We start from the raw sequence: 72,089 nt of genomic DNA on the forward strand, positions 1-72,089 counted from the left end.
AAAACTCTCATTTTTTCCCCTTTTGATATCACTGGAGGAGACTTTAAATGAAAAGTCTGGCGATTTTGGTCGAATGACAAATTGTAGTTCTGAGGAATGATGCTTTTAAAATGAACATCAAACGCGACTGTAAAAATTCAGCGAAGGAACAAAAAATGCAGTTACACTGCTGGAAGAGTGCCACAGAGCCCGCAACAACCTCTTGGTACAGTGGAGCTAACGGCAGTTAATCTCTCAATAATGATCAAATAAAAGGGCAGGAATAATGGGTTTTTTTCACAACTACACTGTAGTGTGTCATTGTAATGCGAAATTATTTTTAATGTGATTTCAAGAGCACTGTTTTGATCAGTCATGGCAAGACCAACAAGAACAGCACAATAGGAGGCATGGCGTCGGGAGAGCATCTTGGTTGGAGAGATCACAAACAGTCAGCTTAACATCAGACTGAAAGCCACCTCGCACAAGAATGAGACTAGTATGGTTGACAAAGTGTGTGTTTATTTTACAATGGAAAACTGGTTAAAAGATAAACGTCTGTGGCTTAATGGAAACGTAGCAAGTGAGGTGCCATACTGGCTTAGTGGCAGGAAATCAGGACGAATTGTTAACAGGTAATCTCTGGTCCATGCCAGTAAAGGCTCCGATATGATGATTGATTTCATAACCACCGGGATTGAAATGGATTGACTGGTTTCAAGTTCCCGATGATAGGATGGGACACGTTTACCCAGCAAGAGTGACAGCAGCAGCACAGACAGAATGGTGCCGATGTGTGCATTAGGTTATGGAATGCCTCAGTGAAATGGTAGGTGCGACGTAAAGGAGGGTTAGAGACCATGGAAGAGAGGGAAATCTCTGAAGGTGAGTGGGTTTGAATTCTGATTTATGAAACGGAGAAGTGTGATATTCCGCATAAGTAACCAGTGTTGCGGAATATCATATAATCTCGTGTTCCCAGGGCTAAACGAAGCGAGACTTAGTGGCGCAGCAGCGAAGATCAAACTGGAAATGGGCATGAGGACGAGCCCACTGTGACGTTATAAAGGTGCATGAAATGCCGTGGCTGGGACTCCACACTCACCTGTAGTACATTCTGTTGACATGGAGCAAGGAGCATTGTGATATCAGATTGGGACCTCCAACATATATGGAGCAGCTTCTGTTGGCATAAAGCAGGGGGCATTGTGGCAGCAGGCTGGACGTTCCAACGTCACCTGGAGCAGATTATATTAATAAGGAGCACGGAGCAATGAGACATCAAGTTGCAGAAAGGATACTCAGTTATTTTAATCTGAATTAAAGTAGTATTTAGCAGCACCCATGTTTGTAGATTGAGTGAATATCTGTCCCAGGGAAATCGCGCAAAAATAAGGAAAAATGTGGCAAAGATTCAGCTCGTGGAGAGAATCTGTGCAGAAAGACACGCAGGTAATATTTTCTTTTTCTGCCTTTTATCATAAGACTGACTGCGTATTTGGTTAAATTGCAGCAAGGGATTTTCAGCTCGTGTCATGTTATTAAATATCCTGAAAACCCACGCAAGTCATTAAAGCAAACTAAACTTCCAAAAATTAACGGTATATTACTAGATCAAAGGGAGATGACAGAGAGTGGTGCTGGACGGTTGTTTTTCAGACTGGAATCCCGTGACCAGTTGGGTGGTACAAGGATCGGTGCTGGGTTCTCTACTTTTTGTCACTTAATTGGAGGTGTAGGCGACAGCGAATAGAACTACCACAGATTAGAACAGGATCTTGACCAGTTCGATTAATTGGGTGAGAAGTGGCAGATTGAGTTTAATTCAGATAAATGTGAGGTGCTGCATTTTGGGAAAGCAAATCATAACAGGACTTCGACACTTAATGGTAATGTCCGAGGGAGTGTTGCTGAACCAGGAAACCTTGGAGTGCAGGTTCATAGAATTCTGATATTTGAAATTTAACTTAAAAGTGTAGTCGCAGGTCGATAGGATAGTGAAGAATGCGTTTGGTATGCTTTCCTTTATTGGTCAGAGTATTGAGTACATGAGTTGGGAGGTCATGTTGCGGCTGTACAAGACATTGGTTAGGCCACTGTTGGAATATTGCGTGCATATCTGCTCTCCTTCCTATCGGAAAGAAGTTACGAAATTTGAAAGGGTTCAGAAAAAAATGAGGATTTTGCCAGGGTTGGAGGATTTGTGATATAGGGAGAGGCTGAACAGGCTGGGGCTGTTTTCCCTGGACCGTCGGAGGCTGAGGCATGACTTGTTAGAGTTTTTCAAAATTATGAGGGTCAAAGATATGGTAAACAGAAAAAGTCTTTTCCCTGCGGTCTGTGAGTCCAAAATTAGAGGGCATAGTTTTAGGGTGAAAGGGGAAAGATATACATGAGACCGACTGGGCAACGTTTTCACACATAGAGTGATAAGTGCATGGAATGTGCTGCCAGAGGAAGTGGTGGAGGCTGGTACAATTGCAATATTTAAGAGGCATTTGGATGGATATATGAATAGACAGGGTTTGGAGGGATATGGACGGGGTGATGGCCGGTGGGACTAGATTGGTTTGGGATATCTGGTCAGCATGAACAAGTAGGACCAAAGGGTCTGTTTCCATGCCGTGCATCTCTCTGACTCTATGACTCTATTTGATGTTGACATTATGCTCGAGTTTATCTTGATTTATGGAGGAAAAGCAGGAAATTAATGTTGAAACTTATAGGATCAACGACAATCACATTCAATGTCTGAACATAAAAGATGCTGATTGGAAGCTTCATCATGACAGATATGTTTTCATTATGAATCGCGCTGAAACACAAAGTGGGGAGGATTGGACTGAAGCAGTGGTGGTGATTTTCTTTCCTGGTTAAATTTTTGAATATGACTGCTATTTCTCCTGTCCATGTTAACAAAACAACTCTGAAGCATGAACGCGTGAAGAACATATGGGACAAGTGGCGCAAAGTCTAACGTGCCTGACTCCAGATCAGAACATTGCAGGTTTCATTCCTCTCTAGCTTGAGGTTAACGCACGTACATATTACACTTACAACCTAATCTTCCTCATTGTTCTGAAGCCAAGATGAAGTTTGAGCTCCTGATATGCAGACACGACAATCTCTTTCAGTACACGTCCCGGAGAACATCACAGTAAATGTCGCAGTGTCATCACAAGTGAGGAAGACCAAATAGTCCAACACACTGCGAATCGGCACTTTTCAATTTCACAGAGCCAACTACAAAATCGCTGCAGCTCCTCAAAATGGCAAGGAAACTAAATAAATATCTTTGTCTAATGTTGGTTCATGGAGTGCCGATGCACCTTCTCCTTGTTGAAGAGGCTGGGACATTGACTCTGGTGTTCGTGGAGACATTGATTGATTCGAAGCATTGAAGGGAATCCTATCACAGATGCCCGTTCTGTTGATGCTGAACAAAACAGCCCTTACTGGGAATTGAACCCGGGCCGCAGTGGTAAAAGTGCCAATTCAGGACCAGTACACGATATAGGGACGAGTACAGCGGTCAGACGCACGTAGAGTGACAGCCCTCAAATGTATTGGACGCGTTCTTGGCAGAAACAACCGCTTGACTATCCTCATTCCAATTTCCATCACTTTGCCTTGTATGCCTTAGCATCACAAATACAGATTGAATACCTCTGAAGGTTGTGTTGATTTCATCACAATGAGTTGAAGATTTATCCACCACCACTGGTGGATAAAGTTTTTACTGCTTATCTACTGAAAACTTTCTGCCTCTTACATTTAGTCTACGCCACTTGGCGTTTGACCGACAGGAACCGTTTCTTTCAGCCGAACATGCCTTTATCTCTCATTGTTTTGCACATTTCAATCATGTTTCCTCACAATCTACTCTTCTTCATTGAAATTAGAACAGAGCAAATGATCGTTTCCAAAAAAACACACTTTGCTGAATACTGCATTGTGTTCTTTTCCTGATCTTGATGTTCCAGTGATCTCCGGTACATGTCAGTAAAAATTGATACATGAGCACTGATCTCACAACCGCAGTATGTAAATTGATCGACTGGTTTTAAAGTCCGATTTGTGGGATTGGTTCACGTTCGCCCAACAACATTGACTGCAGCTGCACAGACTGAACAATGTCAATGCGAGTGCTTGATAGCCAAATTGGGAAATTGGAGGAGGAACCGAAAGTAGGGTTATTGATCGTGGGATGGGGAGAAATCTCCGAGAATGGGTGGGTTTGGATCCTGATATATAGACAGCAGAGATGTGAAAGGGCGAGGGTTTGAAGGAGCAAAATCCATCACCTCGACGAGTATTTTCATGTCATAAAAGATTGATTCGCTCCTGCTTTTGTGAAGCATGTCTTACTCTGCATAAAACGGTAACAAGTGATATTACTGGAAGTCAAATTGGAGATGATCGTTCTGCTGCCACAACGCAAAGCACTAACTACTGCACGATACCGGCACCACATGGAATAGCATGATGCAAACAGCAGTAAATATAGTGGCAGAGGATATGTTAGGAACAGGACTACATGAACAGTAGGAATACTTAACAAATAGTGACTGAGACATGCAAACTCTTTGTGGGCTGAATGGTTAACTTCAGTATCTCGAGAGCCGATGGATATTTCATCACTTAGTTTGTTGGAGGCGAAGATTGATATAGTTCTCCAGAAAATGAAAGCGTCAGGGAATAGCGCAGGGAATTGCTGGAATGTAGTTTAACTTCAGTTACTTTACCAATTTCGTCATACAAGCAAGTGACCACTGCTGTGGAATATCATATATTGCCAGATTTCAGGCTGGAATACGGTAAACGGTGTGGTGCAGCAGCGAGGATCAAACTGGAAATACGGATGGGGATGAGCCAGCAGATATGGGTTCAGTAATGAAATCATTGAGTGTGAAGTATTTTACTGAAAGTATAGAGTAAATTGAAATGCCGGGGACTGGGAGTTCCAACATTGCGTGGAGCAACTTCTATTGACGTGGTATACGTCACATCAGGCTGGGAGCTCCAACCTCAACTGCAGCAGCTTCCATTGACACGAAGCAGGGAGCATTGGGACATCAAGCTGGAAGTTCCAACTTTACCTGGAGCAGCTTCTATTGACATCTGCTCTGAGAGAAATGCAGGCAATGTTTACGCTCTCTGAGCTTTCTCATATGGCTAACTCTGCTCTGGGCAGGAAGGGATTTTTTTTTGCTCATTTCATTTCATTTAATTTCTTGTAAACTCGCACAGGTCGTTAAAGGACGTACAGACTTCGAAAATTAGCTTGAATACGATGTTGTGATTAGGCATTAGTTTATCATAAGTGATGGAGCAAAATCAGTAAAGTGAATTTGAAATTCATCAGATGAGCGGAGATCCCATTGAATGGCTGAGTAGACACAAAGTGAATGGAAGTTTCATGAGGATGAATGTCTTTTCGTTACAAAACCTCCCGCTACACAAAGAGTGTATCATTGGAATGAAGCAGTAACGGTGGTTATCTTTCCTGGTTATTCAACCTGTGAACATGAGTACGATTGGTCATGTCCGTGTTTGGATCACAACTCTGCAGAATACCAACCTCAAGCACTTGCGAGCACAGTGTCACAATGGATAATGCGCTTGGTTACGGTCCAGAGATGGTAGTTAAGGTTTCGACTTGGTTCAAGAGCAAGACTGGCAGGTTTCAAATTCACATACAAGCTAATCTCCCGCTCAATGTAGCACATACAACGGGCCAGTGGTACATGGATAACATGCCTAACTACAGATCTGCTGTGTGGAGTTTCGATTCCAACCTGGCTTGCGCGCAGCGCTGACTTTATTGCACTTATAACTGACTGTTCTGAAGCCGAAATGAGGTTTGCACCTTGAACTGCATGGACAAGAGTCGCTTCACTAAATGCCCCTGCGAACGTAAGAGTCAATATCCCAGAGTCATCACGGGGGGGGGGGGGGGGGGGGAAGCTGAATTCGTCGCTCACGCTGCCCTCGACAACTGTCAACTTTCTGAGATTCACTGTGGCACCTGCGATTGTCAAGGAAACAAGACACAGAGCCAAGTCTCAGCTTTGACAATTTTGGGAAAACCTTTAGGAAGCGGAATCAGAGGAGAATGGAGAGTGAACTGTCTGAATGAGCAGAGACTGCCGAGGCACCGTTCCCCTTCTTTAAGAGGCTGGGATATCGTCTCTCATTTCTCGACGTCATTAATTGATCCAAGGTGCTAAAATCACTCCACTTGCAGGGGGTCTGATTGTTCTGATGTCACTGTCAGGATCGAAACAAACCCCAACTCCCGGACTGAGAATCAAAACTGGGTCACAGCGAAGGAAGCGAAAAAAATTGAACTGCCTGCCCACCATGTACAGCTACACGAATACCACGCATGTGTAGAATGACAGCCCTCAGGGTCGTTGTACATGCTTTCGTCAGATGCAATCGCTTGACTATCTTTATTCATTTTCATCACTTGGCCTTGTATGCACGAACAACTCAAGTTCAGATCCATGTATTTCTGAAGGTTATGTGGGTTCTCCTCTGTTCATCGCTTCAGACAGTGAATCCAGATACAACCATCCGCTTGTTGATGAGATTTTTCTGCATACCTCCTCAATCCTTTCCACCTCTTAACTTCAGTCTCCGCCCGTGTTGATCGGTCAAGAGAAAACGTTTCTTTAGTCTGCATTGTCCATGTCGCTCATTACTTAGTGCATATGAAACATGTATCCTCACAGTTTCCTCTGCCTTAAGAAAACAATACCAGTCAAAACAATCTGTCTTCATAACCTAAACGTTTCAACTTGGTCAATTTCTGCACGGTTTCCAGTGTGATCACATGACTAGTGTAATGTGAATTGCAGAACTGCACGCAATATTTCGGGGGAACCAAATGAACAAATGAAATAAATGACTGGAGAAAGCCACAGAAAATTGTCTTTTCCAATAAAACATCTTTTGCTCAATCCTGCGCTGTGCACTTATCCTGAGCCTGATGTTCCAGTAATCTATTGTCCGACTCAGTAAAAGCTGCTCCACGAGATTTAATTACAAATCAGCTGCATCTAAATGGATTGAATTGCTTGAAGATGCCGAACATGGGATTGAGCACTTTCACCCAAAACAGTGACCGCAGTTGCACAGAATGAACAGTGTAAATGTGAGTATTATATTGTGCAACACCTCAGTGAAATGGGAGGGTGGACGTTTAGACGAGTTAGTTCTTGGAGGAGGGAGAGATTTCTCCGATAAATGGTGGTTATGATATGTGAAACGCAAAAACGTGAGATAGCGGGTTTTTGAAGAAGGAAACCTACAACCATGTACAGTATTTTTATGTAAAACATAGATTGATTTTCTCAGCGTTTGCTTAGCACATATTACATGGAGTAAAACGGAAAAAATGCCGATTGCTGTGACTGTGATTCGATCAGTGCCAAGGAAGAACCATTTCATGATCCTGGTGCCACATGGAAAAGCACGATGCAAAAAGCAATAAGGATCGTGGCAGAGGTTATGCCAAGAACAGAACCACACGCACAAAGGAATACTTGTCAAACAGTGACTGAGATGTGGGAACTCAGATTTGGTTGAATATATAGCTTCTATGTCCGGAGAGACTGTAGAGTTTGCAACACTGAGGTTGTAGAATGTTACGTTTGCGAGATATCTACAAAACTTCAAAGGGGATGGGATACTGCAGGGTAATTGCTGAAATGTATTTCTCAATAACACTGTATTTTATTATCGGTTACTTCACCAGTTTCCTAACTTATTGACGTAATCATATAATGGCATGTCTTAAAATCCCAGTTCAAGGGCGTGGAATCAGAGAAATTGATTTGCAGTGCACCCAAAACTAATTGGAAATGTTAATGGCGTTCAGCGCGAGCATGTGGCTGCGAAAATGCAATCGGTGAGCGTAATGCCATTCTCTGATGATACAGAGGCGCGTGACATATCGAGGCTAAAAACTCCCGCCTTAACGACAGCGGCTTCAATTCCCACGCATCAAGAAGCAGTGGGACATCAGGATAGGTGTTCCAATTTCACCTGCAAAAACTTGAATTCACATGGAACACAGAACTTTGGGACATCAGCTGGTCAACTATTTTAATCTTAAGTAAGTAGTTTTCAGCAGGATGCTTGTTTGTGGATTGAAAGAATATCTACAACTGGGACAGTCTAAATTACAAAGAAGAATTCTGCAAAGAGTCAATTCTTGGAGAATAATCTGTGCAGAGAAATGCAGAGGAATGTTTACGTCATCTGCCGTTCTAATATGGTTGACTTTGCACTGGATTAATTTCCATGACGGGATTTTTTTGCTCCATTCACAGTATTCACTTTCCTGCATACTCGCAAAAGTCGTTACTGTACTCGAAACCTCTGAAAGTTAACTGGTATATACAATGTGGTGATTAGGCTCACGTTCACGTCAGTCATGCTGAAGAAGAGGATTCGAAATTCATCAGGTTCCATTGAATGACTGAACAGACAGAGTGTGAATGGAAGCTTCATGAGGACATTTGTTTTTTTTTGGAAAATTCGCTGCTTTGAAAGGTGATGAAGATTAGACTGAAGCAGTGACAGTGATTATCTTTATTGCTTGTTCAACTGGTGAACATAACTGCTATTAACCGTGTCCGTATTAACATCACGGCTCTTAAGGCCGTGCCTGTGCATCTGGCCAGTGGCGCAATGGATAACGCGCCTGACGACGGATCAGGAGACTGAAGGTTCGAATCCAGCCTGGTTCGCAGGCAGGGTAGACTTCAAACCCGCTTAAAAGCTGATTCTTCTGAAGCCAAAGTAAGGTATGAGCTCCTAAACTGCAGTAACGAGAATGGTTTCATTAAATGTCCCCGAGAACATGCGTGTCAATGTTCCAGCGTCATCAGAAGAGGGTAGTCGAACACGTTACTCATGGGCACCTTTCCATTTCATAAAGCCACCGATTGAATAACTGTTGCTCGCAGAAATGCTCGGCTTTGAGCATTTTTCGAAACTCTTTGGCCAGTGGAATCAGAGAAGAATGAAGGGTTAACTGTCCAACTGATCTTTATAGAGAGTGTGTTCCAGAGTCTACCACCTGCTGACTGATAATTTTTTCCTACTTGTCTATTCAAAGCTTTCTGCATCTTATCTGAAATCTACAAACCCTGGTGATCGATCAAGAGCAAATGTTTCCTTCAATCTGTAATTCCTTGCTCCTCATTAGTTCGTGCACGTCAATCATGTCTCCTCACAATCAGCTCTGCTCTGAGAAAAACAACATTTTGAAAGTCTTGTGTTCACTGAAATTTCTTGCCTGTTTTTAACAGTTTGGTGAGTGGAGCAGTCCCACTGCTAACATTCAGCACAAACTTTCAGTAAAAACCACTCAATGCGGGGAACCAAAGTATGCTCATTTCGTCAACATTGTGTAAAAGTCCCCTGTAACTTTCGATTTCGCATCCCGTGGGGCTATTTGTTCGTGTTCAACGACGTTTCCCAGGAAGGTGGCTTTTACTTTGGCAGAGTCACTTTCAGCTAGGTTTACAAACCAGTTTTACTGCCGACTTCGATCAAAAAAGCCCGATAAATGCTGTAAATATTAAATCCACGAGAGACTGAAAGTCACCAGACACAATATACACCAATCAGTAGCGTATTCGGCAATTACCCTGTCAGTTAACCACTGAAATGTGGCTGAAGTGTTTTTCGTACAAACGGCATTACTTTAAATTTCTGCAGTCCAGTTGGCGTTACAAAATTGCCTTTGATCTTTCTGAAAAAGTTCACTGCCAGTCACCTTTGAGAAGTCCAACTTAGAAATGTAAGTTGCTCCTCCAATCTTTTCCACACAGTCCTCCAACTGCAGATATGTATACGCATCAGTCTTTCTAACAACATTGATTTTGTAATAGTCCACACATAACTGTTGGGTCTTATCTGGCTTTGGCACCATGATGATGGGTGAACACTCTTCATTGAAACTCACTTCGGCTATGCCATTTTGGTGCATACGTGACATCTCCTTTTTAACTTGTACAACTTTAAAGGTTATGCCTGCAAGGATGTTACAGAGTCAGAACAGCATCTCCTATATTTATATCATCTACAATTAGATTATTAATTCCCAGTATATTTCAGCAGATCTCCCCATGCAAGAGTAATAACTCTTTCGATTTTCTTCTGGAAGGTAACTGAATAACGTTACCAATATTGGTAACTTTTGCATTGTCCAATTTTATTTCAGGAACGTCCAAAGCAGAATTCCCTGACATTGGTTCTTCCCAGTGTGTTGTAGTCAATAACACATTCTCCTCTTGTGTTCGTTCTCTTCCAAAATACCGTCAGAGGATATTCCCATCACATTCTCTGAGATTCCTTCATGACTAGAGTCCCTATCAAGTAGCTAACCTCACTCAATTTCCTCTCAATTTGATAAGGTCTTTTAAACCTTGCTTTAAAGTTTCACCGATTAATGAATTTTAAATAATTGCATTATTCCCAGCGGCAAAATTGTGATTTTTTGATTTCTCATACACTTCCTGCTTCACCGTTTGCTGCGATACTTTTAAATACTGTCTCGACAACTCCCCAACATTATTTAGTTCAACTCTAAAATTTGACACATCATCCAAATGCGTGGTGTCTGTAATCGGACTTATTAATTTTTCCTTAATAAATTTTAATGGTCCTCTTACTTTATGCCCAAAATTGGTTTCAGATGGACTTCGTTTGGTGGATTATTTTGGTACATCTCAGATCGCAAACAGCACTGACGCAACTCCCTTATGGAAATAATCTGGCTACTCCGAACCATAAAACCTCAATATAGTCTTTAATAATTGACGTCATCTTTCCAGTGTACCCTGTGATTCTGGATTGTACACAGTAGGTTTGAATCGTTTTATTTCCAAGCTATCTATACACTCCTTGAAAAGTTTGGACGTGAAGTTTGACCCTTGAGCTAATTGTATCTCTGATGGTAGTCTTAATCTAGTTTTATTAAAAAAACGTAATTCGTCCACTATCCTTTTAGCTGTCATATTGCATGATTGAACAACATTTGGAAATCTCGTCAATACATCCTTTTTCTGTTAATTAATACTTATTTCCATCTTTTATTGGATGCAGCGAAACTTCACAATGAATGAAGACACTTAAGAAAGATTCCTCGAACGCTGGGATAGATATTAAAGGTGCAAGCTTTATTATTTCCCATGGTTTTCCTATTAGTTGAAATGTATGATACGTTTGGTAAAATTCAAATGCATTCCCCTGCAATCCAGGCCGTAAAAATGTCTTTGTATTTTAGCCTCCGTTTTCATCACGCCAATTTGTGGCACATGCGGCACTCGCAGCACCACTTTTCTGTAGCCTATTGGAAAAATAAATTCTGCCCATTTCTCACTTGCTTGAATATGTGTTGCTCTCCATTTCCTCCTTAACATATCATTTGCTAAGTAATATCACACGGGGATGCATTCACTCTCCTTCCAAGTACATGTCTTCTGATCCAACTGCTTTAATTATTCATCTTTCTGCTGTAACTCAGTAGCATAGCAGAGCTGAATATACTTGCATTATTAACGTTTGTCCCCTGCTGTATCCCACCTACCTGACAAAAAAAATTGTAATCATATTTCAGCTTCCATATCCGTGCCTTTTGATTTGTCCTGCTTCAGCTTGTGACTCCGTGAAAGCGTTAAGACACAATCTTGGAAAATTAATTGATAAACGTCCTGCATTGCTGCACTTGCCTGCATCTCGACTGGCGTTTCAACGGGACTAGGCAGCACGCTTACCGGCGATTGAGCTATATCATTTGCAAGCACAAATTCTATTCTTGGAGCTGAGAGTTTGCCTAGACATCCCACCAGAAATTCCCCACTATTTCTGCCCACTCTAGCCTCACTGTACATAACTGAGCAATTTTTCGTCCCACTATGAATTCCCATATACATAGTTTTTCAGGAGTACATGTTTCCTCCTCCTACTGAATCACAGACAGGCACGATCCTGTGTACCTCAATATTGTTAACTCTCTATCTGCTACTCCTGGCCAAGGTAAATGAACTTTAACTTTGCAGGTATATTATTAAAGCAGATCTGGCACTTCCCCCTCACCAACCTCTGATCGGCTTGTGCACTCTGATGCAGCTTTCCACCCTCCACTGTGCTTTCTATTGCCATGCCAACAAAACATCCAGGCCTGTTTCGTTTCCCTGCATCTGACTTTCCAGTGCTTTCCCTAGTTCACCGACTTTATTGCAATGAAAACCTCAGATCTTGTTCCCTTCAAGAGTTTCCTATTTACCTTGTGAAAAGTTATCCTAATGATTTTCACAGAGATTTAACTTTCCCTTTCCACGTGAGGATTTCTCTTTGCCCCAATTTCTATCACTCAGACTTAAAATGATTCTGGAAACCCATCCTTGTTTTATGGACCACTTCATAACAATCAACCATTTCAGCTGCTAACCTTGTCATTTTAGTAATATGCTCTTCCAGAGTAAGCTTATCTTCAGCCTTTATTACCAGCCTTTTAAGGTGAATTCCTTTAGTAATTGCCAATTTCTGAAGTTCAAACCCTGACTCCCTTTCTCTCTGCTCTGCTGCTCTCTCTTCTTCCCTCTTTCTACTTCAAATCGTATCTCAAACTGCTTCAAATATGGTGTCCTTCCTTATCTCTCGAGTCTAACTCAATCTGCTTCATTTTCAAATAAATTTTCACCATCTCTACAGATTCTCATGGATTTTTCAGCTTAGTTAAATGGTGAGCTACTGCGGGAATGATCTCTCCTTTCCTCACAGAAAGAGGGAGGCAAATACAAACCCAGTATGTCTGCTAATTCCAGAAGCCCGGCCTGAATTGGTTTTTGTAAAACTACCAACTTTACATCGTCCATAGCAAGACAACTCTTTGTACCTAAATGAGACATTGCTTTCCCAAGCATTGCCTACCCCAATCCAAATCAACACCCGAAACAAAGACGCAAGCACCTATCAGTTGCTCTTTTCATCCATCAACTACCTCCCAATTTATTATGGACGAGACTAAACCATTCAAAACGTTATTAAGCAGACAACCCAGACCGTAACGTTATACTTGTTTCGTTAAGCGTACACTGAAAATTACCCGAGTAAGCTAGTTACAAAAATTATTTACAAAATGACAGATTGAAAAACAAAAGACAGAATATAGAATACCCACAGAATTTAGTCTATCCAAAGTAGACTTACTTATGCTGTTCTGAAAATACACAACAATCCTTAAAACAAAGTACCTTAAAAACAGTAAAAATGAAACAGAAGCTTGCAGTTTAAAATTAGAAGGGCAGAAGGAGAGAGGTTATTAGTTCGTGCACTACTGCTGCAGGATCTAAAAACCGGAATTCAATCCCCGTGTCTGCGTGGGTTTCCTCCGGGTACTCCGGTTTCCTCCCACCATCCAAAGATGTGCAGGGTCAGGTGAATTGGCCATACTAAATTGCCTGTAGTGTTAGGTAAGGGGTATGGGTGGGTTTCGCTTCGGCGGGTCGGTGTGGACTTGTTGGGCCGAAGGGCCTGTTTCCACACGGTAATCTAATCTAAATCTAAATCTAAATCTAAACTTTCCAGAATGACCACTCCTTTTCCATTATACAGTTAATTTCTAAAACATTAGCTATTTGGCCTTAAGCCTCAGCTGTTTATGGAGAAACGAAAGACCTCACAGTGAACACTTTTTATCTCTGTAACACTTTATCCGATTCGGAGCCCGAACTGTTTTAAAATGTCTTTGATAAAAAGATATCAAGAGACATTATCCTCGAGAAAAAGTACAGCTCCGTTTCTTTTTAAAAAAGAGAACATCTTTGTGAGAGCCCAGTCCGTCCAAACTATCTTCATAAGTGAAACTCTTCGAACAGACAATATCCTGGTAAATCTGTTCTGCACCGTTTTCAATTCTATCACATCCCTGCTGTAATGATAATTGCAGAAAGACACACAGTACTACAGCTAGACACGATTGAGCAAATGAAATTAACAACTTAGAAAGCTACAGAAACTGCACTTTTCCAATAATGTGACTTTTACACAATACTGCCCCGTGGAGACCGTGAGAACTGCAGGTGCGAGAACTCAGAGCCGACAGTGTGGTGATAGAAAACACAGTAGGTCAGGCAGCATGCGAGGAGCGGGAGAGTTGATGATTCGGGCAGAAACCCTTCATCAGGAATGAGGTTTGTGGCCTTGGGGACTATAGATAAATGGGAGGTTCGTGGGTTTGGGGACGTGATAGTTGTGAATGCGAGGAGTAGATAAAGGTGGAGAATAAGATACCACTTCTGACAGGAGGTGGAGCGGGTAGGTTAGAAAGGTAATGTGCAGGTCATGAAGGCAATGCTGAGTTGGAATCGTGAAACTAGAATAATGTGAGGGAAGGGTGAACGAGGAAACTGGTGATCCCATGTGGTCCAAGGGGAAGATGAGGCCTTCTTCTTTCAGGCGTCATGTGTTTAGGGAATGTCAATGAAGATGGCGCAGGACCTGCTTGTGCTTGGCAGATTGAGAGGGGGAGAATGAATTTCATCAGTGATGAGCTTCTAACTGCATATCCAAACTATCATTATGAACATGTTGTTACATCTTACTAACAGTATCTAACACTACCCCGCCTGAGGAGAAGGCAAGGGTTGCAAATGCGAGAGATTAGAGTCAGGAAGGAAGGCGCTAGAAAGCACAGTGGTTAGGCAACATCGGAGGGCCAGGAGTGTCAATGTTTCCAACATTCCTGACGAAGAACCTATACACAAAACATCGACTTTCCTACTCCAAAGCTGCTGCCTTACCAGGTGTACTTTTCCGATCCACACATTTAACTCGGCACCACCTCAGCTCAACTGCCTAGGAAAATTAAGATGCACCTGTCACCACTCAGTTGATTCTTCTGTCGCATGCGAGACAAACTGTAACATCCATTTCCCTATAAATATCAGGTCATTCAGATCACTGAAGAAAAGAAAAATGCAGAGGCTGAATATCGGAGAGAAAAGAAATAATTGTTGTAGAATTCAGCATCCTGTCAGTTCAACTGAATGTTTGGATATTAAAATTGGTAAAGGAAAAGAGAAAGCTGCAGTTCAATAACTGCTACGTTCTGTTTCTCAAAAGTAAAAAAAGAGTTTCATGAATTGGAATGTTTCAATCAGGCAAGGCATGCTCACCTTGCCAAGTGCTGATAGGAATGGAGGAATATATATTTGCTTCGCCACTGCTGAACAGATGAAAAATATCATTTTGCCTTCCGAATCAGTTGATGCTCCTGCAGAAAAGTAAATGTGACTCATAACCCCAGCACAACCAGTTCGGTGTGTATTTCAGAGTCCTGCAACATCACATTTTATTTAAAAGATCTTTATTGATTGTTCCTTATAAATACGGCATTCTCCATTTCATTGTGCATTGGACAATATTGTACCCACTCACTTATTCATTGGTACATCACTCAATTTTCGTACCCCTAACGTTCCATTCACGACTTAACTACCAAACTACTTTCACGAAAAAAAATGTTTATTTTTAAAACCGAAGACTGAGCAGAAGCAATGCCTGTTGGAAATCAACCATCATTCTCTCACTCTCGATACCTTATTTAGTGTGTCTCAGTGCCTGTCACCATAAATCTGTGCCCTCTAGTTTTGAACTTCACCATCCAGCGCAAACGATTTAGTCCAGTTGCCTATCCATGCCCCTCATGATTTTATAAACCGTGAGAACGTTACGCTTTGCCTGGAACATTCCAGCGGAAAAGCCCCAGCCTACCCCATCTCCACGCTTAACTTAAGCCCTCAGGTCCCCACAACATCCTTGTAACTCATTTGTGCACTGCTTCAATTTTCACAAAATCCTTCCTGTCGAATTTGACCATTACTGCAAGCAGTATTCTAAAAGTGATCTCACCAATGCTCTATATCGCCACAACATGACATTCCAACTTGGATAATCGACTTTCTGACTAATGACAGAAAGCGTGCCAAGTACTTTCTTCACCATCTTGTGTACTTGTGACACCAGTTTATCTGCTTTTATAAATTTTGACTTGACTGATAAAGTTGTGATTGTCACGATGTTCTGCTGCCTTCACAGATATGTGGCCCAACATGCAAAGTCTCTCTGTTCCTCTGGGTTTCCTCGTGTCCTGCCATTCATTGAGTCATCCGTTGATGTGTTACTTCCAATGTGCATCACCTCATGTTTTTCATGGTTAATTTCAACATCCCCTATCTGATTTTTACATTTGAAAAAAATCCATCTGTGAGCTCCTCCATCCTAAGACCTTCTGCCTCACTATTAACCATTTAGCTAATATTCACATAATCGACAACTCTGCTTCTCATTTCCCGCTAATCTGTTCTATATTCTTTACACACATCCACAAATTACATGGGACCTAGCATTCATCCTTGTGTTACACCATTGAATACCAGTTCCAATCACACAAACAGCCTTCTATCACCATCCTGTGTCTCCTACTACCACCAAATTAAGTTTGGATCCAACTTGCCAGGGGACATTAAATCCCTTTTCACTTTTATCCTCTTACCAATCTCCAGTGTGGTGTCGTGTTAAAGGCTATGTTGAAATCCACACAAACAACATCAACTTCACTACCCTCGTTAAAAAAACCCGCCCGATCACTTGCCAATGAAATATATTTAATCCAATCTGTTCGATATGACATTCTGTTAAAAAGCCGTGATGACTCTTCCTGATGAAACCTTGACTGAACAAGTGCCGGTAACTCTCTCCTACAGGGTTTGCTCGAAAATGTTCCATTTAACTGATGTGAGACTCACTGCTGTGTGATTCTCTGGTTTATCTCTCCCAGTCTTGCTGAAAAGTGGAACTGCGTTAGTCCAGTCCACTGCAAACCCAAAGAGGAAAGTAAAACATTTCCTCCATTGAGATAGGGAGGAACATAAGATACAAGTCCGTCCTGAATTGGGAATAGGCCCACTTCAAGCCGCTCAGAACCAAGAACACTTCATCAGTCCCTATGTCAAACTTCTTCAGAACGTTTCCATCCCACGTCCTGCATTCTGTCCCTATATCTTAGCACAAGAGGACTGTTCGCTTGCTGAACAAGTAAAGTGATTCACTCAGTTATCCCATTTGCTGACACAATTGTACTGTCACACTGGAAGGAGATCATTCAGATATTTTAACTCGAAAATGCTGTATTAAGCCCTTGTGGTAATAAAACATTTTGCTTTGATACCACAGTCTATTACAGAGAGAAATGGTGTGAATTTTCTCTAACTGAAAAACATTCACTTAATTCCACCTCTTGTGCAGATTCCTATCTGTTCACATCTGACATGACGGAGATTTATCTCTCTGTTGTTTACCATATCCAGATCAGAACTGCGGCACAAATCCAAGCACATGATTTCTTTATTTATTGACCTACGAAGTCGATGCCAATGCCTCACATTGTAATGGGATTCATCAACAAGAGAACTTTTCAGGATTAACACAATTGTCTGTTATGTGCACAGTATCAAGCTTCCTCAGGACCAAGACAAAAAGTTGCTGGAAAGAGAAATCGGAGTTAACATTTTCGGTCCAGTGACGCCGTCCTTAGCATTGATGGTTTCCAGGAAAATTTTGGTCTATATGCAGTAATTAGGAGGGAACGATATGTCGGGATAGAGCCAAAAGAGAGAGACTAACAGTTGGACAAAGGAATTGATAATGATTTGTTTGGAGCATTAACAACTGTTCACGAAGACTGTTTATGACGAACCATCGGTATTGTGTAATGGCTGCTATGCTATGACTAGGCCTGGTGGGTGTGTCGGGGGCCAGGACATGGGAGACATCAGGCATCTAAAATGATTGAAATTGGTATGGATGGTTGCGGGGTGCTCAAGCAGAAAATTGTCTGTTACTTTTTCAGCATGTGCTGAGCTATGGTGGAACACTGCAGTAAGTCTGAGATATTGACGTTGGCGAGGAAACATGGTTCTGTGCTAAAGGAGCAGTCAGCTGGAAGTTCAGGGACATTTTTGCCAATAGAACTTTATATTCTGCAAAACGGTCATTCAATATAGACTTCATTTCCCAAGGTAGTGTCGACCACAATATGAGCAGTGAATCTATTAGACTGGATTGTGTGAAGTGGAGGGAAAGTGCCGCTTCACCTGGAAGGTATATTTGAGCACACGTGTACTAAGTAGGGAGTTCAGAAATGGACAAGTGAGGAGAAGCAAGAAGCAAGAAGAAAGGGTAGCGTCGAAGATATTATTAGAGATTTTGTTAATAAATGGGTAAGAAAGCGACCATAAAGGCTTTATACCTGAATGCTCGTACTTTTCGGAAGAAGGTTGGGGATATAACGGCATAAATTATCATGAACGAATACAATTTAGTAGACATTGCAGATTCATGGAGACAGCATAGTCAAGACTGGGAGGTACATATTCACGGGCATGAGACAATTTGGAAGAACAGAAAGGATGTTAAGGAAGGTGGTGTAACTCAAACATTCAAGGACAACCTCAGACCGATGCTGACAGATGATATACGTTCTATGGAGAATGAGTTTGAATCCATTTGGGAGGAAATTAGAAGTTCTAAGAAGAAAATGTCATTGATTGTCGGAGTCTACCGTCTCCAAAGTTTAATTTCACATTGGGGAGGGCAGTAAACAAAGACATAAATAACGCCAGAAAACATGGTATGGCAATTAGCATGCGGGATTTTAATCAACATGTCGATCGGTCGAAGCAGCTCAGTCAGGGTAGCCTTGATGAGGAGAGTATTGAGTATCTGCGATAGATTCCTTAACTACTGTGTAATGGACCAGGCCAACAAGGGGAAAGGACAAATTAGATTTGGTACCGGGTAATGAACATGGCAAGGTGATAGATTTGGCGGTAAGTGAGCACTTTGGTGATAGTTACCAAAATTCAATTATGTTTACTTGAGCTTTTCAAAGGGATACACCGGAGGGCAAGCGCTACTGCTGGGGGAAATAAAATTGTAATGCGATTAGATAAGCTCACGCATGCACATGTTGGGCAAGGAAACGGCAGAGAATGGGCAGAATAGAAGTGAGGAGCAAGTTCTGTGTGTCTTTGATAAGTATGTACCTGTCAGAGAGGGAGGAAATTGTCAAGCGCAGGAATCATGATTACTGAGGAAGTTCAGGAAAGACCTGAAGAGAGACTGGAGATGAGCCAGGGTGGGAGCTGAGAATTTGTTGGCAGATAGGATAAGGGAAAATCCTATATCTTCCATAGTTATGTAAGGACTAAAAGAATGAATGGAATAAAATATGGCCAATGAAGAACAGTCGTGGTAAGTTGTGCGTGGAGTCAGAAGTGATGGGGGAAGCGCAAAAGCAAAATCTTTCGTCAGGATTCGCTCTGGAAAAACAAAATGTTGTCGAGGACAATACTGAAAAACAGTCGACTAGACGAGATCGGATTGAAGTTCCCAAGGACGAGGTGTTAGAAACTCTGAAAATGTGAAAATATATAAATTCCCGTGGGCCGGATGGGATTTATCCTAGGATTCTCTGGGAAACCAAGAATCGGATTTTCGAGCCTTCGACTTTGATCTTTATGTTGTCATTGTCCAAAGGTATAGTACCAGAACACTGCAGGATAGTAAAAGTTGTTCCCTCATTCAAGAAGGGAAGTAGAGACCTGGAAATTATAGACCATTGACCCTTCCGTCGGTTGTGGGTAATGTGTTGGAAAAAGTTCTAAGAGATAAAATTTGTAATCTTCTCGATTGGAATAAGTTTATGAGGGAAGGTCAAGCTGGTTTTGCTAATGGGAGGTCGAGATTCACAAACATTGTTGAGTTCTTTAAGTAGGGCATTAAACTGGATGTCGGTTTGATCACCGAATTGGAAAGTTCATTTCCAGACATTTCATCACCCTACGAGGTAACAATTTCAGTGGGTCTCCAGGCGAAGCACTGTTCATGATTCCTGTTTAAAATGTATATGTTTGGGGTGCTTTGTGTTGGTGATGTAATTTCCGGTGGTGATGTCATTTCCTGTTATTTTTCCTCAGCGGGTAGTCGATGGCTTAGAGCTCGAAGTGTTTGTTGGAAGAGTTCTGGTCGGAATGCCATGCTTCGAGGAATTCTTCTGCATGTATCTGTTTGGCTTGTCCTAGTATGGATGTGTTGTCTCAGTCGACTGTAATGTTTGTCTAATGTAGTGTTTGTTTACAGTTCTTGCACGGTATTTTTTAAATGTCATCAGTTTCTGCAAATGGACAAATAGGCAGAAAACGAGCCACCTGGATACATGACCATCAACTAGCCACAAAACGACGTGAGCCTCTCTCACTGGTATCCTTACATACAGATAAGGAAAGGCACCACTTTCACTTGTACAACGCATCCATCCGAGCACATGTGAAACAGAGACAGACACGAGAATTCCGAGAAGCATAGCATTCCAACCGGAAATCTATCAAAAGGCACATCGAAGTGGACCCCATCTACAACCCCCTGTGAAAAAGAACAGGAAATGATATCACTACAGTGTTAAAGAAACAATGCACTGGAGAAGCACAGCAGATTAGCATCTGAGTTGCAAGAGATATTTAAATCACAACCTTCTTGAGGATTCCTTAGTGCAGTTGCAACAAAACTGAAAAGCTCAACACCGTCCAGAACAGAGAAACTGAATTGAGCAGCAACACACAACTAATAAAACATCGACAAACATCCATTCCCACCACAATCAAACACTCAGACATGCCATCTGCACGATCCAAAAGATGCACTACAGACATTCACCAAGGGTCCTTAAACTGTACATTGCAAACTCACAACTACATCCACATAAAAGGAAAAGGGTAGTAGATAGATAGGAAAGACCTACAACCCACTTACCATCCTGCTCTGGAAATATATTGTCGTTCCTCCAGAATCATGGGTCAAAATTGTGGATTTCACTCCCCTATAATTTGGGTCTACCTACAGCACACGGAAACGATGGTTCAAGAAGGCAGCTCATCATCACCTTGTCCAGTCAAATCAGGAATGAACAATAAATGCTGACCTGTTCTGTATTACCCACATCCGACGAAGAATGAAAACCATATGCTTTGGTGTTCTGAGGAGTTCTCTCTTACTGAGATATTCCTGGTTTTATTTGAGAGGTATAAAAGATGAGGATTTGCATTTGGGAAACTGAAACGAAGCATCACATCAGAATTTGATGGAGTTGCTTTGTTCCATGTAGCCTGAACCTCACCGACCTTTGGAAATGAAAGCAGAAAGCTACATTCACAGTGGAGTGAAACCATTCATTATCTGAACTATCGAGACATAATTGGAGGGGCGCTGGAGAGAAACTATGGCAATGTGGTGACGATTCACTTACTTGTCAGCCCTGAAAATTCATCAGTGCAACCACACCGGGGAAAAGCCATTCAACTGTTCTGAGTGTGGAAAGGAATTTACTCAGTTTTCTAACTTGCTGACTCACCTGTGGGTTTCACACGGAGAAGAAAACTTTTAATTTTCCAGAGTATGGAAAACGCTTTAAAAGTTTTCACGAACTGCTGTACTATCAATGTTTTCACGTTGATGAGAAACCCTTCAAGTGTTCTCACTGAGGGAGTGGGTTCAGGCCGTCATTGGATCTCACTTTACATCTGCGAACTCAGTGGACAGAGACCGTTCGCCTGTTCGAAGAATGGGAAAGGATTCATTCAGTCATTCAGTCTGCTGAGACACCAGTGAGTTCACACAGCGTAGAGATCATTCGTCCGCTGTGATTTGAAGTCATTAATTAATTCCGGCAATTTGCTGAAAAGAAGAGAGTTCACACTGCAAAGAGACCATTCACCTGCTCTTACATTTCTCAAACTTACTGAAAGACGAGCGAATTGATATTAGCGAGAGGCCATTCATATGTTCTGAATTAGGGAAAGGATTCACTTTAGCCAGCCATCCTCCTGATGCACCAACGGGTTCACTGTGACAACAATTTGTTTTAATGACGCAGTGTAGGAAATGCTTAAAAATGTTCCAGCAATTGACATCCCATCAACATGTTCACGCTGATGAGAACACAATCTTGTGCTTTCACTGTAGGATTGTTGTTTCTCTGATATAAGTGAATATACTTAACAAGGTCTTCATTTCGATGTGAAGAGCATTCAGAAATGCTGAATGAATCGAAATATTTTTAAGTACAAATCCACACTTAACAATGAAGAAAAGGATCAAGAACAGGGCAGTGAATGGATATCTACCAGTCTCCTCTAATTGTACAGAAATCAGGGGAAAAAGTATTTGAATTTGATGTGATTGAAAACTTAACAATTAAACACTAGATCAATTAAAGAGATTAAACACATCCAATGAAGTAAACCCCTGCTGACAGAATGAACACAGTTCAATTTTCGATGCAATAACACTATATCGCATTCAAATGCGACCTCACTGGATTGTTTGCACTGTTACCGTCTTACCAGACCTTAGAGTCTTCATTTGAGAAAGAAGGGGCTGGTGGTGATTTAACCACAGCACCACCTGCCCACAGGTCAGAGAATATTTAGTGAAATACAACCTTTAAATTAACCTCAAACTAGTGATACGAATTGGAACGACGCAGCGAGCATCACACTGCATTATAAGCCAACAAAGCAGCCAACTGAGTGAAACAGATCCCACCTGACTGGGCTGTCACACGTGCAAATGAGTAATTGAATCCCTTGCTACCCACAGTGCAAATTAACTGCCTCTCCACGCACGGTAGCTCAGTGTTTAGCACTGCTGGCTCAGAGCATGAGGGGCTGGCGTCGATTTCAGCCTCGGAGACCTGTCTGTGCGGAGTTTGCACGTTGTCCACGTGTCTGCGTGAGTTTCCTCCAGGTCCTCAAATTTCATCCCACAAGACAAAACGGTGCGCCGGTTAGGTGTATTGGCCATGATATATTACCTATACCGTAGGTTAATAGTTGGGGTAAATATAAGGGAGGGTAATAGGCTTGAGTGTTTTATGGAGGGATTGTGTGGACTTGTTGGGCCGAAGGGCCTGTTGCTGCGCTGCAGGGATTCTCATGTGTTTTCTGGTGTTCCATCACATCATTGCTACTCCTTAAACTCTTTTAAAACTCAGACCATTAAAATTTTCTCTCATTTGTGGGAACAAGTCCATATCTGCTGAGACTGGAGACCCGAGTGAATCACTTCCCATGCAAGGAGCAAGCAAATGTTTCTCGCTCGTGTGAATATGCTCGTGCTCACTGAATAGAGATGACCAGGTGAATCTCTTTCCACACTCAGTGCTGGTCTCTCTACAGTGTGCCCATTCTTCTTTATCTGAAGCTTTGCTGATTTAATAAATTCCTTTTCATACACAGAGCAGAAGAATGGTGTCTCTCCAGTGTCATGTCGATTGGGTGACATGAGGCGGGGTTGTGAAGATAATCACTGACCAAACAGAGCAGACAAATCTACTCTCCCTTTGTTGAAGCCATTAGGATTGATCCCCGAGTGAATACCTTCCCGTCCATGGAACAGTTGAGTGGCTTGTCCCCATGTGAACAGGTTGATGTTGAATTAAGATTTTGAATTTAAAACCTTTGAAGATCTTAAAGTTCATTTTTCAAAAGTATGGGAAATAACTTGCAAACCAGCCTACACACAGCATGGTCAATAAGAACACAGAAAATCAAGCCTGTCCAAGCCATACAAGGAACACCCAAAATGCCTCAGCATTGACCAAACAGGCTGACAAGGGAAACCATACATGACCACAGTCATTCACAAACCAGGGAATACACTTCCCAAGACAAACTACCAATAAGCTTCCTCGACCCATGAACACAGCTGTCCCCAAGGCCGAAGTGTAATCTAATACCCCAGTGATATCAAAGCCACATGAAGCTCAGGTCAGCCAGGGATGCACCAGAATACCTTGCTCACCTCTGGAGAGCACCAATGGTATCACCTTACTGCCAAGGAAAGGGACATTCTCAAATCCCCACGAAGAGAGCTGGAACCCCCTGATCCCATTCTAGAACTGATTAATGCTGCTGGATGCTTGATTGAGTCTTGATTGTATTAATCACGTCCAGGGCTTGTGCCGGAACCCGGATCCAGCCAGGGGAAAGCCGGACGGGCAAGGGAAGCCTGGCAAAATAGAAGGAGAGACTGCTGATATATTTTTTCACATCAATCCTAAGAGATTCCTCAGCTCGAAGGAAATTGACAGGGGCTCCACCAGTTCACTTTTTTCTCTGTCTTGTGGTTTCTGAGTATTTGCGTTGGATGTGTCTGTTTGTTTTGCAGTTGCTGACTGCATGTCTTGTCAGTTTCAGGTGTGTCGTCTAAGTGTGTTTATCCATCAGACAAGTGTGTGTTTACAGTGCGGTGAGCGATTGTGCACTCAGTAATCCTTTATTGCTTGACCTGTCAATCACTCACTGCTTGTGTGTTCTGTGAGTACTCCCTCTGTCTTTCCTCGAAAGCTGAAGTGCAATGCGTAGCAGTCAACGCAGGATGTCCAGTACGCCATGGTGGCAGGGAATTCCACCCACTGCTGGGATGTGCTAGCTGGGCAACCCCAACTATATGGTGAGAACGGCCCAGGACCGAAATTGTCCAAGACGATATTGAGGAGGCGTGTAAGTTTAGATTCCCTACAGTGTAGAAACAGGCCCGTCGACCCAACCAGTCCACACCGACCCTCAGAAGAGTAAGCCACGCAGACCCACTTCCCTCCCACTAATGCATCTGACACTATGGGCAATTTAGCACGGCCATTTCACCTGACTTGCACACCTTTGTGATTGTGTGAGGAAACCGGAGCAAGCAGAGGAGTCCTACGCAGACATGGGGAGAATGTGCAAACTGCACACAGACAGTCGCCCAAGGCTGAAATCGTTCCCGGGACCCTGGCGCTGTGAGGTAGCAGTGATAACCACGCCGCCCTACAAATACATGAACTTCAAAATAAAGATTGGAGATTCTCTTGTTATACCTGGTTCACTGGCAGACACTGTGCTGAAAGAGGCAGGGGATGGCGGTTACATTACCTACTTTACAGGAAAAGCGCAACAGGTCAAGCAGCATCCAAGGAGCAGGAGAATCGAAGTTTCGGGCATGAGTCCTTCTTCAGGAATGAGGAACGTCTGCCCAGCAGGCTAACATAAAAGTTAGGGAGGAGGAACTTGGGGGAGGGGTGTTGGAAATGCGATAGGTGGAAGGAGATTAAGGTGAGGGTGATAGGCCAGCGTGGGGGTGGGGGCGGAGAGGTGAGGAAGAACATTGCAGGTTAGGAAGGCGGTGCTGACTTCAAGGGTTGGGACTGTGACAAGGTGGAGGGAGGGGAAATGAGGAAACTGGAGAAATCTGAGTTCATCCCTTATGGTTTGAGGGTTCCTAGGTGGAAGATGAGGCGCTCTTCCTCCAGTCGTCGTGTTGCTATGGTCTGGCGATGGAGGAGTCCAAGGACCTGCATGTCCTTTGTGGAGTGGAAGGGCGAGTTGAAGTGTTGAGCCATGGGGTGTTTGGGTTGGTTGGTCCGGGTGTCCCAGAGGTGTTCTCTGAAATGTTCTGCAAGTATGCGGCCTGTCCTCTTTGACTGCTGCCTTATCTGCTGCGCTTTTCCAGCAACACATTTTCTCCTCTGATCTCCAGCATTGGCAGTCCTCAATTTCTCCACTTTACAGGAGACGTTTATACATGGCCACAAGGAAATTGGCCATATGGGGGTCCTTTAAATTCGATAAGCTTGATTATTGGACCACAGCCATTACGGGAGGGCACGATGACCCCTCCTGTGACCCTCTATACATGCTGAAGTGTCTTGCAAAGTTTCGACAGGTTGCCCAGCAGTATCAGGCCGCGAAGACGAAAGACTGCTGCAATAAAACCGACACTGAGACCCCAATAATTCCAGATCCGGCCACACCGCCCTATGGCCCGCAGTACCCGAAATTTCCCATACTGTCTTCAAAGCCAGACCCGTTGGGCCTAAATTAAGTGGCTCAATTTTTTTGCCATGCATTACATAGCAAGACCACGATGGGACACATTACCGGCGGGCTGTATGAATCTGCACTGCTGCCCAACACAAATGATAACTCCAGACTCACAAGAAGCCCGAGTGCTTGCAGAAATTAACAGGGCACCAAATGTCATTTTCCCCGCATCATGATTGGGTGCACTCCACTGTATAAGACCTGGATCCACGCAGAGGTCTGAGCCTTGCGACAAGATGCCCCAGACCCGTTGAAGTGACAGCTCCCGTTCTACAATTGGGTCCTCGAAATTTCCTGTATTTTCAACTGTCTGTCCCAAGATGTGCAGACCATATTACAGCTTGCGCATATAACCAACTGGGTGACCATTAGCCCTGTTATTGATATCCCCATCCAATCCTGGGACACCGCTTCAGACTGGGAAAAAGTGCCTGGACAGCACCGTGAAGGATGCAATAAAGGCCAGTGCAAGACGGCACGCCAACTTTGGGCTGTTATCCAGTGTCTGCAGAGCAGCCAAGCACTTGCTCGATGTCATTGTCCGCTTTAGGGAGGTCGGGGCCTCCTCGTCGGGCATTCCATTAGCAGAAAACGAAAGGCTTACTGTGCAGACCTTACTTATGCTCACGTTTTCACGTTGCACAATCAAACGACGAGCTGGACGGACATTTTAATTTAACGTGCTAACTTGGACGGGAATTGGTTGTTCACTACACCAAAACGGACGGGGGCATTCGACTGCCTCGCGCAACTTGACAACCAGAGGGACACCGACAGGCCAGTACAGCAAACCAGGGCAATTTAAAGAAGGCAGTGCTGGAACAGTGGAAAATTGGAATACTGAGTTAGACAGTGCTAATCCAACCAATGTCGCCCAGGGCCATCTACCCTCTCTCTCTCCCCTCAGGCACGACAGCAGTCCACCACACAACAGAGGCAGCTTCAACAGGCTGCCTACACTGTGGCTGATCCCTTCCCCCGTGCTCCAGAAACTAACTACAGCTATCGTGAGTGGGAGTTTTCACACGCGATCTCAATATGTCTCTCATATGTCTGGAATTCCGATAATGGATGTGGAGGTGGTGAGCTGCTCATTTATATTGTGGTGGATTCTGGGTCTGTCCAACCGTCTACGGCTCCCAACTCGGAAAATTACCTGAGTTGCAAGACCCTCTGCACTGTAGGTTTTTCAGGACTACGCATAACAGAGCCACTCTCCTAACCCAATAACCCCAGTATTGAACCTGCCACTGCGACTGATGCTGCCATTATTTCTGACTCTTGCCCAGTCGCCCTCCTGAGCCGGCAGAATTTGTGTAAATTGAATGCCAGTATCCACTGTTCTTTTGAGGGTCTCAGATTAGAGAACCCGGATGTCCATTATTCCATGGTGCGGGCAATAATTTCACACAGCCCTGAACGCTCTGACCAGGTAAGCGCCTGATGCACTTGGTCATGCTCCAATTCACCTATCTGCGCTCTTCTCGACCCCTACTTGCCCTGTTGTCAATGGCCCCTTTCTGTAGACAGTTCACTGACTCCCTGCTCCCAGTGGGGTGCGTAATTGACGGTATTGACTTGTCATGCATCCCACCAGAATTAATTGAAAATGGCGACACACCACGGTGTCATGTAATAACAAAGTTAATTCTTGTGAAATCTAAGGTCTTCAAGGTGACCTTCTTAACAAATGCGGATGGTATGATGTTATTGTACCTCTGCACTGACAGCTGAAGTGACGTCAAGCTGCTATCTGTTTTCTCCATTGGTTTTGATCATTCTGGCTCTCCTGTGATTGCCTAAGGACGAGAATGTGCCTACAACCTGGGAGCTTTCTGCGTGGTTTCTGGTGTAATTTTCAGAGGGGATGAGGAGCTGCTGTTGGTCACGGGAAGTGCCTGTGAGGCCTCCAACCCCCACTCCCCCGAAACAGCACCACTCCCCATTATCCAGTTACCGCAGTCAGCAGCTGATCTACCCTGTCAGGGCACAATGGATCCTCTTTAACCTGACCTTTTGGAAGGGCAGTCTGCTGCCATGAATTTGAAAATGGCTGGATGTGATGTGTTTTGCTTTCAATTTCACTTTCATCTCTGGCCACATGTAAGTTCTTCAGTTTAACCTTGTAACCCTTCCAGAAAATGTCCGTTCGCTGATCACTTTTTGTCAACTTAAGCAGGTTCCCCACACGTACCCACCACCTCAGCAATCTCTACCTGAACTTGCCCACATTGACTTATTGATCTTCTCCAGCCTTGATAGAACAGGGACTGTTCCTGTGCACAAACTACATGCAGGAACTTTAGTGAATCAGGGAGCAACCTGAATCGAATTGATGGTAAATGTTTGTTAGTAGCCAATGTCTCTCCAGAGCTGTTGTTTGAAAGTACAGGTAACAGCCTTTAAATATGATTGCTGACCGACCGTTAATTGGTCAGTTCTGACAATGTTGCATTCAAGACTTTTCCTACCCTGCCCACGTGGCTACACCTCCTGATTCCAATCCTGGTCCCAGTATTTCATAGCTTCCAATAATAATTTGGCACTTTTGCTCAATTCTACCACAAACTCCATTCCCGATTTATTTCTTTCTGCTTCCAAGCAACTTTGGACAAGAAGGTTGGAATGCAGAGATTCTGTTTTGCACCCTTATCATTTTGTTATCTCATCATTCCTGCACTTCCATTTTGTTTTCTTTTCCTCCGGTTCCTCTCTTTTTTCTTTGTCACTAAATCCTTTTAATTGCTGCATTTTTAATTTCTGATGAAAGCAGATGGAACTCAGACAAAGTAAGAGTCGACAGCAGATTGTGAGTATTTGTTAACTTGCAATAAAATAAGTAAAGTATGATTAGGATTCATTAAAATTTATGCTTAACACTTATTGATGTTGAAATGTCAAATCCACTTTCCCCCTGATGGACACGAAGTATTTTCCTCGATTTAATTTTCATATTTCAGATTCCAGTACAATCAGTTCAGTTCAAATGGGAAAAGACAGCTAGAGTCGCTGTAGTCACTGCACTCCAACCTGATTTTGGACACGTGAGAAATTCAGTTTCTCTCCCCAGTACTCTCTCTATCTGAGCAACTTTCTCTGATTTCCTTTTCTTCACGTTTAAGCGGCCGTGCCCCAGGGATCAATACTATTGGCTGTTGTTGAATCTCCAGCTCGAGTTGAAAGGGGGTTATCTCCCATTGTGAGGATAGAGACCCAGCAGCAGGGTGATGAGACTCAGGGGACAGGCCCCACAGCGCAGCCTCTGTAAAATCCCCATGTCTCAGTGTTCCCCAAGGGGCAAGGCACGACCAGGAAGGAATCACTGTGGGCCTCACTATAGGCTGCACAGAGGGACACTGACAATTACACACAGAGCTTGGACAGCCATTTCCAAGGGAACCCATGTAACAACTGTGCCCAATGACGATGCTTGGGAATTGAACCTGCGTTTGTTTAGGACAGGAACTCTTCCACTGGGTTAAATCCAACCATTCAAATGGGTCGAATATCTACTGTACGAATACCTGATAAACTGCCGAACACCTAATGGAGAGTATTATTTACAGCAGATTCTAGTCGATTGTACAACCAGAGAATTACAATGAAAAGCATCAATATTTCTCTGCATTAACTCATTCAGAAATGAATCATTCCATTGGTCAGGTATTTGTTGGATAAGCACAGGCTGGCTGTGCATGTCAGGCCCCTGCAAAAACCTGGACATAGACTCTGTGGTAATCAACTGGGGATCTGAAAACTCTAATGGGGAGGCCTTCCTAAAGAATGTGGCCTTCACTGTCTGTGCTGTCAATTATTCCTCCCGAGAAGGTGGTAGAGAGTGAGCTCACTTCCTTAACCACTACAGGTTACTGGAATATTTGTCCCTGGGTCAGCACTTTTAATCATGGGGATGGATTGGAAAGAATGGAACTTTTCAGATAGGGAATCTGATGGGACTTTCAAAAATCATAAGATCCCTGGGAGATACTGCTCCCCAAATATAAGGTTCAAGAATGAGACAACACAGGCTAAAATTATCTGCAAAAGTAACAGATGTGTAGTAAGAGATGTTTTTTGTTGACTTTACGCTTGGTGTTTTGTGGAGGGGTTTGCTGGAATTCTTATGGAGGCGGCTCCAACTGACACCTTCAACAGGGAACTAGGTCATTATTTGAATTTCACTGAGGGGTGGAGAGTCAATGGACAGAACAGAGTGTCACAGTTATTTAGTTTCTGAATCTCAAACTCGCACTTTGTCAATGAGGACTTGGTCACTGGCATCAAGAGATGTCAGCATGCTGACGCTTGGCTTGGGAGTCTTTGTTGTGGACATCGAGCTTTACTCACTGTCAACCTCCAGACAACAGGACATGTCTTCAGAATTTGCAAATGACACAAATTGAAAATGCAGGAAACAGGGAAGAGAAGAGTAGCAGAATTTAGGAGGACACATGCAGAAGTTATTTCTATTCGGTCTGAGGATGAATGTGCTTCATGATGTCCATACCTCCTGTACGATCACAGTAAAAGTCTTCACCTCCCTTGGCCCAAGTCCGGGTCATAATTGCCAAACTGTCCAAATATTTGGTGACGCCATCACTTTAACTCTCCCGATTTGTGTCCAAGGTTGTGGATAATGATGTTGAATCAATTAATAAGATCCAGATTAAAGGAGTACTTGACTGAAAATAAATAGAGTTCTCCTAAGGGACTGTAAAAAAAATAACATCGGGATTTCCAAACATCAAAGCTTCATTAAACAATCCTGGATGTCAGACAAAAAGGACATTCACACACCTGGGTCGGACTCAAGACTCAATCCTCCCGACACAGAAAGGTTCCTGTATCAAACAACATACGGTATTGGAAACAAATACAATTTTTGTGAGCAGAGCATAGCACATGGGGTGAGGAAAATTGTCCATGGGGATGTTACGAATCAGGAATCTAATTTAGAATCCAAACTGAACAGAAACAATCAAGTAAAGAACTCCGTGATGAAGTTCTGGAATGCATCTATTTTCATTGAAAATGGGAACCTTCTTGGATAACAATCGAGAATTACTGCACGTGTGTGTGTGTGTGTGTGTGTGTGCGCGCGCGCGCCCGCGTATGCACGTGTGTTTCTGTGGTGATAGTTGAGCGTGAGTTAAATTTCTATCATTTCTCAGATTATACATATCTTCAAAATGTTTGGTTAGGCATCATCGAGGGAAGTTTACTCTGTATTTAACCCTAAGTTGTCAATTGATCTCACAGCTTCCTGTATACCGTTTTCAAGGCTCCAACCGTTGCCACATCTTATATTTGCTGTATCCTTTTCAGACTGTCCATCAGCCACTCAGTGACATCGCAGACTCTGCAACAAGGGAGGCAGCGTGCTATCTGGTTTCGCATCTACACTGTCACAGACATCTGCCGAATGCCCGAACAATGCAGTCCCTTTATCACTATTGCTCTACCACTTCTTTTGTTTTCCTTCATTAAATTCAGAGAAGGTTCATTTAACCTCGGAAGCAACAAATGTAACTTTTCGATTTGAAAATGGAGGGAGGCAGAAAACAGGGCCACTGCTGAAATTCTGCCCAAGCAACAATGTTAAACCCTTTCATCGTTCTGTGGTTCCTAACATTTATACATTTCCTGTACTATAGTATTGAAGTATTTCAGGGAGTGGGTGCTGCCTTTTTACTGAATCATGGAATGAGAATAAACGACCTAGTTCTCCAAAAATATCTAGTTGCTTTCATTCAGAAATTGGTTGCTGGTTCCTCTCGTGGTGGCCAGAGGGGATCGCTCTCCCTCACCTCACGGCCCCTGCACGAGTCACCTTTTGCCTCCTCTCACTTCCTCGGTGTCAGACTTTCCCCGCTGGTTGTGGCCATTCTTTTTGTGACGTCACTGCGCAGCCACTTGCACCTTTGCGTCATTCAGAGCATTGTGAGACTGTCAGAAATAAAAGAATGAACAGGGACAGGAGCAAAGTGTCCCAGAGAAAAAAAAATTCTGCTGCTTGTACAGTGACACTGGAAGACCAGCAGAGGGCGGTATTTTATCACTTTTAAAAAAAGAGGGACAGACAGTGACAGAGAGAGTCAGATACATTTCTTCATCAAATTTCAATTAATTCATTGATTGATCAACTCACTTAACACTTCTGGTAATATTGAATCGACACCCTCACTACCAGGCACCACCCTCCCCTGTCTTGGGTAGTTCTTGTGCAGGTGGCCTTCTTCCTTACAACATTTGCAGCTCTTGGACTGCTTGTGCTCCTTAGTCTGATACCTTCCACTTTGCGGTTCCTGCTGAGGTTTATTTTACAGTTGGCTACCATACACCCAGAAGAACGTAAAGTCTCACACACTCTCATTACGAGGATGAATGTTTGAATCATAAGCATTCGTACTACCTGTGTGGTATTTCAATAATCCCATGCATTGCTGAAACCTTCAGGGCGATGGGCTTATAGCTGAGAAATGGGATTTGTGTGTGTGGATCTTTATTGTCTGCCAGGACCATTCGTTAACATGTTTCCCTCTGAGCTAAAAAGAACAAATGAACACAAGAAATAGGAGCATGAGTCTGGAATTCGGCTCCTCGAACCTGCTCCGATTTTTAATACAATCATGGCCGATCTCATCTATGAAGTGCTTTAAGAGGTTAGGAATGGCAAACATTAACTCCCAGATTGCTCAGGTCCTCGATACTTCGCCACGATCGTAATCGATCCATGCAGACCCCATCTCCCTGGCACTTCACTCATCTCTGGAACATCTGGATAACAAGGACACCTACATCAGACTTCTGTATCTTGGTTTTAGCTCTGCCTTGAGAACCCTAATGCTCTCCACCGCATCTCCTCCACTTCACGCTCTTCCGCCCTTGAACCCCGCCCCTCCAATCGCCAGGAGGACCGAACCCCACTGGTCCTCACCTACCACCCCACCAATCTCCAGATATCGTAACACCCTTCGTCATTTCTGCCACCTCCAAACAGACCTCACCACCAATGATATATTTCACTCCCCTCCCCCACCAGCGTTCTGGAAAGACTCCCTCCACGACTCCCTTGCCAGTTTCACAACCCCCACGAACTCAACCTCCACTCCCAGCACCTTCCCCTGCAACCGCAAGAAATGCAAAACTTGCGCCCAAACCCCCCCCCCCCTCACTTCCCTCCAAGGCCCCAAGGGATCCTGCCATATCCGTCACAAATTCATCTGCACCTCCACACACAACATTTACTGCATCCACTGCACCTGATGTCGCCTCTTCTACATTGGGGAGACAGGCCGCTTACTGGCGGAACATTTCAGAGAACACCTCTGGGACATCCACACCAACCAACCCAGCCGCCCTGTGGTTGAACACTTTAACTCCCCCTCCCACTCCGCCAAGGGCATGCAGGTCCTTGGCCTTCTCCATCACCAGACCATGGCAAGCGACGCCTGGAGGAAGAACACCTCATCTTCTGCCTAGGAACTCTACAACCACAAGAGATGAATGCAGATATCTCCAGCTTCCTCATTTCCCCTCCCCCCACCTTATCTCAGTGCCAACCCTCCGACTCTGGACCTGCAATTTTCTTCCTGACCTCTCCGCCCCCACGCTCTCTCCGGCCTATCACCCTCACCTAAACCTCCTTCCACCTACGCATTCCGAACGCCACTCCCCCAAGTCCATCCTCCCTACCTTTTATCTTAGCCTGCTTGGCCCACCTTCCTCATTCATGAAAAAGGGCCTATGCTCGAATCGTCGATTCTCCTGCTCCTTGGATGCTGCCTGACCGGCTGCGCTTTTCCAGCAACACAGTTTTCAGCTCTGATCTCCAGCATCTGCAGTCCTCACTTTCTCCTACAGGAAATAGAGCTTAGTGACATGGTGTAAAGTCTACAATCTTTCCCTCAATGTCAGCAAAACAAGGGCTCTGGCCATTGACTTCAGGAATTGGATTGAAGGACACACACTGGTCTCTGTCATTGGTGCTGATTTGGAGGTGATGGACAGCTTCAAGTTCCGAGTAATAAATATCACAAACAATCAGTCTATCCATGTCAACTCTACAGCCAAGAAAGCACATCAATTCATCTACCCCCTCAGACGGGGAAGAAAATTTAGCATTTTGGCAATGACTCTGATCAATTTTAATATTGCACTGCAGAAAACATTCTATCCAGACGCTTCGTTTGGTAACTGCACTGGCCGTATTGCAAGAAATTGCAGAGATGCATGTACCTAACACAATCCATCACGCAAATTATATTTCCTTCCATTGACTCAGTCTTGAATTCCCACTGCTTCAGGAATGCAGCCAACACAATCAAAGGCCCCTCCCACCACCGCAATGCTCTTTCCCAAACTCTTCCATCGGAGAGAAGATGCAAATGTTTGAAAATATGCACCAATGGATTCAGAAAACAATTTCTTCCGTGCTGTTATCAAACTTATTAATAGACCTGTCATATATAGAGTTGATCCTTCTCTGCACCTGTTCAAAAGCTGTGAAATTATATTAAACTGATGTCCTTATGTAAGGTATGATTTGTACTGGAGAGAATGCAACACAATATTCTTCACTGTTTCTCAGTTTGTATGACTATCATAAAACAAGAAAAATCAATCTGCATACCATACGTCTGGGTCTGGTCTGCTCGATAACACGTTAAACCTATGTCTCCTGTGGTCTGTGTAAAAGACTTCCATTATCCATTACTTTGATGCCTGTCATAATTTCGAAAGGATCTATTTCGTCTCCCTCAGCCTCGACGTTCATGTGAAAGAAATGATTTATTATATTGTCCAGCATTATTTATGATGGGAGGTGGCAGGACTGCAGATATTATGTCTGATCTGTGATTGATGAAATCAATTAGCCTTGTCTATCCGTTGCTTCTTATGGTTTCTGGCATGCAACTATTTCTGTGTCGTAGCTTCACCAGGGTGAACCTTACGTTTAGATATACCAAGTGTATGCACTCATAGAACATAGAACGTAGAAAAGTAGAGCACAGAACAGGCCCTTTGGCCCACGAGATTTAATCCTAATGTCAAATATAGTAACTTAACCTACGCACCCCTCAACTCACTGCTATCCATGTGCATGTCCAGGAGTCGCACCAATGTCCCCAGTGATTCTGCTTCCATGACCACAGCTGGCAACTGATTCCATGCATTCACAAATCTCTGCGTAAAGAACCTACCTCTGACATCTCCTTTATACCTTCCTCCTAATATCTTCAAACTATGACTTCTCATACCAGTCAATCCTGTCCGGGGGAAAAGTCTCTTCCTATTGATTGTATCAATTCCACACATTATTTTCTATACCTCGATCAGGTCTCCTCTCTTCCTCCTTCTCTCCAGAGAGAAAAGTCCGAGGTTATTCCAACTTTCTTCATAAGGCAAGCCCTCCAGTCCAGGCAGCATCCTGGTAAACCTTCTTTGCGCTTTCTCCGAAGCCTCTGCATTTTCCTGTAGTAGGGCGACCAGAACTAGACACAATATTCAAAGAGTGGTTTCACCAGGGACTTGTAGAGCTGCAGCAAAACCTCGCAGCTCAACCTCAATCCCCCTGATTGAAAGCCAATACTCCATATGCTTTCTTAATAACCCTATCCACTTGGGTCGCAAATTTGAGGGATCTATGTACTTGCATACCCAGATCCCTCTGCTCATCCACACTGCCAAGGATCCTGTCATTAATCTTATATTCAGCATTCGTGTTCCTCCTTCCAAAATGCATCACTTCGCGTTTATCCACGTTGAACTCCATCTGTCATGCCCAGATCTGCATTCTATCTATGTTGCGCTGCAGCCTGAAGTAGCCATTTATACTGTCGACAATACCTTAACCTTAGTGCCATCTGAAAACTTACTAACCCACTTTTCAACCTCCTCATCCAAGTCATTTATAAGAACTACAAAGAGCAGAGGCCCAAGAACAGAGCCCTGCGGGACCCCAATCAACACTGTCCTCCAGGCAGAATATTTTACATCTACAACCACTCTCTGCCTTCTGTCAGCCAGCCAGTTCTGAATCCAGATCGCCAAATCTCACAGTATCCCATACTTCCTGACGTTATAAATTAAAGTCCTCTACTCTTGATCACTGGCTCCAAGTCATAACACTCCCATTCATCTGCTTCCCCTGCCCTTCCATTTCTTCGTTGTCATGCCTTTGGAATGTAGTTTGTTTAGAGCCTTGGTAAATTTATACAGTGCATTTTGGAGGCTGTCATTGATTTACACCATGCAGAAGGACTGGTTAATACTTACAAACAGTCTCTAACACACTCATTAAAAGGCAGTGCCTTTAGGAACAGCTGAAACAAAAATAAACGAGGTTTCTTCAGGATGAAACCACCTATCACTGCCGCGAACAGAGAGAGCTCCTGAGCAGGTGAAGACTTCCCTGTATCTTGTTCAGAGTCCCATGCTGTTTAGTTGCCTGAGAACCAATCACATCGTTGCTGGTAGCTGACAGCCTTTGTCAGTGGTGAACTAGTGGCCAATAATCAATAAGCTCCTTGTCACAAACAAAGGCTGCATCTGTGTATAACTCCGCTCATCTCCAATCACATTTCAATTATTGGGTCACTATCAGGTAAATTGCTGTCAAACCTTGCAGCTATCCTCCACTTTCGATCTGATTGTAAGGTCGCTCTTTTCACATTTAGTCCACAATTACACTCAATTTTTTAAAAAATGTTTTTTATATGTATTCGGCCTGAGAAAAATAAAATGCCATTTTAAAAACGCATTTACTTGCAAAATACATGATGCACAATTTTTTATAAAAAGTGCAGTCTATTTATTATTTCTCCCTTCTTGCAATATTATGCAACCTTCACATTTCTTAAAGCTTTTACGTATTTCATCATTTGTATTTTAGGACAATATATCTGAATTCACATTCGGTTTTCTAGTGATGTGTATATTAAAATGGTTACAACAAACGACGCCATCAAAATATGTTGCATTGCTAATTTGAAACATTTAAAGAAGGCCAGTGGATTACAATGTGTGTAATTTTGTATTTCATTATTCTTTGTTGGGTGGTCTTCGAAGTGCTGAAGATCTAACAGCAATCCCAAAGTCCCCTTTCCTATGGAAGAGGACTTTTCCAATGATCGGTATTGATTCTAATAGAAATATCATCCAGGTTCTCAATTCCTAATTCATCATCCTGGAAAAAGACAGCACGTCGACCCAATTCAGAAGCATCAGAGGCCATTTTGAAAAGACTGGAAAACGCAGGTATGGTAAAATAGGTTCATCGATTCAAATTGCTTTCATCCTTTCAACATTAACCTCGCACTCTACTAACTAAACCACCTTTCTCTTATTTCGTTCAAAAACATGTTAAAAGCGCAGTGTCCGGACAAAATTATGGACAAATTTCCTGTAAAGTCAAACAATTCAAAAATCTATTAATTTCTCATTTAGTTTTAGGAACAAGAAATTCTCATAGTATCACTTTTGCTATCTCCATCAACATCTGTGCGCTTGTGTGTGTATGTCTGTGTGACTGTATGTGCACGTGTGCTTTCTTTAAGTCGATATGTGTGCTTCTGTCTGAATGTATCTTTGCACATCTCTCTGTATATGTAATTGTGTCTGAGTCTCTGTACGTATTTCCGTCTGTCACACACACACAGGGACAGGCACGAAACACACACACGCAAATACACACACACACACACACACACACACACACACACACACACACACACACACACACACACACACACACACACACACACACACACACACACACACACACACACACACACACACACACACACACACACACGATCAAACATAACAAAAACCAATGTATAACTTCACGCCCAAGAGGAATAGTCAGAGGTACAGATATATTGGGGTTTAAACCACATTTCAATTATTACAATCCTGAAAATAACAGAGAGCCCGTTGCACAGAGGTACAGACCCAGAGATACATGAACGTGGAGACACACACTAATATACATTATGAGACACAAACACACTCACATAAGCACAGATAGTCAGGAAGAGATAGATGGGTAGATACACACAGAATCACATAGACAGGAACACACGAGAATGCACACACACATTCAGAGAAACACATGCATAAAGCCAAACAGATTCAGTGTGCAGTAACTGACACTGCGCTGTGTCTAACCATCTGCAGCACACTCTGTGTCCCATCCGTTCGTTCCCAGTTTTTACAGATGAAATGTTGACGAGAAAGTGGAACAGTCGCGTGAGGTCTCTCAGCATAATATCTGTGAAAAGGTGAATCTAGTTAAAAGATCATGGTCATTTGAGCAACTAACAGACTTGTACACCACATCCGTGTAATCACTGGATGTCCAGGTGTGAAATGGATTGATGATGATGGCAAGTAGTTATGTTCCCCATAATTAGGTGGAATTAACTTGCAGTGCAGCTTGCTCAGCACCACAGTCACAAACATTCTCTGTCTCCACCACCCACACTCAGTAACATTGGAGTGTACCACAGACAAGATGCACTGTAGAAATTCGCCAAAGTTCCTCACAGAGCAGCTTCCAGAACCACACCATTATCGCGTGGGACACTGAGCACAGCAGATACATGGGACACCAGTTGACAATTCCACACCAAGGCACTCGCCACCCTGGCTCGGAAAAACGTCTCACTTCCACAAGTGCCATTCGTTGGAAATCCTGGAACTCCCTCCCTTACATCATTATGGGTTTATCTGGACAAAATGACTGGCAGCAGATCAAGACGCTAACTCATCGTCAACTTCGCCAAAGCAATTATATCTGAGTAATACGTGGTAACCCAGCGGCAATGAGCCAAACACATTAATGAACCACAAAATAAAGGTCATTGTTTGGAACCCACGTGCTCTAATGCTGAGCTTTTGAATAAATTGTGTCCATATTCGAGAAAATTGAAATACGATTTCATTTGAATGCATCAAATTCTGAACAGGCTTCAGAGGGTAGATGGTGAGAAATTGATCCTGTGGGTCTGGGTATCTGAAACACGATAACACAGTCTCAGAAGTTGCGGAAATTCTCAGCAGGTCTGACAGAATCTGTGAAGAGAAGTCAGTGTTAAAGTTACACCATTTACAGATCTTTTGATTATTATTGACACACCCTCAGGGTAAGGGCAGGTTAGTTGGGAATGAGATGAGGAGAGAGCGATTAACTCTAAGGCCTCTGAGTCTTTAATATTCTCTGTCCCTGACGATTGCTGATGCATCCTCACTGAGTGCATTTCAGATTGGAAGACACAGATTGCTGGTTTCTCAGGGAGTCACGGGATATGTGGATTGGACAGGAAACTGGATATGAAATCTAAGTCTAGCTTTGATTGGATTGACTACTAGAACAGACTGAACATGTTAAACAGGCTGTATGGACCTCTCATTCTTTCTTCAGCGTTATCCCCATTTCAATTGTTCAGTAATTATTACTTTTCTAACTTTATAGCGCTCTGCTGAATTCCCCTACTCTCATAACATATGAGCTAACCTTTCTCTTCTCTCGACAGATGTTGCATGACCTTATCAGATTCCTCTGAATGGCCTGTGTTTATTTCAGAGAGAATTACAACTCCCTATTCCTGTTTCCGTGAGAGGAAACAATCTCCGACTCCTTTAATTCTATTTGTTCACAGAGAAAGGAGGCATTGTTCTGTCTAAATGCATTACATGCTCATGAGGGCATCAATATATTGTGATGACTTTTAAAATAAAATATATTAAACATAATGAAATTTATGATGAAAACACGAAACCCAATTCGATCTGGAAGGGGCAGGAATTCAGTCATGCGAGGTGAAAGTGAGGACTGCAGATGCTGTAAATCAGTATCAAGATTAGAGTAATGCAGGAAAAGCATAGCAGGTCAGGTAGCATCCGAGGAGCAGAAGAGTCGACATTTCGGGCAAAACACCATCATCGGGAATGTGGCTGGGAGCGTCCATCGTGGACAGATAAATGGGAGGGAGTGGGGCTGCGGAGAAGGGAGCGGAGAGCGCAATTGATGGATGGAGGTGGGGGTAAAGATGATTGGTCAGAGAGGACGGTGGAGCAGATAGGTGGGAAGGAAGATTGGAAGGTAGAAAAGGCCATGAGGATGGTGCTGAGCTGGCAGGATGGAACTGGGATAAGGTGGTCGGAGGGGAAAATCAGGCAAATGGTAAAGGCCACATTGATGCCCTGGGCTTGGAGGTTCCTGAGGAGGAAGATCAGGCGTTCTTCCTCCAGGCGCCGGGTGGTGAGTGAGTGGTGATAGAGAAGTTCCAGGTCCTGCATGCCCTCGGCAGATTCAAAGGGGGAATTCAGTTCTCCCTCCGCCAGTTGTTATTTTATATGATGCTCCTGACCCATCACAACACAGATCTTAGTGAATGCACAAACAACCTCTCTCTGTACATTTCACACAGAATAATGTCAATAACACGACGGATTAAAACAAAATGCAAACTGTGTTGAATGCTGGATGTAGGGTATCATGTTACTGTAGAGCCTTTACAGCACTGAGATCAGGCTTTCGGCCCATCATTCACACACCAGTCTGCACTCCCTCTTGAAACCTCTCCAATTACCCAGATCCCTGTCTGATTGAAGTCTGATTGGAGTTTGCACATTCTCCCGGTGTCTGCGTGAGTTTCCTCCGGGTGCTCCAGTTTCCTCGCACAGTAGAAAGATGCGCAGGTTAGGGTGGATATGCAACGCTCTATAGTCAATAGTGTCCAGGTGAGTGTTGGTTATATGGTTAGCCATCAGAAATGCAGGGTTACAGGAATAGCGTAGAGGGTGAGACTTGGTGGGATGCATGATGAGACGAATAGCCTGTTTCAACACTGTAAGAATTTTATGATCCTATACTCCATCCAATCTATCTGTGTGGATGAAGTGGAATATCATCTGATCAAATATCCCCTTCAATGGGTCAACGTTTGTTTTCTATCTGACAAAGAACTGCAGATGTTGCAGATCTGAGAGACAGCACAGAAATTGCTGGGAAACTCAGCACGTCTGGCAGCATTTGTGGGGAGTGAACCTTTTGGATCCAGTGATTGTTCTTAAGGGCTGAAGGCTTCTGATTCTGGTGTTCTCAGACCTGTTGACGTTTTACAAGCAATTTCTTGTTTTGCTTTCAGCCCTAGTTCAGTTGGTGACTATCACGGCCTTGCATGTGCGTTTGGGAAAAGGGGCAAATTAGCTGCTAGCGCGGTGGTGGTGTAGTGGTGAGCATAGCTGCCTTCCCAGCAGTTGATCTGGGTTCGATTCCCGGCCATCGCAGCGTGGTGGCTTTTCCTGAGATTTTGCAAGGAAACGTCTTGAGCACTAACGTTGCATTCTGTGGCGAAACAGATTTGTCAGGTTGCTTTAGGGTTTTCATCGCGATGGTTCCTGTTAATTGCCGTGACAGTCCCGGCAGCGTTGCTCGAAAGCTTTCCTCTCTGCTGCCCACAGCTTAGTTGATTATTGTTCGTAATATAAGGTTCGTTTTATTTTGTTCGAAAAGTCAGAGATTGCTATCGTCAGAAACCTTAAATAATTACAGAAGCCCTTGGAAATTCGGAACAGATTCAACAGTTTCTATCGTGGACAGGAAGGAGTTTTAAATGCATCAAATTTCTTCAAGGTTAAAATACATTCGCACCTCAAAACCATTTGGAAGCTTAAGAATTACAAACATCACATTATACCTTTTTCTCATCAGTTCAAGTTTCACAATATCATTCCGATAGCAGGAAAACCAATTTTGTGTGTTTTATGCAATGTTGCGATATTCGAACATTGACTGTTTCGTAGTTAAATGATGTATCATTTCGTTAAGTTTTCCAATAGAGTTGGGTTAGTCAACACTTTGTTTTGTGTTTGTGTTACAACGATAGTGCGAAGTAAATTTTGTGTTGGTTCAAGCCTGGAAATTTCACCAATTGAATTGCATTGCCGTACATTTGCCTTCAGGGGAAAAGAAAAAGGGATCTAGACCATCTTCTTAACTCAGAGGAGTTTGATCTGGTTCAAACCCTCCTCAATTTCGGTCAATAAATGTTCTACAGTCCGCAGCAATGATTTTCACAGATTAGAGGAGGATGCACTGACATTATTATTAATTGTTATGACCTCGGACATGGGACGTTTGGGAATGATATTCCTCAGACCATCGACTGTCTGCTTAGCCAAGGTTAAAGGCCTGGAATCCGGTAAAATTTGGAACAATGCAATTCCCAGGAGACTGAGAGGTTACTAACAGAGCGGGAGGTGGAGATTCGGGAACAGAACTACAGGGACAGTCCTCTCTGATCACTGACCCTTCAACGTTAGTAAATCCAGTGCCAGGAATGACTGCCATTGGTCAGAATGACAAAATGTTATTATGTAAAATAAAGAGCATGAAAGTAAGGGAAGGTTTAAAGCATGAAAGCAAGGGAAGGCTTAAAGCATGAACCCCACTGGCGATCTGTTGCAAGGGGTCTGTAGAATGCAGGATGAGATAAGAATAGTGAAATTCTCTCACACCAATTAGCAAAGAAAGGTTGACGCTGAAAAGTCTCGATGGTGAGATTAGATTACAGTTAGTAAAGTTAGTAAACAGATTCCTGTTAAGTATCATTATGACTCGATTGGGAACATAAATATTTGGGATATGACATTCAGTATCAAATTAATAGTTAATACAGTCAGCCTGATTGAGATTATTGACAATAAATAACTAATTATGACATCGGGAAACTAAGAAGTAGGGTCTGCAATGAAAGACCATTGTTGCGAAAGCTGACATTAAATATCTAACCGTCACATGAGAATAACGTTAAGTAGAATGAACAATTAAAGAGATGATGGGAACTAACATCACTGGTTTATTGTGTAGCGAGTGTGAGGTACTTTGATTAACATATTTAGACATGCTAATAAGCAAACAAAGCGTGGGAAAAATTTATAAAAAACCATGGACAATGAAGTTCGAGAGCATTCGAGAATCTGCTTTCTCAGTGCCACAGTTTTTCGTTTGCAAATAACAGACCGACTTCTTGAAGAACTCTCTACGTCTCCTGGTGATTCTCCATACATTTCCAACGACAAAACTCAGCAGGTCTGGCAGCATCCATGCAGAGAGAATCGTGGACAATACTTAACTACTTCATCAGAACTCAATAATCTCCCACAGGTACTGCCAAACCAGATAGTTTTGTCAGCAGTTTCTGATTTTGTTTCAGATTCCCAGAGTCCACAGTTCATTACATTAACCTTTAAAATATTGCAGAAAGTTCTTTGTGGTTCTTCACACGGAAATCTTCCGTTTGAGGAACATTTTCCTGCCTCCATTAGAAACAAGAAACACTGCAGCAGAGAAAACAGATGCTTTAACAACAACGTTCCCTGTCGCCTTTGGAGGTCTTGAACCACCAGTCTTTCGGTTAACGATCTAATACGCTGAAATTTCCAACCTAAAACCTTGCCCGAACATCTAAAGCAGGCTGTGACGGACTTCAGTCTGTCCTTCCCAGACCGAGATGTGTCCTCTTATCAGTTTTATTTTTCCAAAATAAAGTCTGGAACATTCATTACGGAGGCATGCGAACAGTCTTATCCCATCCACGACAGACACACCCATGTCACTGAGCACCAGCTCTCCTCCAACTGGGACCACCTCCCTTCAAGCCTCCTAGTCCCTTGTGCGGTCCCGAGTTTTTTCATTATCCCGGAGTGTAGATGAGGTTTGTATTTGTCATGTAGGGGAAAGAGAATTATTTCAATATCTCAGATCAGTTCATGTCCCGAGAACATCAAAGTTAATGGTCTGTCCTCTTAAAGAAGGGGAAGCTGTCTTGACTGTCTCTGCTCATTCAGGCAGTTCACCCGTCTTCATTCTCCTTGGATTTCATTCTCACAGAGTTTCTGAAGATTCACAATGTTGGAGATTGGGTTATATGGTTTGCCTCTTTTACATTTTTTCCACCTGACAATTGAAAATATTTTCCCAAAAATCTCTTTAACACTCCTCTGCCTTGCACCATGTCCAAGGTTGAGATTTCCTGGCACTTGGAGAGATTCCCGAGTTTTTCTTTGGAGCCAAGAGAGTTAACTGAAGATGTTCTGCAGCTGTTTATCTTGATGGGGGAGGGAGCGGTGGGGATTGGCACATTGAGAGATCAGGAGGAAGTATTGTCACTGAACAGGGTCAGTGTCCAGAGGACTGTGATTGAAGGAATTTAATGAAATGCAGCACTTGTACACAGTACAATCACAGCATACTGCAGAAAACCGACGGATCCAGCGGTACTTGTGGAAAGAGAAACAGAGATAACATTTTGAGAGTGATATATTTGTGATCAAGCACTCGACTTTCTAGCGGACTACAATGCCAGCGAAATTATAGCCAATGAAGCGTTTTTTGAAGAAGATTCAGGTTTATTTGTTCATTCCAAAGTCAAAAAAGACAATGCTGCAAACACTCAGAGCTGGGACTGGACAGTGCAGACCGACCTTGAGGGATTTTCTTCTCTGATATCCACCTGGGATAATGTGGCACCAGAAGGCCTCCTCACAGCGGAAGGGGCCAATTATGTAAGACTTAGGTGTGGAGGATACTTTCTCTTTCAGAGGGTAGCAAATCTGTGAAGATGTTTGCAACAGAGGGTTGTCAAGGCTGGATCCATGCAAGGCTGAGAAAGGCAGGCATTTGGTCACTTCGGGAATCTAGGGCCACAGAGATGAGTCCGAAAGGGGATTTGAGGATTAACCAAATCAGCCATGATCTCATTGAAACTTGTCGCTGACTTGATTGGTTAAATTGCTTCCAGCTGCTCTAATGTCTTTGTTGTTATTTCGAAAATGTGAACTACCATTGCAAATTAAGAAAAGCAGCAAGTTTAGAAGAGATGATTTCAGTCAAACTGACTCAACATCATTTTTGAAAGGAAAATCACACGATGACAATCTGACAGATTTCTTTGGTAGCATGACCTGCAGACTTGGTGAAGGACGATGCTCAGTAAAGTACATTTGAATTTTAGCAATCAATCAATAAGGGGCTATGTAAAAGTCCATTGCACAAGAAAGCCTTTCTCGGTGTTGGATAAAAAAGCAGAATTGTCTGTCCGTTGTCTATTTAACAGAAATCACCGAATCGAGTTTAATGGGCAGTTTTAAAGTTGGAAAGATATATTTAGAGAAATCCAAATTGTTCAGTCATCGGATTGAATGTTTTATATGACTGAATGACTTGGAGGAAGTGGCAGAGTGAAATGCTGCCGATACACAATAGGTGGGTGAGCATATTGTGATAAGCATGTGGAATTTTGCAAACAGGTATCGATAGAATGAGTGAGTGGAGAATACTTGGAAAATGCAGTTTCATGTCGGGGCATTATTATCTGTTAATAGGTTCACAGCTCTCTATTCAATTTGCAATGTTGCAACCCCACACAAGAGCGCATTCGCTCGCTGTTGCAGATTTTGTTGACACATTGTTACCACTGTTTTTGATCATGTGTTGGTTTCAGAGTGAAATTTGTTTCCACTGTACCGGAGGTGCCAGAGACACGTTTATCAATTCAGCCGAATATACGATAAACAATGTCCCTTTCAAAACGTGAGGTTCCATTCCAACCATGCACCAACCGAAATATCCAGAGACGTGGAATGCGAATGGCCACATGCTCGGGGGATTGAGAGTGACGGCTCCATGTCAAATAGTGCTGAAACAAAAGTAACTGATTTAGAATGCTCTGAATGAAACCGAACGGAACTCTCCCTAAACCTTTCCCAATTCACTCGGAAAATGGTGGTGTTGCGTGCACGTGGGTGTACGTAATGAACACTTTATTGTCAGTAACAGGGGTGGGGTGGGGCAGGATAGTGAGGTTTTCGCGTGGCTGAGATGTGATCTGGTCGAACGGGGAATTTAAACGCCCACAGAACAGAGAGTTGGTTGATCCAGGAACTCACTACCATCTTCTGTTTCAGTACCAACAAAAGACAGTGCGGGAAAATCTCAGCAGGTCTGGTAGAATCTTGGAAAGGAAAATAAAGTTAAGACTTCAAGACCAGTGACACTTCTTTCTGCATGTCCATCTCCCTCTGCCTTACACACCCTTCCTTTTTATTGAAATCTCCTGACTTCCAACTTTATACTCAGATCCTCTTTTATTACTTCGTCCCCAACATTTTCCCAGTCTCTAAACTTACATCAGACGTGTTCCATCTCTCACCTCACCCAATTATGACCGGAGGATTTCGAACTGAAAAAAAAAGTCTGTTTATATTTCCTTAGATTCCGGATGGCCAGGGACCAGAAAGCATCAGTGGATAGTTAGAGTTTTCAGCCCATCTAGTCTGCGCAACCATTCGATCATGGCTGATATCTTTCCCAACCCAATTCTCCAGCACTCTTTCTGTGACACTAAGCTCCCCTGAATTCCTGATCCTGTCTATTTCCCAGAATGAGTCTGAATCCGCCCCAACCTTCTCCACATCTGCTGGCAGCTGATACACCGCATCTGTGTGTGATCGAACACAGTTTCAGTCCCACACAGCAAACCCGGTCTGTTCGGAGCAAAGCAATACCCGCTGCGCGACAGATATATGGGTCTCTTGCCCCAGTTGTTTTTCTGCGAGGGGTTAGTTAGCTCCTTCACCACTCACGGCTCGGGCTGGTGCTCCAAAATGTGGGGAGAAAGAAAATAGGTACAAAAGTTTGGACAGGTTAGGTCAAGGGTTATTGTAAGGATCAGTGGAGTTCCTGCTTCAGAGTCTGAGTTTGAATCGCACAGACTTGGATCCAATTCGCCTTCAGGAAATAAAGATTTATTTCTCTTCTTTTGGCTTATCTGAATGAAAACTATTTCCTGCTTCCACACAGAGCACAGACGCGGTTCTGCCAGAATCAATCCAGTGATTGATCGCATCCAACTGGAAGGATTATTGCGGCAGATACACAAGACACCTGTCACCGCAAATCGCCTCTAAGAATCTTGCCTTTCTCAGCTGAAACTATCTCACTGTTCCTTCAATGTCGTTTGTTTTAATTCTCGGAACTCCCTCCCGAGCGACATCATGGGTGCATCTCTGTGCTGAATACTTCCACGATTCTGTAAAGTAGCTTACTATCGCCAGCTCTGGAGTAATTATGGATGGGCAGTGCAGCTGATCCCAAAGAGTGACGTGCATACTCCAGAAATTCGTTTCAAACGGCTGCAATTTCGAAGTGGAAACACGAAAGTATTCGAGAAGTTTCGAAGGGGTAGTCGGATAAACTGAAAGTCAATTATGACTGGGAGACGTGAGTCAAGAAACCTGATGCTGTTGGTGCAAGGCGCAATGTCAGTGCTAATGGGTTAGCCCTTACTATCCACTGTTAACACCGACTCACACACCACTCCTGGTAAATTCACCACAATTAGCCTGATCGTTTGGTATGAGATTCCCTCTGTGCATATTCACGCTTTTTTTCGGCCCCGAGAGGATGAACGCATCCTCTTTATCCTGTCAGATTACAGAGAGGAAGGCAATAGTTTGAAAGCAAAGCAAGAAAAGATTTCCTCTTTCGGTGCATTTTCAGTGAAGGAAGACCAGCTGTGAACTGTTCTTTCCTGCATAAGCACAGGTTGATATATATTCTCATCGAGCAGCTTTATTACTGCAAGGAAGTCTGAGTTACTGTGATCAAATAGTTAATTAAATGCACATATGGATTTGAAGAACACCGAATGTGGCTTTGTCAGTTCAAGCATCTGGTAATAACCAAGCGAGTATGGTGTGAAATGCTCTCAAATGTTCCGTACAATGAAAGTTCATTACATAAACTTCTTGTAAAAGCCGTATTGTTGACCCAATATCGCGAAAGTGACGGCTCAGCATGCTTCTTGTGTTTGAGCTCAACCCGTTGTTAGTTGGTGATAACAAGCCCTGCCGCCTGCTGTGGACCCATTAGTTAATGTTCTATCCTGCTCATCCAACGCCGAGATTCTTTATTCTGTTCAACAATGATTTCTCCATCTCTTCTACTTTTAGTCTCTCGCTGTCAGAGCAAGTCTTTTGTTAAATAATGAAGTGAGACAGGAGACACTGCAGACTTGCCAGGAAATGTTGTGGCAATAACGCATCCATTGCGAGATGACAGCTCTCATTGTCTGCTGTCACCATTCATTAATTTTAGGCAAACTGCAAAGACGTCATTGAAATCCTATAATTGGAGAGAAACTGCTTTTCTTCTGGTCGGTTATGAATTCTAATTACAATTGTAAATGATCATAGTTTGAGTGAAGAAATGTCACCTGACCTCAGACCTAAGTGACAGAGATATTACCTGGAGACTGTGAGCCCAGTTCTACACACTCTGGCGGGGGGGAGGGGGCAGGAGGATGGCGGGTTGGGGGGAGGCGGAGAAAGCCACCGAAATTCAGACTTTTCCAAGAGTAGGAATAGAAATTGAGGGATATTGACAGACAGAGAGTGGGAGAATGTAGAAGAGAGTGAGATGGTACAGAGAGACAACGGGAGACAAATAAATAAGCATACGAAGGTCGACACTGAAAACAGAAGCTCTCCATTCAATGTTGTTGCTCATGGACAGAAAGGACAAGATAAAGGTAATGAGTAAGGCCAGCCTTTCACCAACTCAGGAGAACAGCAACAGCATTACAGCCGATATGACATTTTTAATTTTACAGATGACATTTGTCAGCTAATGAGAGATTCTGATATGTATGCTGATTCGTGAATTGAAACTGGCAATTATCCAGGAATTAAAACAATAAAATGCACAAGTAACCTGATTCTGTCGATATGAAAAATTAAATCTCTTTTTCTCCACGGGTGCTGTCAGGCAGGCTGAATTTGTTTGTCAATTCCTGTTCTGGATTCAGATTTCCAGGATTCGCACTTACACCAGTCTGAATCGTGTTTGTGACAAAACACCATCAATTGCCAGCACCATACAACATTCCCTGCTTTGGGAAGGCTGTTAACAAGATAACCCGTCAGAGGAAATCTCCCATTGCCACAGCAGTAAGAGTACTGAATCCTTACCACTAGACTTCCAGGGAAATTGAAATATGGTGCTGGATGTTTCCATAATGAATCCCCTTTTATTTTTTCATTTGTGATCATTTTAGCTGCACATCAATTTCCTTCTTTCTACCATTTCTTTCAGCGTGGAAAAGGCCTTTCCGCCTATCTGCAGTGCGGGAGACCGGATATTTATCTACTCTAGTCCCAGTTTCCAGCATGAGGCACTTAACCTTGCATGTTCTGATGTTTCCAGGGTAAATTTCAATGAGATACTCCCTGTGCTTTAAATGACCACAATCATGGAACTGAACTTTGACGTGGTCAAACTGTATGGTAATCGCCCTGAGGAAATCATCCTCATTTTCGTCCACACAGGTGGACAGACAGAAAAATCTCCGAGAGCAGGAGAGATGTCAGGATGAGACCAGTTTAACGCGCTTCACATCCGCCAGTTTCTCCGACCACCTCACCGCAGCATGTCAAAGATTTCTGCAGCACAGAAAATGCACTTCAGCTGAACAAGTTTGCACCAGTCGAACACAAGTCCCTGACTGTTCTCGTCTCATTTTCCAACAGTTGGCTCACAGCTTCAAACGCAGTTGGTGGTAGAAGTGTACACATCAATGCGTCTCAAATTTCTGTAGAAATTTCTGCTTGCTGCACTCTGACAGGCAGTGGGTTGCAGATTCCCACCATGCCCAATTTGCCCATTTTTGTTTTTAAGCTGACTCTTCCAGTCGAAGTCAGGGAGCAATTTCCCTTCGCAATTATTGGCATTTCTCCATCACCATCAGTAGGATTCGAGGCTGCATGGTGAAAGCCATATGAATTTCAATTCTCTTGCGTTAACCACTCATGCAAGACGACAGGACGGCACTGTGCAATTCACTTCCCAGGTCTCTTTCCTAGTGGAGATGAGGAAGAGTAAATCATTATTGGGTTTATTTGAATCCAATCATTTCACAGCTTCCAAACGTGTACAATTTCGGTGCGTGGTGAGGCTGGCTGCATCATCCTGATGGATGAAATGGGTATTCAGTTAAAACAAAAACAGAACTTGCAAGAAAACCTCAGCAGGTCTAGCAGCATTTCTGGAGAGACGTTAAGAGGCAATATTTCAGAACGTCATCAGCGCTGTGTTTTCTCCCACAGGTCCTCCCAAATTGGCTTGTTTCTGCAGCAGTTTCTTTTTGGTTTCAGATTCCCACAAGTCACACTTCTTGACATTAATCTTGACAGTAATGCGGGAATGTCATTGTGGTTAGTCACACGATAGTGTTTTCAATTTGGAGAATATCTTTTGACTTCATTAGAAATTGAAACAGTGCAGCAAAGCAAACAGATGCATTAAGGGCAGCAATCGCTGTCGCCCTGGGGGCTCTTCAATCAGCTATCTTTATGCGCTGACAGTGCAATCCAGCACACCACACGATCCTCCAAAGTCGGCGGTTACTGAATCTCAACTTTAGTCTGCCCTTCCCAGAATGACAACTGTCCTCTATCAGATGTATTTTTCCAAAATAAAGCCTGGGACGCTCATTATGGAGACTTAGGAACAGTCTGATCCCACTCACTGCAGGCATACCCATGTCACTGGGAAGCCTCTCTCCCATAAACAGGGCAATCTGGGTTCCAGCCTCTCAGTGTTTGTCTGGCCCGAGCTTTTTCAATATCCCGGAGTCCTCATATACAAAAACAAGAAATCTTTCAATGTCTCAGATCAGTTCATGTGTCGAGAACATCAGAGTTAATATCCCGTCCCCTGAAAGAGCGGGAAGCTGTCTTGACAGTTTCTGCTCAGTCCGACAGTTCACCCTTGCTCATTCCCTTCCGATTCCACTTCCCAAAAAGTTTCTGAAGATCCATAAAGCTGGAAACTGGTTTCCATGTTTTGCCTCCTTAACATTGTTCCGCTCTCAATTGTCAATATTTCCCCCAAATCTCTTCACTATCCTCTGTCTTGCAACATGTCCGGGGGTGATAATTGCCTTTATGAGGAGAGAGTCCAGAGGCTGGTAAGTTTCACTTTGGAGCGAAGAAGGTGAACCAGAGATTTCCTGAGAATGTTTATAATGGTGTAGGAGGGAGCGGTGGGGATGGGCGCTTTGACGAACAGGAAGAAAACTTGCCACTGTCCAGGGTCAGTACATAGAGGACTGTGATTAACGGAATCGAATGTGAAGTTGCACTTGTGCACAATACATTCAGAGGATACTGCAGAAACTCGATGCGTCCAGCAGTATCCGTGGGAAGAGAAACGGTCAAAGATTTGATAGTGGTACAGTTCTGATTAAGAACTCAAGGTTAAAAATCAAATCGAACAACGGGCATGGTTTGTTGAGATTGCCCTTTTTTTCAAGTTTCAGCGCGAAATCGTCCTTTCAAATTCGAAATCAAATTCATAAACTTGTCCATCCATCCTACTATTTATTATTCTACTTGGAATATCCCCCTTGTCAACTCTATTAACATAAAGTCTCCCTACATAGAAGGAGCAAATCTCCCTGCTAAAATATTGGTTGCTTTCCAGTTTAGATTGGACCAATCCTTTCTGAACAGGTCATTTCTATTCTAAAATAGATCCTAATTTCCTAAAAAATCTAAATCCCTCAATAACACAGTAGCTCTTCAGCTGTTGGGTTTTCTCTGTTAACCTTTTGTTCCTTCCCAGTTGGGTTTGGCATTGGGAGTAAACCAGACAGTTTTGCTTTAAAGGTTTTATTATTGATACTCTATCTCACCTCGAAAGTTCATTCTGTACTGCTTTTATCTTTCCCTAAAAGTATCATTCCTGGCAATATCTACAATAATATTTCTCTACTCAATCTCACCTTTAACAACGTGCTTGAAATGTTTCGAGACGTTCTTCATCTTAGCACAGGGAAATCAACAAAGCATCCTGAATTATCGGTCACTGCCATAGAATCTTCTGTTAATGTCCCGTAGAAAAGTCCACTGAAGCAATAATTCCACTAAATCTTCTCAAACGCTGCTGAACATAAGAATAATTCCAAGTGTCCAATATTTGATTGCTCTTCCATTTTGCTCAGAGAGACAAACCCCTTCAGCTGTTCTAAAAGCTGAAAAGCATTTTGGTAGAGGAATAGCCACCGAAGAATTTTGAACTACTTTCTCATCTTTCCTGAGAGCCACACATCTATATGACTGATATGCTGGATAATATTTTCTTTCTAAGTCTTCCAGATATCCTCTCTGTGCCTTATATGAGACTTCAATAATATTATGCCTAAAAGCAGAATTTTTACGACTCCTTCTGTTACCTTTCATTACCTACAGACAATAATGTTAAAATTGAAAAATATATACATAAAGGTATCAAACATAGAAAAATTAAACAAATCAACCATTTAGCTAAATTAATAAAAATATTCCTCTTCAATAAAGTCCGAGAAGAAAATAATTTTCTCCAGAGCTGAAAACGTGTAGGATTCTCCGGAAGGAAGGTGCACCTCCTGATTTTAATTAATTAAATAAATTAAATAAATTAAATTAATTTTTAAAAACTCCTGCAGTGTAATAAAAGAAATCTTTTAAAACAAAAATAGACATTTCGTTTTTTTTTTATAAACCACCCTTAAAAAAACTCTTTTAAAAAAATTTCGTTTGAAAGAAAATCGTGAGTTTTTTTTGCTGTTTTGTTTGTTTTTGCATGTTAATAAAACAAAATAGAAATAATTATGTTAAATTAATAAAGTATAATATCGACTGCAAAAAGACTATATTAAATATTCAACTGCATGCAATCCCAGAAGCAGCTAGAAGATCCACGCTGCTCTCAGAACATTTTTTGGAAATGTTTTTACAATATGAAGAAAAGTAGACATATGATTTAATAATTTGTTTCCAGTTCAAGGTGGACTTGACGATATAATTTGATCTCCTGCTGTGAGTCTATATATATAATTTAGTTGAAATAATAAATCAGTCACTATCGTAGAGACAAAAACTTCCTTCAGCTCCAACTATTGCAGGGAACGATACAAAGAACATTATCCAGGTCCACGTGGAACACAAATGCTGCCGTGAAAGCCATCTAAACCTAATCCAACACTATTTACTTTCAAGCTTAATAAATAAAACATACGGAAGAGCATAGTATAAAAGCAGAATTCAGATCCATGTCCAATATAAAATTTGTGGCTCCCTCATAAAAAAGAACCCAACTGCATCACGCTGCAAATTCACCAAAATAGGAAAACAAGCGAATGGAATTCTCAATGCTTTCCCTATGAACAACATCTGAAGAACAGGAGAAAATTAAGGCTTAGTTGTGAACTTCGTAAACGATGATGATGAGAATGGGAGGGATGGAGTTTGGAGGGAATGATAAAGAATATTGTGGATGACAGAAAGATGAACTGGTGGTTCACAGTGATGAGGAACGTATGAGGGTACAAAATAGTATAAACCGGTTGTTCAGGTGGACAGATCAATCGCGAATGAAATTTAACACTGATACTTTTCAGAAGTAACAAGATAGGAGTGTAGTCAAACTGAAGAGAGGCTGGATTTACTTGATTTTACTTTTAAGCAAAGAAGGCTGAGAGGAGCTCCTGATGGACGTGTTTAACAACATGAGGGGTCTATACAAGGAAAACAAAGAGTAGCTCTTCCCCTTACGCGAAGGCTCAATAATAAGGAAATATTTCATTTAAGGAATACACTGCTTTTCCATTCAACTCGTCATTGTGCTCAAACACAGGCACATTTTCCTAATATGATCCAAAGACCAATATTTGCCCGTTCCTTGACATGCCTAGATCTATATAAAGATTTAAAAGGGATTTACCTCGTGAGTCGGGCCTCCATTTGCTGAGAGGTGCGAACGACTTCTGGGAAGTCATATATTTGTGTGATTGCATTACCCGAAACACTACTCGGGTCGTGTCTCCAACCCGTCTCCTCCTCTGACCGGAAAAAAAAAAAACTTCTGTGCACCAGATTGGTCAGGTAGCGAGTTTATGTTTTATTCCACCTTTTTCAGCAATCTCTTTGGGAATTTAGAATAATGGGAATGGAGGTGAGGGCAGTTGAATGTTCCTCCTGCAGAATGTTGGAGGGAAGGGTCACCACTCGTGTCCCTGCTGACAACATCTCCGCGATGTGCACCCAAATGCAGTTCCTCGAAAACCGCGTTAGGGAACTGGAGCTGGAGCTGCAAGAACTTCGGATCATTCGGGAGGCAGATGGAGTTATTGCGAGGAGTTACAGGGAGGTAGTCACTCATCGGGTACAAGAAAAAAGGCAAATGGGTTACAGTCAGGGGATGGAAAGGGAACCGGCAGGCAGTGCAGGGATCCCCTGTGGCCATTCCCCTCAACAATAAGTATACCGTTTTGGATATTGTTGGGGGGAGTACTTACCAGGGGAAAGCAGTGGGGCACAGGGCTCTGGCACAGTCTGCCCCTGCTGCTCAGAAGGGAAGGGGGAAGAGGAGCAGAACAGTAGTCACTGCGGACTCCATCATTAGCGGGACAGATAGGATGTTCTGTGGGGACGAGAGACTCACGGTTGGTGTGTTGCCTCTCAGGTACCGGGGTTCGTCATGTCTCTGATCAAGTTTTTGGGATCCTTAAAGGGGAGGGGGATTAGCCCCAAGTCGTGGTCCACATCGGGACCAACGACATAGGTAGGAAGCGAGGTGGGGATTTAAGGCAGAAATTTAGGGAGCTAGGATGGAAGCTTCGAGCTAGGACGAACAGAGTTTTTGTCTCTGGTTTGTTGCCCGTGTCACGTGCTAGTGAGTCTGGGAACAGGGAGAGAGAGGAATTGAACACGTGGCTACAGGGATGGTGCGGAAGGGAGGGGTTTGGATTCTTGGATGATTGGTGCTCTTTCTAGGGTAGGTGGGATATCTACAAGCATGATGGTCTTTATCTGAACCAGAGGTGCACCAATATCCTGGGGTGGGGGCGAAATTCGCTAAGGCTATTCGGGTAGGTTTGAACTAATCAAGCAGGCGGATGGGAACCAAAACTGTAGTTCAAGTATAGAAAAGGTTGAGATTAGGGAGGTCCGAAATTAAGTTTCTGGGATGCATTATGGCACCAGCAAGCAAGAAGGTGGTTTGAAGTGTGTCTAATTCAAAGCCAGGAGCATCTGGAATAAGATAGGTGAACTTGCAGCATGGGTTGGTATCTGGGACTTCGATGCTGTGGCTATTTCGGAGACATGGTTAGAGCAGAGACAGGAATGGTTGTTGCAGGTTCCAGGATTTAGATTTTTCAGTAAGAACAGAGTAAATGGTAAAAGAGGAGGAGGGGGTGGCATTGTTAGTAAAGGACAGTATTAGAGTTGTAGAAATTATGTTTGGGGAATCGTCAACTGAGGTAGAATGGGCTGAGTTTAGAAACAGGAAAGGAGATGTCATCCTGTTGGGAGTTTTCTATTGGCCTCCGAAGAATTCCAGAGATGTAGAGGACAGGATAGTAAAGATGATTTTCGATAGGAGTGAAAGAGGCAGGATAGTTGTCATGGGGGACTTCAACTTTCCAAATATTGACTGGGAACACTATAGTACGAGCAATAGAGATGAGTCAGTTTTTGTCCAGTATGTGCAGGAAGGCTTTTTGCCACTGTATGTAGACAGGCCAACAAGGGGTGAAACCACATTATATTTGGTACTGGGTAATGAGACCGGCCAGATATTAGACATGGAAGGAGGTGAGCACTTTGGTGAAAGCGATCAAAATTCTGTTATGTTTACTTTAGTGATAGAAAGGGATAGGTGTATACCACTGGGCAAGAGCTACAGCTGGGGGAGAGGCAATTATGATGCGATTAGGTAAGATTTAGGAAGCATAGGATGGAGAAGAAAACTGCCGGGGATGGGCACATTAGAAAAGTGGAGCTTATTCAAGGAAAAGCTCCTGAGTGTCCGAGATAGGTATGTACCTGTCAGGTAGGAAGGAAGCTGAAGTGCGCGGGAGCTGTGGTTTACGAAGGGAGTGGAATCTCTGGTCAAGAGGAAGAAGAAGGCTTATGTTAGGATGAGATGTGAAGGCTCAGTTAGGGCTCTTGAGGGTGACAAGGTAGTCAGGGAAAGACCTAAAGAGAGAGCTCAGAAGAGCCAGGAGGAGACATGAGAAGTTGTTGGCGGATAGGATCAGTGTAAACCAAAATGCTTTTTATAGGTATTTAAGGAATAAAAGGATAAAGAGAGTGAGATTAGGGCCAATCAAGGATAGTAGTGAGAAGTTGTGTGTGGAGTCAGAGGAAATAGAGGAAGCACTAAATGAATATTTTTCGACAGTATTCACTCTAGAAAACAACAGTGTTGTCGAGGAGAATACAGAGGTACAAGCTACTAAACTAGATGTGATTGAGGTTCACAAGGACGAGGTATTCTTGAGAGGGTGGACAGACAGGTAGATGAAAGCAAACCGGTTGATGTGGTGCATTTTGGATTTCAGCAAGGTGTTCGATCAGGTTCCCCACCGTAGGCTATTGCACAAAATGCGGAGGAATGCGATTGTGGGAGATATAGCAGTTTGAATCAGTAATTGGCTTGCTGAAAGAAGACAGAGGGTGGTAGTTGATGGGAAATGTTCATCCTGGAGTCCAGTTACTAGTAGTGTACCGGAAGGGTTGGTGTTGGGTCCACTGCCGTTCGTCATTTTTATCAACGACTTGGATGAAGGCGTAGAAGGGTGGGTTAGTCGATTTGCAGATGGCACTAAGATCGGTAAAGCTGTGGATAGTGACGAAGGATGTTGTAGTTTACAGAGAGACATAGATAAGCTGCAGAGCTGCGCTGAGAGGTGGCAAATGGAGTTTATTTTGTCAAGTGTGAGGTGATTCACCTTGGTTCGAGTAAACTGAATGCAAAGTAATGGACTAATGGTAAGACTCTTGGGTGTGTAGATGAGAAGAGAATTCTTGGTGTCGAGGCACACAGACCCTTGAAAGTTGCCACCCAGCTTGAGAGGGTTGTTAAGAATGCAGACAGTGTTTTAGCTTTTATTAATAAAGGGATCGAATTCCAGAACCATGAGGTTATGCTACCCCTGTACAACACTCTGCTGCGGCCGCACTAGGAGTATTGTGTACAGTTCTAGTCACCGCATTATAAGAGGATGTGGAAGCTTTGGAAAGACTGCAGAGGAGATTTACTCGGATGTTGCCTTGTATGGAGGGTAGCTCTTGCAAGGAAAGTCTGAGAGACTTGAGGCTGTTCTAATTGCTGAGAAGAAGGGTCAGATGTGACATAATAGAAACATATAAAATAATCAGAGGGTTAGATAGGGTGGACAGGGAGAGCCTTTTTTGCCAAATATGATGACGGCGAGCACGAGGGGACATAGCTTTAAATTGAGGGATGATAGATATAGGACAGATGTCAGAGGTAGTTTCTTTAATCATGGAGGACTAAGGTTATGGAATGCTTTGCCTCCAACGGTAGTAGATTCGCCAGCTTTAAGTACATTTACGTCGCCATTGGACAAGCATATGGAAGTACATGAAATAGTATAGGTTAGATGGGCTTCAGATTGGTACGACAGGTCGGCCCAACATCGAGGTCCGAAGGGCCTGTACTGCGCTGTATTGTTCTCCGTTCTATGACTAATATCCACTTCGCATCTTCCTTTTCTAACCAATTCAATGTTTGTATCCTCCCACAATACATTCAACGCATCGAACTGGGGACCTTTCGCGCGTTAGGCGAACTTGATGACCACTACACTACAGAAACAAGCCGCAGCCACCCCCCTCTTGTGGCTCAGTGGCATCCAGCACTGAACGTTGAAGCAATTCTCCGTTTCACCTTTCTGTTTCCAACAGCTCACAGCGGAATTGACGTCTTGAAAACGTTAAAAAAGGCACGTGAAATTGATGACAACATATAGACAAGGATGTCGTCAATGTTTGGACCGTAGGGCGAGGTGGAATAGGCTGGGACGACTTTCTCTGCACCGTAACGGCTGCGACATGATATTATGGAAAGGTTGTAAACTGAGTATTTACGTGTTTTACCCTAGCTGGAGAGAGTTGAAAACTCGAAAGCATAGGTTTAAGGTGAGTGGGCTGAAATTGACAAAGGACCTGAGGCACATTTCCCACACAAAGGATTGTGCGTGTATGGAATGAGCTACCAGAGGAAGTGGAGGAGGCTATTACACTCAAAACATTGCAAAGGTAACCGGATGAGTTTCTGGTTAGAATCGGTTTAGAGGGACTGGGGCCAAATGCTGGGGAATCGGATTTGTTTAATTTTGGCTATGTGGTGAGCATGGACGAGATGCACCGAAGTGTCTGTTTCCATGCGGTGTACCCCAATAACGTTGTGTTGCTTACAGGGGTTTAAAGGATAACTTTTTAGCGGAGCTTGCCGTCTCAATCTGTGGCACAACCATTTAGTCTGTTCGACTGCTCACGGGAAAGGTAATATTGTGAAACACTGCAGAAATGAACAAATTCCTTACTTTTGCTCCGACTGACCACTCCGTGAAATTTTCCCAGATCCTCAGTTGAGGATTGTTGCAGCTGCAATTACCTCAGAAAGCCTGTTAACTCGTCCTGTACTGAGCGAATTGCAAAACAGCAAGCATTTAACACGGAAATCAAACAAAACTGGAGAACCTAATGCATTTTCAAACACAGCGAAGCATGAATGCTAAATGTGAGACAGTCCGGGGGCATGAACCATAAAGTAATCTCACAACTAACAACAGGGCAATTCCAAACTACTCTTTCAAACATACTGGACCCTGAGTGCACCACCACGTCCCAGACAATGCTGAAAAGAGAAAAAGAAAGAACATAATAAGAATGGGCCATAAAAAGTGAATTTCATCAATCACAGTCTCGATTAGATTACCTTTTCCTTCGGTGTCTCCAGTAATGAAATGAAGGAAATTGGAGAAATTCAATAACATATGACATCGAAATTCATTGTAACGATTTTCCCATTAGCCAGAATACCAAATAACCACGAGTCGAGTCACCGCAGGACTTTGCTTCACAACAGCGATGAAATAACAGTCTCCATTCGGTTCCAGTAAAAACTCAACTTGCCTGGAATATGAAGCAACAGTAGAGGCGCTTGCGATTTTATGCGCGGGAGGCAAACACGACCATGAGAGCAGAGACACTTTCGAAAATTCAGCACTTTCCCACACCACAGTTAATTTCCCAGGAAGCAAACCCATTTTTCTTCTGTTTTAAACAGGAATATGCAGGGATCGAAACAGCATTTTAACAAGTTGCGTCATTGGAGTTGATCAGTAGCAATGGCAGCGGTGGGATACGAACCCACAACCTTGCCGAAACTGGCGCCTTAATCCAGCAGGTTAGACCGCTCGGCCACACTACCAGCCACCTGCGCCCCATTTTCTTGCATTTCCAATTGGGCTCGTGCATGACAACAGATACAAAGTCACGTGAAAAGGGTTCCATGATCCCTCTCCGACTCACACAGCTGCTGGGATGTGCCCAGCTGCAATGTCAATTTCGCAGCAGATAATGATAGACCATCAATCCGGACAAAAATCAATGGTAAGCTGAGTCTATCTTCTCAGACTCTTTTCAGCTACAAATGTATCTGTGAGTGCGTGTGAATATATGCTCGGTTATGATTTGGTCAAATAACCATGAGATGCTTGATATTCTGCAATTTCGATTCTTGCTTTGCTAAATGATTTCACCCTTTGCTCGAAACAGGACAACGTTCACGTTTACACGGAACAAGAAACACACCGGACTACAGGGAAAATGCACAAAGCTGAGCAGGCCGTGTTCCACATCATACCGTGCAGCATAGTTTCAGTCACTGTGTCTGTTTTGCAGAATAAGAGTCCCAAAGAATGTTCTCCACCCTAAATCCGGCGGTAGCATTACAATCCGAGAACGACAGATCACATTGTGAGGATGCTCTGACCTCGGAGCCAGTTCGAGATGCCACTTTCCTTGCCTTTTACCTTAACCGTGCAATTTGCTGCAGAGATGTTCACTCCTGGACATGAGCCACATGGATACCAACTGAGTTGGAAACCTGTTTGGGAATCGACGAGAAGCGACTCAATACATTTTGCTAAATTCCATGGTGCTTTTTAGAAATGCAGTTTCTGTTCACCTAAATCTAAAAGGCAGTTTCTGAACATAGTAACAGAAGTCAAAAGGTAATTACCTCACCCACCCCCACTCCGGAAGAGGTGCTAACTGCCCTTGAGTGCTTTTTGTTCTCGATGTGAAGAGCTCTCACGCCTGAGTCACCTTCACGTCTTTGGTTGCTGAATGAATCACAAAGAAGGAGTTTCACCAGAGCTGCAACTGCCTCACTTCTCCACTCGCCCTCCCCGTTTTCATTTTCCTGCTCGTCAGTGATTTCAAGAAAACCAGATGGATGCGATGTCATTCTGTAGCCTCTCTGTCGATTCCTCCGTTTCAGTTCCAACATGGCTTAGATCTCGGGGCGCACCTTAATACTAGCGACGCTATGAAAGCACAGGTCCAGAGGTTCCTCTGAGAGTGTAATTTCTTTCATTACTGTTGCTGATTGAATGAGCCACTAACGTGTGAACTGCTCCAAAACATGACTCAGGACTTTTGATGTCAATTCTCGCATGTTGAATAACGGCAGACAGCTTGCAAATGAGGTCTTTCAGAGATGACTTTGGGGTACATTTGACAGACAGACTAGTTCAGGAATCCGTGGTGCGCTGTGACACCAGCGCATCAGCTTCTTCCCTGTCTTTGAACCGGGCCACCTGCGCAAGGAATGCAAATACGGTACTGCTTTTCGTGGAAGGATCAGAAGGCGATAACTCCACTCTCAAACAGAATTGCATATGATCAGAACCAGGTTGGAGAAAAGCTTTACAATGCTTTGCACAGAAATTATATGGAATTGCATTACATTTCACTCCGAGAGCAGATTTGTTCTAGCAAATTCGAAGGCAAGTTTGCAGATGGGAAAGCAAGCAAGCAAGAAAGCTCCGTTCTTGTCCATGTAAAAGGCTGCAGTTGAAAAGCAAAGCAGCTTCCGCTCAGTTCCGAATTGGGGACTTTTCGCATGGTAGGCGCAGGTGATGACCACTACACTACAGAAAAACGCCACAGCCGCTCGTGCTGCGGCTCAGTGGAATCCAGCACAGACAGTGCTTTCCCCTTTCTGTTTCCAATAGCTCTTTGTTTTCCAGCGTAATTGACATCTTGAAAACGTTAAAAAAAGACACGCTTCCAACTCAAATCCAACAGGTTTCCAAATCAGTTGGTATCCATGTTGCTTATGTCCAGGTGTGAACGTGTCTGCAGCAAATTGCCCGGTTAACATAAAATGCAGAAAAACATGCACACGAACCTGCACCAACACCTGTCTCCTGTTATTAAACAGTTATAGACAGAAACAGAAGCACACAACCTTTCACCAATACCCTGTCTCCTGCCATTAACCAGATATATACAGAAACACACACAGCCCTCCATCATCACGCTGTCTCCTTCCATTAAATAGATATACACAGAAGCACACTCACAACTCTCCACCAAAACCCTGTTTCTTGCCAGTAATCAGATATCCACTAAAACACACAACACAAGCCTCCACCGCCACGCTGTCTCACGCTATCAAGCATATATACACAGAAGCACACATACACACACACAACCCTGCACCAACACCTTGCCTTCAGTCAATAAACATATATACACAGAAACACACACAAATCTCTGAGCCAAATTCCTGTCTCCTGACATTAAAAAAATTAACAGAAACGCACACACACACAACCCTTCACCACCACATTGTATTCTGCCATTAAACAAATTATCACAGAAACACACACACACAATCATCCGCGACCACACTATCTCCTGCAATTACACAGATCTACACAGAAACACATGCACACACACTCACACACACAATGGTCCACCATCACACACTCACCGGCAATTAAACAGGTATAAAAACACACACACACATCTCGACACAATCGTCCTGTCTCCTGCCATTAAATAGACATGCACAGAAACACACACACACACACAACCCTTCACCACCACATGGTTTTCTGCCATTAAACAGATAGACACAGAAACACACACACACAAACACAAACACACACGCACACACAGCCCTTGACACCCAATTTGTTTCTTGTCGTAAGTAGATATACACAGAAACACACACACAACCTTCCACGACCACCCTGTCTCCTGCAATGAAACAGATATACACAGAAACACACACACACAAAACCCTCCACCACACTCTGATTCCTGTCATTTATCAGATATACATTAAAACACTCAACACAACCCTCCACCACCACGCTATCTCCCGCTATTAAGCAGATATACACAGAAACACACACACAACCCTCCTCTAACACCCTGTATCCTGTCAATAAAAAGATATACTCAGAAACACACACATCCCTCCGCCACCACATTGTTTTCTGCCATTGAACAGATATACTAAGGAACACACACACACACACACACACACACACACACACACACACACACACACACACACACACACACACACACACACACACACACACACACACACACACACACACACACACACACACACACACACACACACACACAATCCTTGACACCCAATTTTTCTCCTGTCATTGAGCAGATATACACAGACACACACACGCAATCCTCCACCTGTCTCCTGTAATTAAACAAATATATACAGAAATACACACACAAAACTCCAGCACCACCCTCTCTCCGGCTATTAAACAGTTATATGCAGAAACACACACTCACCATCCTCCACCACCATGCTGTCTGCTGCTATTAAACAGAAATTTACAAAAACATACAGCAAACCTCCACCACCACCCTGTCTCCTTTCATTAAACAGATATACACAGGAACACACACACACCACCTTCTACCAACACCTTGTCCCCCATCATTAAACAGATATGCACTGAAACATACACATACCCAACCCTCCATCAGCAACCTGTCTCCTGCAATTAAACAGACATACACGGAAACACGCACATACTCCCTCCACCACCACCCTGTCTCCTGCCATTTAACGGATATACACAGAATAGATTTACGCAGAAACACACACACACACACACACACCAGCCTCCCCCACCACCGCGTCCTGCAATTAAACCGATACACACAGAAACATGCACACATATTTCCAGCACCATCCTGTCTCCTGTAAGTAAGCAGTTAAACACAGAAACACGCACACATCCCTCCTCCACCACTGTCTCCAGTCATTAAACAGTTATACACGGAAACACGCACGCACACTACCCTCCACCACAACCCTGTTTCCAGGCCTTAAATAGATGTGTACAGTAACACACGCACACAACACTCCACGAACCCCCTGTCTCCTGCTATTAAACAGGTGCACACAGACATATATACACAATCCTCCATCACCACCCTGTCTCCTGCCATTGAACAGAAATGCAATGAAACACACACACATCCCTCGACCACCAACCTGTTTCCTGCCATTAATCGGATATGCACAGAAACACACACACAACCCTCAACGATAACCCTGTCTCCTGCCCTTAAATAAATATACACAGAAACACACACACAATCCTCCAACACCACCTTATTCTCTTGCTGTTGAGCTGAGATATACAGAAATACACACACAACCCTCCATCACCACCCTGTCACCAGCACTTAAACAGATTTTTCACAGAAACACACACACGCACACAAACCTTTACGAAACCCCATCTCCTACCCATAAACAGATATATACAGCAACACATATACACATCTCTCCACCACCACCCTGTCTCCTGAAATTAAACATATATACACAGAAACACACACACACTGTCCTCCTCCAACACCCTGTCTCCTGCAAATAAACAGATATACACAGAAGTATACATGCATTTCTTCAGCACCACCCTGTCTCCTGCCATTAAACAGATATCCACAGAAACATACACGCATATCTTCAGTACCACCCCGTCTCCTGCCATTAAACAGATATACACAGAAACACACATACACAGAACCCTCCACGAACACCAGTCTGACTCCTGTAATTAAGCAGATATATAGAGAAAAACGCACACAACCCTGCACTACCACCTTATCAACTACCATTAAACAGACTGGCACAAAAAAAACCGCACAGACAACCCTACACCAACACTCTGTCTCCTGGCATTAAACAGATATACACAGAAAAACACACACACACACACACACACACACACACACACACACACACACACACACACACACACACACACACACACACACACACACACACACACACACACACACACACACACACACACACACACACACACACACACACACACACACACACACACACACACCACCCTCCACCACAACCCTGTCTCCTGCCATTAAGCAGATATACACAGAAACACACGCACAACCATCAACCGCCGCTATGTCTCCTGCTATGAAACAGACATAATCAGAAACAAACATATATCATCCACCAACCTGTATCCTGCAATTAAACAGGTAAATACAGAAACACATACGCAGAGAATCCTCCCCCACCACTCTGTTTGCTGCCATAAATCAATTGTACACAGAAACATACACACACACAAACCTCACTACCATCCTGTCTCCTGCCATTAAACAGGGAGAAACAGAAACACACACACCACTACACAAGCAAGTTGTTTTCTGCCAATGATCAGATTTAAACAGAAGCACACACAACCCTCCACTGCCACCCTTCTCCTGCAATTCAATAGGTATATACAGAAACACACAACCCTCCACTACCAACCTGTCTCCTGCATTTCAACAGATATATACAGAAACAATCTCACACACAACCCTCCATAACCTCCCTGTCAGCAAACATTAAACAGATATATGCAGAAACACACACACTCAACCCTCCACCACAACCTTATTTCCCGCCATTAAGTAGATATACACACAAACACGGACTCTACACTTCACCACCACCATTTGTCCTGCCATTTATCAGATATACACGGAAGTACACACACACAACCCTCGACCACCATCATGCCTTCTGACCGGAAACAGATATACACAGAAACAAACACATATACAGAACCCTCCACCACCACCTTGTTTGCTGCCATTAATCAGATATACACATAAACACACAGACACAACCCTGCACCATCACCCCGTCTCCTGCCATTAAACAGACATGCATGGAAACACACACAAACACACAAACAACCCTCCACCACAACCCTATCCCCTGCGATTAAACAGATATGCGTAGAAATGCACACACACAACCGTTAACCACCACATTATTTTCTGCCATTAAACAGATATGCACAGAAACGCACACACAAACACACACAAAACCCCCGACTAACATCTTGTTGCCTGCCATTAAGCAGATATACACAGAAACGCACGCACAACCCTCAAGCACCACCACGTCTCCTGCCATGAAACAAATATACTCAGAAACAAACACATACCACCCTCCACCACCAGCCTGTTTCCTGCAATTAAACATATACACACATAAACACACACACACCAACCTCGACCACCACCCTGTCAACTGCCATTAAACAAATATACACAGAAACACACACACAATCTTCTAGGAACACCCTGTCTACTGACCTTAAACAGATATACACAGAAACATACACAACCCTCCACCACCCTCTCACCTGCCACTCAGCACACAGACACAGAAACACAGACACTCTACCCTCCAACACCACTGTGTCTCGTGCCATTGAATAGAGATACGCAGAAACACATACAACCCTCCATGACCATCCTGTCTCCTGCCATTGAACAGCAATGGTCCCAAAACAGATCCTTGCGGAACACCGCTAGTGACGGCACTCCATGAAGAAACTTTGCCATCAACTACTACCCTCTGGAAGAAGACAGAGGGTAGTAGTTGATGGCAAAGTTTCTTCATGGAGTGCCGTCACTAGCGGTGTTCCGCAAGGATCTGTTTTGGGACCATTGCTGTTTGTCATTTTTATAAATGACCTGGAAGAGGGGTTAGAAGGTTGGGTGAGCAAGTTCGCGGATGACACGAAAGTCGGAGGAGTTGTTGACCGTGAGGAAGCATGTGGCAGGTTACAGCAGGATATAGAGAAGCTGCAGAGCTGGGCAGAAAGGTGGCAGATGGAATTCAATGTAGCTAAGTGCGAGGTGATTCACTTTGGGAAGAATAACAAAAAGATGGGGTACTGGGCTAATGGTCGGATACTTGGTAGTGTGGATGAGCAGAGGGATCTTGGTGTCCATGTACACAGATCTCTGAAAGTTGCCACCCAGGTAAATAGTGCGGTGAGGAAGGCATATGGTGTACTGGCTTTTATTGGTAGAGGAATTGAGTTCCGGAGTCCTGAGGTCATGATGCAGTTGTATAAGACTCTGGTACGGCCGCATCTGGAATATTGTGTGCAGTTTTGGTCGCCATACTATAGGAAGGATGTGGAGGCATTGGAACGGGTGCAGAGGAGGTTTACCAGGATGTTGCCTGGTATGAAAGGAAAATCGTATGAGGAAAGACTGAGGCACTTGGGGCTGTTTTCACTAGAGAAAAGAAGGTTTAGGGGTGACTTGATTGAGGTGTACAAGATGATTAGGGGGTTAGATAGGGTCGACAGTATGAACCTTTTCCCGCGTATTGAGTCGGGTATTACAAGGGGGCATAGCTTTAAATTAAGGGGGGGTAGATATAGGACTGATGTTAGGGGTAGGTTCTTCACTCAGCGAGTCGTTAGTTCATGGAATGCCCTGCCAGTAACAGTGGTGGACTCTCCCTCTTTATGGGCATTTAAGAGGGCATTGGATAGGTATATGGAGGATAGTGGGTTAGTGTAGTTTAGGTGGGCTTGGATCGGCGCAACATCGAGGGCCCAAGGGCCTGTACTGCGCTGTATTCTTCTATGTTCTATGTTCTATGTTCTAGGTATGCAGAGAAACACACACACACCATCATGTGTCCTGCCATTAAGCACATATACGCAGAAACACACACACAACCCTCCACCACCAACATGCCACCTCGAATTAAACAGTTCTACACAGAAACACACACACAGCACCCTCCACTACCACCCCGTCTCTAGCCCTAAATAGATATACATATTAACACACGCACACAACCCAATATGACCACCCTGCCTCCTGACATTAAACAGGCAGACACCGAAACCAACACACAACCCTCCACCACCAGCCTGTCTCCTGCCTTTAAGCAGATTTACACACAAACACACACACATCCCTCAACCACTACTCTGTTTCGTGCCGTTAATCAGATATACACAGAAACACGTACGCGCAGCCCTTAAACAGATATACACAGAAGCACACACACACCTCCATGACCACCCTGTCTCCTGCCATTAAGCAGAAATGCACTGAAACACATGCACATTCCTTGACCACCACCCTGTTTCCTGCCGTTACTCAGATATACACATAAACACGCACACACACAAACCTCCACGGCCACCCTGCCTCCTGCCATTCAATAGATATACACGGAAACACACGCACAACCTTCCACCACCGCCCTGTTTCCTGAAATTAATCGATTTTACACAAAAACATACACAACCCTCCACCACCATTAGTCTGTCTCCTGTAATTAAGCAGATATATACAGAAAAACACACACAACCCTGCACCACCACCTATCACCGACCATTAAACAAACATACACAGAAAATAAAACACACAGACAGACAAACATCCCCACCACCAACACTCTGTCTCCTGACATTAAACAGGTATACACAGAAACACGCACACACCAAACTGTGTATATCTGATTAACGGCAGGAAACAGGGTAGTGGTTGAGGGATGTGTGTGTGTTTGTGTGTATATCTGCTTAAAGGCAGGAGACAGGTTGGTGGTGGCGGGTTGTGTGTTGGTTTCGGTGTCTACCTGTTTAATGTCAGTCAGCACATATGCACGGAAGCACACACACACACACTCACTCACTCAAATCTCCTTGACCACCCAGTCTCTTGTCATCAAACAGTTATACACGGAAATACACACACACACACACACACACACACACAAAACCTTCCACGAAATTTACAGCTGAGGGAACGGCAGTTACAATGCGATTAGGTAAGATTTAGGAAGTATTAAATTGGGAAGGAACCTGCAGGGAATGGGCACATTAGAAATGTGGAGCTTATTCAAGGAAACGCTCCAGAGTGTCCTAGATAAATATGTAGCTGTCAGACAGGGAGGAAGCTGTAGAGCGCAGGAGCCGTGGTTTATGAAGGAAGTGGAATCTCTCGTCAAGAGGAAGAAGAAGGCTTATGTTAGGATGAGATGTGAAGGCTCAGTTAGGGCACTTGAGGGTTACAAGGTAGCCAGGAAAGACCTAAAGAGAGAGCTCAGAAGTGCCAGGAGGAGACACGAGACGTTGTTGGCCGATAGGATCGGGGTAAACCATAAGGCTTTCTATAGGTATTTAAGGAATAGAAGAATGACAAGAGTAAGGTTAGGGCCAAACAAGGATATTAATGGGAAGTTGTGTGAGGAGCCGAAGGAGATGGAGGAAGTACTAAATGAATATCTTTCGACAATATTCACTCTAGAAAACGACAATGTTGTCGAGGAGAATACTGAGATACAGTCTACTAGACTAGGTGTGATTGAGGTTCACAAGGAAGAGGTATTAGAAATCCTGTAGAGTGTGAAAATAGATAAGTCCACTGGGCTGGATGGGATTTAGCCTGGGATCATCTGGGAAGCCAGGGAGGAGGTTGCTGAGCCTTTGGCATTGATCTTTAAATCGTCATTGTCTACAGAAATAATGCCAGAAGACTGGAGGATAGCAAATGTGGTTCCCCTGTTCAAGCAGGGGAGTAGAGACAACACTGGTAATTATAGACCAGTGAGCCTTACTTCAGTTGTTGGTAAAGTATTGGAAAAGGTTATAAGATTTGCAATCGTCTAGAAAATAATATTATGATAATGGATAGTCAGCACGGTTTTGTGAAGGTTATTTCGTACCTCACAAACCGTATTGAGTTCTTTGAGAAAATGACCAAACAGATAGATGAGAGTAAATCGGTTGATGTGGTGTATATGGATATCAGCAACGCATTTGGTAAGGTTCCCCACAATAGGCTATTGTTGAAAATGCGGAGAAATGGGATTGTGGGAGATATTGCAGTTTGGATAAGTAATTGACTTACTGAAAGAAGACAGAGGGAGGTGGTTAATGGGAAATGTTCATCTGGAGTCCAGTTACTAGTGATGTGCCGCAAGGGTTGGTGTTAGGTCCACTGCTGTTCATCATTTTTATAAACGAACTGGATGAGGAAATAGAAGAGTAGGTTAGTAAATTTGCAGACAACACTAAGGTCGGTAGAGTTATGGATAGTGACAAAAGATGTTGTAGGTTACAGAGAGATATAGACAAGCTGCAGAGCTGGGCTGAGAGGTGTAAAATGCAGTTTAATGTGGACAAGCGTGAGGTGATGCACTTTGGTCGAAGGAACAGGAATTCAAAGTACTGGGCTTAATGAAAATTCCTTGGTAGTGCAGATGAGCAGAGAGATCTCGGTGTCCAGGTGCACATATCCTTGCAAGTTGCCACCCAGTTTGACCGTTTCGTTAAGAAGGCATTAATAGAGGGATCGATTCTGGTACCATTAAGTTATGATACAGCTGTGCAAAACTCTGGTGCGACCGCACTTCGAATATTGTGTCCAGTTCTGGTCACCGCATTATAAGAAGTATATGAAAGCTTTGGAAAGGGTGTAGAAGAATTTTACTAGGATCTTGCCTGGTATGGAGAGAAGGTCTTCCGACGAAAGTCTGGGGGACTTCAGGCTGTTTTCGTTGGAGAGAAGAAGTTTGAGACGTGACTCAATAGAGACATTAAAGATATCAGAGGGTTAGATAGGGTGGACAGGGAGAGCCTTTTTCCAAGTATGGTGACGGCGAGCACGAGGGGGCACAGCTTTAATTGAGAGGTGACAGATATAGGACAGATGTCAGAGGTAGTTTCTTTACTCAGAGAGTAGTAATTTTATGGAATGCTTTGCCCACCATGGTAGTAGATTACCCAACTTTAAGTACATTTAAGTAGTCATTGGACAAGCATATGGAAATACATGGAATCGTGTAAGTTCGATAGGCATCATGTTTGGAATGACAGGTCGACGCAACATTGAGGGCCCAAGGGCCTGTACTGGGCTGTAATGATTTTTGGTCTATGTTCTATGAACACCCTGCCTACTGACCTCAAACGGATATACGCAAAAACACATGCATACACAACCCTCCATACCACCTTGTCTCCTGCCAGTAAGCACATAGATACAGGAATATAGACACTATACTCTCCACCCCCACCTGTCTACTGCCTTTAAGCAGGTATATACACAAACACACAAACACACACACATACACATCCCTCGACCACGACCTCATTTCCTGCCGTTTATCAGATATACACAGAAACACACACGCACAACCCTCCACCACCACACTCTCTCCAGCCCTTAAAACAGATATACACAGAAACACGCACACATCCCTCTACCATCACCCTGTCTCCTGCCCTTAAACAGATATACACAGAAACACATACACATACAGAACGCTCCACCGCCACCCTGATTCCTGCAATTAATCAGATATACACAGAAACAGACAGACACACAACCATCCACCACCACCAGTCTGTCTCCTATCAGTAAGCAGATACTTACAGAAAAAAACATACACATCCCTGCACTACTACCCTAACACCAGCATTAAACTGACAGGCACAGAAAAGAAAAACACACAGACAACCCTCCACCAACACTCTGTCTCCTGGCATTAAACAGATATACACAGAAACACACACACACACACCCTTCCACCACCACCATCCTGTCTCCTGTCTTTTAACAGATATGCACAGAAACACATACACACAAATCTCCACCACCAACGTGTATCCTTCCCATAAGCATTAAGACACAGAAACACAGACATGTACCCTCCACCACCACCCTGTCTCCTGCCATTAAAAGGATATACGCAGAATCACCAACATGCACAACATTCCATGAACAACATGCCTCCTGCCATTGAGCAGATATATGCAGAAACACACACACAATCCTCTATGACCACCTTGTCTCCTGACACGGAACAGATAAACACACCATCACCCTGTCTCCAGCCCTTAAATAGACATACACAGAATCACACGCACACCCCTCCAAGACAGCTCTATCACCTGCCATTAAACAGATATACACAGACAGGCACACACACACACAACCCTCCACACCGCCCTGTTATCCTTCCACTGAGTAGATATACACAGAAATACACACACACAGCCTTCGACCACCACCAGTCTGTCTCCTGTCATTAAGCCGATATATACAGAAAAACGCACACAACCCTGCACCACCCTCTATCACCGACCATTCATCAGACATAAACAGACAACCCTCCATCAACACTCTGTTTCCAGGCATTAAACAGATATATACAGAATTGGCTGGCTGACAGAAGGCAGAGAGTGGCTGTAGCTGGAAAGTATTCTGCCTAGACGACAGTGTTGAGTGGGGTCTCCCAGGGCTCTGTACTTGGGCCTCTGCTTTTTGTAGTTTTTATAAATGACTTGGATGAGGAGGTTGAGGGGAGGGTTAGTAAATTTGAGATGACACAAAGTTTGGAGGTGTCGGCAATAGTACAAAGGGCTACTGTAGGCTGCAGCGCGACACAGACAGACTGCATGGCTGGGCTGAGAAATGGCAGATTGAGTTCAACCCTGATAAATGCGAAGTGATGTATGTTGGAAGATGGAACTCGAATGCTGAATATAGGATTAAAGACAGGATTCTTGGCAGTGTGGAGGAAAAATGGAATTTGGATGTGCAAGTACATAGATCCCTCAAAATTGCCATACAAGTGGATAAGGTTGTTAAGAAAGCATATGGTGTTTTGGCTTTCATTAACAGGGGGATATAGTTCAAGAGCCGTGAGGTTTTGCTGCAGCTCTACAAGTCCCTGGTGAGGCAATACTTGAAATATTGTGTCCAGTTCTGGTTGCCCTACTATAGGAAAGATACAGAGGTTTGGGAGAGGGTGCAAAGAAG

General features: G+C 43.5%; 1 non-coding gene across 1 annotated transcript; it reads left to right on the forward strand.

Annotated features, from left to right (window-relative positions):
- Positions 1 to 41,207: 41,207 nt before the first annotated feature.
- Positions 41,208 to 41,279, forward strand: trnag-ucc (transfer RNA glycine (anticodon UCC)). The gene has a single exon. It is a non-coding gene; the product is annotated as a tRNA-Gly (tRNA).
- Positions 41,280 to 72,089: the final 30,810 nt, after the last annotated feature.

This window comes from Chiloscyllium plagiosum, unplaced genomic scaffold, assembly GCF_037043375.1.
Source record: "Chiloscyllium plagiosum isolate Xiang-an unplaced genomic scaffold, Cpla_swu_hap1 HiC_scaffold_44, whole genome shotgun sequence".
In the NCBI taxonomy this organism is placed as follows: domain Eukaryota; kingdom Metazoa; phylum Chordata; class Chondrichthyes; order Orectolobiformes; family Hemiscylliidae; genus Chiloscyllium; species Chiloscyllium plagiosum.